The sequence below is a fragment of the Phlebotomus papatasi genome, chromosome 5 (genome assembly GCF_024763615.1).
Source record: "Phlebotomus papatasi isolate M1 chromosome 5, Ppap_2.1, whole genome shotgun sequence".
Lineage (NCBI taxonomy): Eukaryota > Metazoa > Arthropoda > Insecta > Diptera > Psychodidae > Phlebotomus > Phlebotomus papatasi.
The window spans coordinates 1,369,516-1,441,604 of record NC_077226.1 but is presented as its reverse complement, the minus strand read 5'-3'; the positions used below and the strand labels follow the sequence as shown (position 1 = coordinate 1,441,604).

Here is a 72,089-nt window from a genome sequence, read left to right as displayed (position 1 = left end):
GTTGCTCTATAGGGAGTCAATAGAACAAAAAGAAAAAAGAAAATTCTTTCATTGTTACGTTTAGACTGTAATAAACAATTGTGCTATCTGTAAAAATTCCATACATTGCACATGGACTTTTGAACAATGATGTAAGTTAGCACAATTGCATATTGTGTATTCTTTTAGGAAATGCTTAATTTTTAGTGTAAAAAATCTACATTTTTCCAATTTCTTTTCATTAATAGATAGATTACTTGTAATTCTTTCGATATTTGTAATGTAAAATAACTCATTCAGGAGCGGAATGATAACTTTTCGACACTATCGAATCGACAGTATCGATAAAGCTATATCTGTTAGATTAAGCGAATGTCGAATTTTTACGCATTGTTAAGCCATTCATAGTGACATTTTTAAAAGAGTGTGACAGCTAATAAATATCTATATCACTTACAGGAAGTGCAGATATCGCTTAAAGTTTTCAAAATCGACAGTCGATACTATCGAAAATAAGTTATCATGTCACCCCAGGATTTGGTTTTTATTAAAATGTGATTGAAGTAAAAAAAAATGGTCTCCTGAAAAGTTGTCGAAATGCAGTTAGCACAGTTGCTGAGACAACCGACGATATGTTGGCTATATCAGGAAATTCGACTTTAAGGTAATATGATCTTGCCAATTTTTTTTTCTAAATTTTTCCGGTTGTCTAGGTCTATCACCTTTAAGACCTGAATTTTCCCCTTATTTATAGCGGTTAAACATTTTGTAAATTAGGGTAAGTGTGTCAAATTTCGGCATAGTTGCATGTAAGCACCGAAGTCCTAAGTTTGAAATGCAATATTTTTAATTCATATTGATATTTTTTATTACTTCCTTTTCGGGAGGGTTGTCTGGAACCTTGAAGACTAGTTTATCATTTTTGTTTTCTTTAAATCACTTCCTAAAATATTGAAAAATTAATAAAAAATATGGACATTGCTTTTGGGTATAGTATTCCGGACACTATGTGTGAAATTTCGGCCACCTTTTTTCTGACCACATTTTGTGACGCAACGGATAGAAAATTTCAAAACGTCAAACGGAACGAGTTTAATATTTAGTTTAAGACGTTTAAATGACCTACAATCCCTGAGATCTTCCGTGTAATTTGTCCTGAACACCTGACGAGTAGCATCTCAGATTTACGCGCAGATTCCCGTAGCAATTTGCACTTCCTGAACTCTTCCAATGACTTTTTCACATCATCTTTTTAATAGAAGCGATGGTTTTTTTCTCTGGACATTGTAGAATTCAGAAATTGAAAAAGAAAACAGAAAATGAATAAGAAATTTAGGAAAGCAAAAGATGTGGCCGAAATAGGCAACACTACCTCATCGGAGAGACGCTCACAAAGTATATACTTTTTTAGGCGAGATACAGGATCCAGCTGGGAAATTTTACCCGAAATTTAAAGATTGATTCACTATTAACATAAACAGAAACAATCTTTAATGAAAACTAATCAATTTTCATGAAAAACACCGATGGAAAACCTTCTGCACTGCTAGAGACACAATCGATCTGTCACATTTTTTATAAGACTCTTTCCACACTGAGTTTTTACAACGCAATTTAAATTCAAATTATATCTAAAATTTAACGGTCTTTGTGTTAATACATCCTAAAATGAATAAATATTTAAAAGCAAAATGAATTCATTGACTATTCGAAGATAAAATACATAATTTTAATTAATTTATTTGCATGGCCGAAATTACACTCAAAGTGGCCGAAATTAGAAGCTGGCCGAAATTTGGCACACTTACCCTATATTTCAGCAAAATGTATTTAAACTTTACAAAAATAATTCTGATCTAATTAATATAGTTAATAATTTAATTACTAAAATATATTAATCACCACTCGGTGTTCCAATCATCCTTAAAGGGTTAAGCAAATGCCCAAGAGTTGCATCGTCAATTTTTCTAATTTACATGATGCTTCCTCTGTTTTCTGTTATTACATAATTATTTCTAATTTTTTTTTTACGACTGAGACACATTTTAGGAATCCAATGAATGATTCTAGAAGACAATTAGACAGTTAAAAATGCGAAAAATGTCTAAAATCTTAGAAAAAATGCAATAGTAAACAGCGAAATTTTGACAGTTCTTACACAAATTTTCCCATTACACAAATTTCATTACACAAACTTAATTTTACTAACATTATGTTAGTAATTTTACAATTTACAACCAAAATGCTTAATTTGCTTGATTTTTGAAAAATTTTGGGTGAAAATTTCTGGTAGGACACTTGCTGATTCTGGCGACAAAAATTTACTTGCATGACACTTTCATGAAGCTTTTTCTCTCTCTCTTCATTTTTTTTTGAATTCAAACATTCAAATGCCAACGGTTCCATGGTGGCTTTCCAAATTCTATCGAACCTTCGTGCGGGGACAAGGCTTTTCCGATTGAGTTTTCCTTGTTTTTTCCACGAGAGAGACTGTGTATCGTCCAGGGAGATATTGAGAGACAAAAAAAAAGAAGAAGAAAAGAAAGGGAAGAGTAGAAAAAAAAAGTGGACCATGCGAACGATCAAACGATTGAATTTGTGCAATTATGCAAATGATCAATCACTTTGATCACAATTCCATGGACAATTTATGTTGGTGATCTCTTGGTTGAAACCGTCTAGACGGCAAATCTGTGGTGCTGTTGCCTTCTTTTGTGTCCCCATACATAACCATTTTCATTGCTATAGTACTATCTTTAACTCTTCTTCTTTTTTTTGTTGTTTTAGTTGTTCTTAAATTCTATTTAGTTTGGTTCTTTCTTTTTGTTGTTGTTATTGTTCCATCGTCTCTTTTCTCTCTCTGAACGAAAGAGCGACGAAGAGAGAAATGTTCTTGAAGATTCGATGCCTTTTCTTCTTCTTCTTTTATTTATTTTTATTAATATTAGTGTAGATTGCGGGAAATGAAAAATATTATTCACAATGACCTCCATTCAAAATTGTTAATGGACCGTCTCAAACGGTGGGAAAATTCAAAAAAAAAAATCAAAAGAAAAATCCGGAAAAAAATTGAATTAAACAAAAACTGGGTCTTCTTGGGGTACTGTTTTTTTTAGTGCATCAATTTAGTTCAATTTCAAAAAATGTGATTGAGTCAGCTGCACAAAAAAAGAAGAACAATTGAGTTGTGAGGAACTGTGTCCTAATTAATGTTATTTCAGCGATTTTTTCTTTTGTTTCTTGTCATTCAATTTGTTTTTGTCCCCGAAACTCTCTCTACAGTTCCTCAGAAAATTCTACAGTCATCCATTAAAAAAAAAACGATAATTTTCTTTAATTTTCTTCAGTCCAAAAGTTTGTTGCTCCCCAATTGAAAATGGTCCAAAAATGCCAATTAACTCAATGTAAACCGGATTATATTAGGTAAGATTATCTACTATAAATCCCTGAGAAAATCCAGGGACAAAATATCCTCCGATCGGGCTAAAACTTTGCCAAAGTGTGTCTTCGCCACTTTCGCTCTTTCCGACCCCAATAGCTCCCGAACTAAGAAAGATATCGACTTGCGGTTTTCGCCAAAGGTTATCGGATGAAAATTGGAACTTAATGCATTGACCCTACCAGTCCCCCTACCCTTCCTTCCGCCATTTTGAATACTGCCTTTTCTTGTTTTCTCAATAATTCCGCTCCTATGGCATCGATCTTGCTCCAATTTTAGTATGTTATAGCTGGACCTTAGACCTTTCGATCGATACCAAAGTTAAGGTACCCTGACCCCTATGACCCGAACCAGAAGGGTCGATAAAATATTTCTCAAAATACCCACAACTCCGGTTTTAATTGTCTGAATTTAAAAAGTAGAGGCATTTTGGAAAGCTCTCGTGAAATGCCACTTCCCTATTGACCTCAAAAGTTGATAAAACCACCGCTAGAGGCGGTACTAGCAAAAAGAAAATTTTGTCAATTTTCTAAGTTAAATAACTCGGGCTTAAATTCCCTAATCCGGCTGAAATTTTAGTACGTAGTAGCTGAAGATTATACCTATCTAGGACAAAAATGCCTAAGTCGATCGATAGCCCCTGACCCGAGCTATAAGGGTTCAAAGTTTGAAAATTGACCGGCCTCTATCTTCGGTTCTAATTAACATTTTAAGCTGAATTTTGGGTTTTTGGTTTCGTCTCGATGAGCACTTTGTGATAGAAGTTCATAAAGTCACTACAGGTGGCGCTGCGATAGCGTCAAAATTCATCATAATTCATAAAAAAAATCATCAAAATTCAAAGTCATTTTTCTCAAAAACGACATTGTGGAATTTGATCAAATTTGAGAGTGTTGCAGTCTAGGCTATGAAGATTCCAAAAAGTGGCATGAGTTCGCTATGGCTGAAATAGAACCGGAGATATGAGCGGTCAAAGTTCAGGAAAATCAAAACGAAAATATCTCAGGTTCTATTTGACCGATTTTGACGACTAATGGTGCAAATGAAAGGTCTCACAAAAAGCTACAACTTTGTAGAACATTTAAACTTTGTAGGGCCGACACCAAGAGCGCCACAGTAAGTTCAAAACTAAATATATCTCGCGAAATTCAAAAAATCATATCTCCGGTGCTATTTGACCGATTTTGAGAAGTAAGGGTGCAAATGAAAAGTCTTGCAAAGGGCTACAACTTTCTAGAACATTTTAACTTCATATGACTAACGTTAGAAGCCCCAGAGTCGAAAAAAACCATTTTCATTTTACATAACCTCAGTTTGTCGATTCTTCCTCAACCGATTTTGATGATTACTTCGGCATAATTATAGAGGACATTTAGATCTGTCATGGCTAAGCCTTAGGGCCTCGACAGACCTGAGGATTAGCCAAGAGATGACTTAGCGTAATTATAATCGAAATAATGGTTAAGCAACATTTCCATAATTTTCCACTAAGTCGTCTCTCGGCTTAAGTCGTAAGTGTTTCTAGGGCATTATAGGACTGAAGCCCGTATTAGGAAGGGTTTGACCAGGATTCTGAGGATCTTGGTGCCTAAAATGGGTAGTGATTGCCTCTATAGAACTCTATCTATTAAGGACGTTACTGCTTACAATAGCATACCGAATGATAGGCGCTCTTCTGCTGCTACCATTCTCCATTTCTTTATGTAAAATTTTGTTTAATAAGCAAGAATACAAAAAGATACCAAGATTAAAACAAAACATTTTTTGTAATATACTGAAAAATGAGAAAGAAAATTTTTAAAAAATTCAGCGAGATTTTTACGAGGGATTTTTATCAGAGTATGAATCAATCCCCTTAACACTAAGTACTTAATTAAGTGGCTTTTAGCTCCTATATTGACCAAAAATATAACTTTATTCATCCTGATTTATATTTATGTTTACATTGAAGTTTTGTTTTTCTTTTTAATTGCTACTTCTTCCTTGAACGTCAAGTGCACACCTTCAGCATATTTTGCCCATATTGTGCTATTTCCCTTTTTTTTCCCATTTTATTAGTATTTTTCTTTTTGCAATGAATCATACCGTGTGAGTCATTAATTAAAGAAAAAAAAAGGCAAGAAAGAAAAAAATGCAAAGTTGCAAAAATGGGGTAGAAGTCACGATATGCGGCTTGCAGTTAATTCTTCAATTTCAACTTTTTTTTTCGTGGAAAATGAAGTAAGAAAATACACACACGAATTTACCAAGAAACAGAGGAAAATAGAGAAAAATTGAGAAGGCAGTTGACGATATCGTATTTAAACCTTTATTTGTTTATTCTCTTTTAAAAGAAAAACAAAAAAAAATATTAATAAAGGGGTGGCTAAGTGTCCTTTGCAAAGTGCTCGAATTCGTGATGATAGCTCAATCGATTTGAACCGATTCATAAATCACTCCAAAATATTGCCAAAATATTGTAAGCTGATTGATAGATTGAGGCAGCTGAAATGGCAAAGTACTTAATTAAGTACTTAATAAGTACTTAATTTAAACTGATTTGCTCATTTCCCCTTTTTCTCTCTATAATTATTTATTTTTCTCAGTCAAAGGTTTCTTTTGTGTATTCCTTAAGTGTTTAGGACCTTAATTAAGTACTTAATTAAGTACTTAATAAGTACTTAATTTAAACTGTGTACCTTTTACTCTAAAATTGACTTTCTCTTGACCAAAAAAAAACCAAAGAACAAACAATCCTTATAGCTCACAGTTTAAATTAAGTACTTAATTAAGTACTTAATAAGTACTTAATGTGTACTAATATCAAATATTTTTTGCTCAAAGTAAATGCAACATTTGCAAGGAATTTAAAAGACATTTCTGGGGTAGAAAAGAAAATTGTAAGGAAGAAAAAAATATATAACGGATTTTGATGGGTGAGATTGTGGTTTTTTGAGGTGTTTCAAATAATTGACCCAAGAAATTGGGATAAGAAATGGAAGAAATTGAAGTATTATTATTTTATTTTTAATTTAATTTGTTTTTTTTTTCTTTCCTTTTTGTTTTGGTTGTAAGGGAAACGCCTTAAGTGTTGCACCTTTTTTGATAGTTTTTTCTTTTGTTTTCTTGTCTTTTTGGGGGTATATAATGCTTTTTTTTGTTGTTGGATGGCCCGAACCAAAGGACAGAGAGAGAGAGAGACCAAAAGGTGACCAAGTGCGAACGTTGCATTTCAAATGCAATTCATCTTTAGGGAAACCCTATTAATGTTTAACTACACGCAATTCCTTGGGTGCCACCTGTCTTCAACGTTTCTCCCTCTCCTTGGGACCAGCCCAACATAAACCCACAGATCATGCTGATAAATGTTGATGCACAGAAACATCTTTTCTTTTTTTCTTCTTCTTTTTTTCTTTTGTTTTTTGTTTTTTCTTTTGTTTTTTTGTTTTTGCAAATGCAATTGGCACCCTCTCTTCACACTCAAATCACCCTGAATTGCTCTCAATTTGTCTCAATTTTTCAATCTGGTCAGCTTCCTCCAAAAGAATCATCCTCTATCGCACTAAAAGTCACACACCAGACACAAAAGGAGATCGGATCAACAGAAGCAGAACACAGAGAGAAAGAAAAAAAGAATAAAATAAAATAAAAGCCGAAGCACAGAGCAAAAGAAAAATAAAAAAAGAGACTTTACTTTCTGTTTATGTGCAAATTACTACAAAATACGTTTAAACTAATTGATATATTGAAGCAAAGTACTTAATTAAGTACTTAATTTGAAACTGTGAGCTATAAGGATTGTTTGTTCCTTGCTTTTTTTTGTCAAAAGAAACTCAATTTTAGGGTAAAAGATACACAGTTTAAATTAAGTACTTATTAAGTACTTAATTAAGGTCCTAAATACTTAAGGAATACACAAATGAAACCTTTGACTGAGAAAAATAAATAATTATAGAGAGAAAAAAGGGGAAATGAGCAAATCTGTTTAACATTAAGTACTTAATTAAGTACTTTGCCATTTAAGCTGCCTCAATAAGTCAATCAGGCACTCAGGCAATGTATCAATCAGTTTAAAGTGGAAGAAGTGCTGGAAGTGTCTACTTCCACAATTTGTATGGAGTAACCCTTTAGAATTCCAGCATTGCAAATGTTGCATTTACTTTGAGCAAAAAATATTTGATATTAGTACACATTAAGTACTTATTAAGTACTTATTAAGTACTTAATTAAGTACCTAATTAAGTACTTAATTAAGGTCCTAAACACTTAAGGAATACACAAAAGAAACCTTTGACTGAGAAAAATAAATAATATTAGGAGAGAAAAAGGGGAAATGAGCAAATCTGTTTAACATTAAGTACTTATTAAGTACTTAGTTAAGTACTTAATTAAGTACCTAATTAAGTACTTAATTAAGTACCTAATTAAGTACTTAATTAAGGTCCTAAACACTTAAGGAATACACAAAAGAAACCTTTGACTGAGAAAAATAAATAATATTAGGAGAGAAAAAGGGGAAATGAGCAAATCTGTTTAACATTAAGTACTTATTAAGTACTTAGTTAAGTACTTAATTAAGTACCTAATTAAGTACTTAATTAAGGTCCTAAACACTTAAGGAATACACAAAAGAAACCTTTGACTGAGAAAAATAAATAATATTAGGAGAGAAAAAAGGGGAATTGAGCAAATCAGTTTAACATTAAGTACTTATTAAGTACTTAGTTAAGTACTTTGCCATTTCAGCTGCCTCAATCTATCAATCAGGGCACTCAGGCAATATATCAATCAGTTTAAAGTGCAAGAAGTGCTGGAAGTGTTTACTTCCAGGGACCCTTTACACTTTTAGAATTTCAAAAGATTCCTGAAAAAACTTCAATACTTCCAGCACTTCTTGCACTCCCATGCACTTCTCATACTCAGGAGTCAATAATTTATTTAATATTAACAGAGAAAAAGGTGGAAAAGGGGAAATGGGCAAATCTGTTTAACATTAAGTATTTATTAAGTAGTTATTAAGTACTTAATTGAGGCCTTTAACGACTCAATTGCAAAGGATTTAATGAGCACTGACAGAATTTGTAAAAGAGAAGATATTTCAAAATGAAATAAATGTTACAACTTGAGGATGAATAGCTGAAAATGGCATGATCGTGCCCCATTAACAAATGTGTTTAACATAAAGTATTTATTAAGTACTTAATTAAGTACTTTGCCACTTCGGCTGCCTCAATGTAACAATCAGTTTAAAGTGCAAGAAGTGTCGGAAGTATTGTAGCTTTTTCGGGAGTTTTCCGAAGTGTCTACTTCAACAATTTCTATGGAGTAACCCTATTTCACTTCCAGCATTTCGGAAGATTCCCGAAAAAGCTTCAATATTTCCGGCACTTCTTGCACTTCCATGCACTTCTCATACTCAGGAGTCAATAATTTTTTTAATATTGATAGAGAAAAAGGTGGAAAAAGGGAAATGAGCGAATATGTTTAACATTGTGTATTTATTAAGTACTTATTGAGCCTGATCACAAGTAGATTTTGATTCTCCAATAGTGTCTTGGATGAAAGGTAAATGGAACTCTATTTGCACAAAAAGTCGTTGCAGTTCGAAGAATTCAAATTCAATTTCGAATTTTCATACTGAATTTTCGAACAAGATGGGGAAAATTTATCAAATATCATACTAAAAAGCTCGCAAAAGAGTTACTCAGTGATTATGGAGTGATTAAATACTGAGGCAAGAACACTAAACGTCGCTGTTCAGCTTTTTTCCTCACAACAATGTGAAGATCGTCACATTTTGACACTTGAGTACTTCGAAATTCGAACAGGATGTAACTTCCGCCACCTTGCGAAAGTATTAAGAAGTAAGAAAGTCTCTTTTTTGGATCTTCAAATAGATTTTCGAATTTTTCAAGATCTACTTCTGTACGGAAAGATTAAGTACTTAATTAAGGTCTTAACGACTCAATTGCAAATGATTTATTGAGCATTGACAGAATTATTAAAAAAAAGAGGATATTTCAAAATGAAATAAATGTCAGAACTTGACGATGAATACTTGAAAATGGCATGATCCTGCCCCCTTAACAGTAAGTAACTTATTAAGTGGCTTAATTGAGGTCTGAACAACTTACCCGGCTGACACAAGGTAAGCTATTACTAGCATAATATTAATAGCATAATAGTCAGGCAAGACAATAAAATAAGTCTTTTGTAAGTACTTAATTAAGTCCTTAGCATGCTGAGAAACTGAGCACGTGATCTCAGGAACATTTTCAGCTATAATTATTGCTGTTCTCAGCTCAATTGTATAGTGCTAAAAATTGAGCTGAAATCAGCACCTTTCTCAGCACATGTTTGGCAGTCATAACAACTATTCTTCTCTCTCTATTTCTACATACGTCTCTTTCTTTCATTTCACCTCTTTTTATATGAAATGTGTAAGTGAGAGTGCAAAAGAGAATGCTCTTCAGTAGGTTAGACAAAGATACCAATATAATTATGTATAATAAGAGATTTTTATGCATTTTATTTTCAATAAATTATTGTGAATAAACGAATTAAGATAGAAAATTCAAACTAAAAATCCATGAAAAAATATTAAATTTACTCACTTTTAAGCATAGTAAGTGGCTGATAAAGTGTTCTATCTAAGTGGGAGAATTATTAGAAAAAAAAAAACAGGAAAATGCACAATTTTGGGTGCACTTTTTCACAAAAATCTTTAAAAATTACCCTTTATTTTTATCGTAGGTCCTTGATATGTTCACAAGAGTTATAGATGATGGAATTGTGCGTCATCTTAGCTTTATGTGACTACCACTGGATAAATAGGACCGGAGATATAAATCTTTGAATTTTATAAAACAGCAAAAAACTAAAAATGGATATTTAAAAAAAATCCAGACGTGACCCGGACAAATGGATTTCTGATTTGAGACCCTTAAATGACCCTCTAACAAGCTTTTTTTACACTCTCGTCAGAAACACCCACAAAAACTTAAATTTTGTCGCACAGTGTATACATAAAATTACTCAAGAGTAAAATTCAAAATTGATATATGTTTTTCTCGGAAAATTCTAGACATTATCCGTTTTATTTTCTATTTTACATGGAGTATTTCAAGGAATTTTCTCGAATAAAAACTTTATTAACCCTAAAGAAAAGATTTTCAAGCATTGTAATTAGTTTTTCAATAGAGAAGTAACAATTTTTCTTAGATTGTATGTCGAATAAAAAAGGATAATATTGATGCGAATATCAAGAATCTCACTCAATATATTTTTTTCATAATTTAAGGAGGAACACGTACATATAAAAAATAAAAAAAATATTTGTTTAAAATATTTGTTTTGGTTGATTCTTGAGATCTAACAATTTGAACTTACTAAAAAAGAACCTTTTCCTGATAAAGTCCCTATAAATTATGCGATCTTTTTTCTCCGGTTTTAGTTAAAACAAAAATTAAGAGTTTTAAAGAGTTCACGGCCAAGTAAACTGCTAAAAATCTGTTTAATTTCGTATTTTATTAAGAATATAAATAGGTTATTCAAAGATCTAATCATTTAATGGCCACAACCGTTTTCTTATTCACCGAGAGTTGAAACAAAAATAAAACTAAAATAATAAACAATTTGGAAAATGATTGGTATCAAATTCAAAAAAAAATTAGACAAATAAAAACAGATAATAGAAAAAAGTTCGAAATGCCTGCAGAGTTTATAAAAGAAAAAAAACTTAATTGAAATTTATAATAAATATACGGAAATTGTATTTATTAAGTGAAATAATCATTTAAAAACCATTTAAAACTTTAAAAAAAAACGCAATATTTTTATTTATTTGCTTATTTTCTATGTAAATTAATCAAACTCTCACCGGGAATACCACTCGAGAATTTTTCATTTTTCCGTGTAAAGGTATTTAGCATGTTTTTCAACAATGTCCTTAATTAGACACTTTGACGAAGGCCTTAATCGAATACTTAGCGCTAAGACTGAGCTGTGCCAATTTAATTTTGCTATTCGCCACAAAGTCCTGACTATTGCCACATTTTCTTTATATTTTTTTTTAAGTATACAGTAGAGTCTCTCAAATCTGAATCTTTTAAATTCGAACGCCGTTTGGATTCAAAATGTCAATTGTGAGGTTATGTTAGAAAGTTTGTATTCTAGGTGAATGAAAATCATATTTATGTGCTTCTTCCTGAATGCTTACATACATTATGGTCGTGTAAAATGAAAAGGAAGTATGTTACCAATAAAACTTGCGAGAAAGTACGAGAATTTGATTCAAAGTATAATTTACAGTGCGATGCAACTTTACAGATCTCGTCTATTAGTCTATTAACTTAAGAGATTTGCGATGCAACCCTGAGTGGTGAATTTTATAAAATATAAATTCCAACCTCAAAACGTCTCATAACTATTGGACACTTTCAGAGGTGACGCAAAGTACGAGATTCTCTGTTTTTGTGTCCTTTTCGAGAGGAAAAAAAACAAAGAATAATTCTTTTACTGCTTGTTTTCTTTATTTGACGTTGATAAATATTTAATTCATTAAAATAAAGTATTTTTTCCTTGGAAAATTGGATTTATAGGGTAAGTGTGCCAAATTCCGGCCACCTTTTTTGTTCCTCAAATTTTCATGAACTTTTGGTTTTTACGTACTCTAGATATTATACAATGCAAAAGAATAACAAAAAATGTAGCTTCCACAAACAAGATGACGTGAAAAAGGCATTTGAAGAATTTCCAATGGACAAAGAACTATGAGAATGAAGGTGGCCGAAATAAGGCACCAAAGCTATGTCAACATTTTTATTTATTTTAAAATGTATTAAGAATGATTTTAGAGTAAATAAAGACGGTAAACTCTTTACAAGGTTCCAAGCAACACTTCTTAAGTAGAAGTAATAAAAATTTATCAAAAACATTTAAAATTGTAATCCAGTTATATAAAAATATCCTTTTACACTACTTGATGCTCACATCACCTACATTGACAAATTCGAAGCCAACACTCTTGGTCGAAAATCGTTTTTATTTCTTTAAAATATTTCTTCGAATTTACTTTGTTCATCTGAAAAAATGCATATATGTAAAAACAAATGTCTTGCGCACTTTATTTATGCAAATGTTTTAGAAAGCTACTAAAGGAGATGGAAAAGCGGACTAGTGTTTCTAAATATTTTAATCTACTAGATAGAACTCTTCGCTAAATTTACAAAAGGCTTTTTAATTTCCATTTTTTAAACATAAATATAATATTATCTGTAAAATAATTTGAGGTGTTTTTTTTACATTTGGCGTTGAAAAATTATTAGAAGGAATGAATTGTGGTTTTTGTATAAGGATGAAATAATGTTTAATAATTACATGTTCTGTAAATTATATTCTAAAAGAATAAAAGATCCTTAGATCAGATTAGTCATAAAACCGTTTATATTGCGTTTAAAAATTCGCACAGCTCAATCTTAAAACGATTAAAATCGCGCTTAAAAACACGCATAGATCAATCATAAAACACTTGTAATTGCGCTTAAAAATACGCACAGTTCTAACATAAAACAGTTAAGATTGCACTTAATAGCACGCACAGCTTAATCATAAAACGATTAAGAATGCGCTTAAAAACATACACTGCTCAATCATACAACAGTTGAAATCTTTACCGTTTTATGATTGTACTGTGCGTATTTATACTATGCGTATTTGAGCTATGCGTGTTCCTAAGCGCATTCTTAAACGTTTTACAATTAAGCTGTGTATATTTTTAAGCGCAATATTCAGCGTTTTATGATTGACCTGTACGTGTTTTTAGCGCAATCCCAACAGTTTTACGATTTAGCTGTGCGTGTTCTTAATCGCGTTCTTAACCGTTTTAAGATTGAGCTGTGCTTAATTTTAAGCACAATTTAAACCATTTCATTATTGAGCTACGTATGTTATTTTTTACACATAACTTACGTCGTTCATGCTGAGGTACTTAGAATTTTATGTATAATATTAACCTTTTTTTATGCTTAAGATGTGCGCGTTTTCTTAAATCAATGTGTCAAAATTTAGGCTTAGGTGTTCAGTGCCTAAAACTAACCGGAAAAAATATAATATAATATATTGATATATATATATATATATAAATATATATATATATATATATATTGATATATTGATATAATTAATCCTGCAAAGCCTCTAAAATTAAGTCTTAAGTTTCTAAAATCAGTCCAGAAGGTTTCTTGATTTGATATTGTAAAATTTTTATAAACAATCATACAATATCTAAAATCAATTGCAAATGTACTGGAACTCAGGCAACACTTATAGATAGCTTTAAGTATTACTTTCTTATATAAGGGAAAGAGTTTGATCATAAAAATGTCATAAAATGTAAAATATTATATGTCACATTTTACAAAGGAAGTGAAAAATTAAAAGAGCACATTTCTAAAATTTCAAATACTGAAATAAGATTGGTTTTTATTAAACGTAGAATTCAACTACTTCAAAATTAACAGACATTGTTTAATTTCTTTTTAAATCGTATTCAATTCGTCGTCTGGTTTTTTTTATATTTATCTATTATTGGTTCAAAATGCAAGGATACTAAATTTATTTTAAATAAATCCACATTCTTAATCTAGAAAGCAATCTAGATAATCGCGCTTTAAGTTTCCTTAAAGCTATCTTGCCATACTGCGAGTTCGATTTATTACAGCTGTCATTTTGTATATATATATTTTTTTAAATATCGCTTTATGCAAAAATAGTGCATTTTTAAAGGGTACTACTATTAAGCTGCTCGAAAATTCTTTCTAGAAAATTAAATATGTGAAATGATTACTGGAGTCAGATCCTACTGAAAAGTAAATTTCCAATAGATAAAAGTTTTTATGTCAAAGTTCTACAAAACACTCCTAAGGGAAGAGTACCAGCGATCGGCAGTGTTCCTCGGATCGTCAGGTTAATACCACATTGTTGCTCCAAATTAAATAATTTTTTAAAAATTATTAGCTACTTTTTACCATTTAACTCTCACAACGATACAGTGCATTAACTCAGATTTAATTTATAAAACCAATTTTCCCTGAGACACTTGATTAAATTGCTGACGATCCGAGGTACATAGTGCAAGTTTGCAATTTCACATACTTTTATTAATTTATTGTAAAAATTAAAAATCCAAAATCACAGATATAGTTAAAGGGATCACTAATGTATCAATTAACTTACAAAAAAATACCAAATAATGTTTTGTGGATTATATTTTCAACTAAATATGGAGCATGTCTCTTAACATTCCGATCCGGGGTACTCTTCCCTTATTTGGCTAAAAAATAAAATAAATAAATGCATATTTTTCTTGCATATTTTATGATTTTTCGTGCATTTTTATGTCGCATATTTCGCAATTTTTTTGCATATTTTGGCCAGCTCTACTTAGGGTAAATGGTGGAAAGCGAGACACTTAAGAAAAAAATCAATTTCAAATGCTTTTTTAAACTGAATAAATAATTATTTTTTACCATTTTTTTATATCATGGGATTCTTTGACAAATATTTTAACAGAATCTTAGCAGTTGTTATTAAATATTGCAACCGAATAATCGGAAAATTCACGGTAATTAAAAAGTAACACATTTTGAAAAGATGGACAACATTTTGGAAAGTTGGACAAAAACTTTTGGAAAGTTGGACATAGTGATATTAATGACAAAATATCATTCAAAATATGTAGAAAATCAAATGTTGAGGGTTTTCTCTGTATACATGCACTTTTAATGGTAATGCTAATCACTCGTTTATGTCCGGGTAACAGTTGAGGAACGCTAATTACCAAGAACTTCCTGGACGTCCAACCAAAAAGAGGTTCTGTAAGTTTCACAGACGCCTCGCGCTGTCCAGCAAATATAGTTTTAAATCGGATGCAACTTCTTAGCAGATTTAGATACCTAATCCGGCCAGGTCCTTTTCCACTTCCTTCGGGAGTTCTATAGAGGCTCCTCTTTGTCTTTATCATGGATTTTTTGCGATATTTACTATCCATTCTGTAAGAAAAAGTGGTCTTCGGAATCTGGAAATCTTTGCAGGCTTTTCCAGGAGATTTTCTCCTTATCAGCTGCTAACTGCTGTTGCAACTATTTCTCCGGATCCTTAAGGATCTTTGTCGTTCTTGTTAACATGATTTCACTACACAAAACTACCAAATTCATTCACAAAATCAATTTGTCCAAGATTTCATAAAACTTGTTTTGAAAGCAACGCGAAATTGAATCACTTTTCTATCCTTTTTAAATGTAATATTTTACAAATATTTTTATTAACCTTTTAAATGGATGTATGTCCTTCGATTTTTACTACGGACTTCATAATATTTCACAAATTCTGCCGAAAAATCAAACAAAACACTTTGATATTTTCCTAGCAACTTCCCTAAGAAACAGAAAAAATTACAACTACCGTGTTAAGGTTATGAATATTACGCATGCAATACATTTTTTAAATTCTTCTTGCAAGTCACTCTTTGATTGTTTAATAACGACTTTTGCATTTTTAACTTCTCAAATAATCACAAAATTAGGTTTAATATTCTTTTTATCGAAAATTGAAATATTTAATTGATTTATTATCAAGTTTTTAAGGAGGTGTCTCACATTCCACACTGCTTTGTCCAACTTTCCAAACTGTCTCGCTTTAGACAAATTACCCTATAAGATATGAAAATAAAGTTACATCGCTCTGTTAATCTCAAGTAAATTTCGTTATTTTTGAATAGTTAGAAATGTCAAATATACCCCCCGAGCGTTCGAATTTAGAAGACTCTACTGTATAGTTGGATGTTCTAGAATCCCTTAAAATTAAGTACTTATTAAGTATATAATGTGTCAGCCGGGAACTTAATTAACTACTTAGTTAAGTCAGAGGAACCAACATAGAAGGAAAAAGTCGTTTTTCTGCTTTTGTAGTGGTAGTCGCCAACATTTGAAAAAGACGTCGCCAAGATTGCTTTTTAAAACCAATTTGTGAAGTTCAATTAATGAAATTTCACTAAAAATTGGTGTAAACATAAAGAAAATAGTTTTTAGAATTAGTTTTGTGACATAGAATTGGTTAAAAGGCATGATTTGATAGCAAAAATAGGCTAAATATGGCCAGCCCAGCGACTTTTGCAACATTTCATTCTTCGTGGAAAATTATGAAAATTATGTGGAAAATCGGTGATTTATGAATTGGAATAGAAAATTGGAGAGTTTTGGAAGCTCTTCTGGCTATTTATTTTTTGAATTCTCCGTGGAAAATCTTCTAAAAATTGCCTTGAAAAAGTGCTTACTTTGCTCGAAAAATGCACCCAATACGGTTCAGTTGTCAAATAGAAGATGGCGGACAGTGCCCTTTGGGACATTTCTCTTGATGTTTTCACGTCATTTTGCACGGAAGTAAGCAAATTCCCGTAGTTAATTCATCAAAAAATATTAAAGAAGTGGTCAGTGAAGTGATTTGTGGGAAAATTCTGTGAATTTTACTGTCTTTTCTTGTGTTTTTTTAGTGTGAAAACTGCCCTGGAAAATTGCCCTGCAGATCGTATTTGTCATCTGTTTTGGGGCTCTTGAGGGCTTTTTTAGACATCCTGATACTCTATCTTCTCGGGAAGAAGCCCTAGAAGTTCTAGGTAGCCTCCCAGAGAATCCGTGTACTGTTAGGAAGCCTTCCGGACACAGAAACTAATTCCATTATATGACCAGAAGTGTCATTGACTAGAAAGAAATTCCTTTTTGTCCTTCAAGAATTGTAAAAATTTCACATCTTTTGCACTGTAATTATTCTAGAATAGTTTCTTTTTCTTTGTAAAGGAAGAAGAGAATAAAAATGTTAGAAGAAAGATTAAAATTTTCCAATTTTCTATCAGTGTTCGTTAACCCATTGTCTTTTGGTCTCGAAAAAACCTGCAAATTTCACAAATTTATCACAATTATCATATTTTTTAACTTTATTAGCTCTCTCTCAACAAAGTTAGGCAAGAAGAATACCTAAAGAATAATCAAAATTCCTAAAAACATTAAAAAATAAATGCAACATCAGCCACTTTTTTTAGGGTGTCCAGATTTGAATGCAAAAATGACTTTTTCCTTTAGTAGTGGTTCCTCTGGTTAAGTACTTAATTGGGAGGATCACTGTGTAGCTTTTTGAATATTTTTTTCTTTTCTGTGTTTTCTGCTGCGGTGCATTTCTTTGTGTTTTCTCTCTCTCTCTCTCTCTCTTAGTCTCTTATTCTCTCTCTCTCTGTCGTGCTGGGTGAGTTAGGGAAGGGTTGGGGGATTGGGGCACCCTGCCCTAAGGAGAAGCATCTGAAAATTGTGACATTGAAAACGTTCAGCCGCACTTGGTCGCGGTCAGCGCTCTCCGATCGCGCGCGCGCCTTTTACTCTTGCCCTGCGCCATCGTCTTTGCATTTGTATTTGTGATTTGCACTCTTGCGGGGCCAAAGGGAATAAAATGAGAGCAAAAGAGAGAGAGAGAGAGAGATGGCATTTTTTGGCGGGAAAAAAGCCAACTCTCTTGAGAGCGCTCTCGAGAGAGTAAAGCGATGAGAAGGCATAGAGAGCGCAGAGAGCTATTCTCTCTCTCTCTCTGCGTTCATTTTATTTGCTCTCTTTTCTCCTTTTTTTACTCTCTTTCTCTCTCTTTCATTTTATATAAACTTTTTTTTTGTACACTTGCTACCATTGAAACAAAATGCGCGAGCTTTAAAAAAGCAGCAGCAGTCACTAACAGTCAGTCAGTTGATTCGCACATCTTCACTTGGACGGTTGAACATTTAATTGTCCTACGTGACTTTATTATTTTTTTTTTAACTTCTTAAAATTGAAAAATTAATTTGAATTTAATTTTTTAATTTTTTTTCCTCTTTCTTTTTCATTTTCTAACAAATTTTTTTAATTTAATATATTTTTTTTGTTGAATTTGTGAAAAAAGTGCCTTTTGGAGTGTTATAAAAAAAAAACATTCACAGTATGATAGTGATTTTGGTGGATTTTTGAGGTTAGGGCACCGATTACCCTTCGGTCCCGCATGGCCTACCCTTCTAAAAATTAGAAGAAGAAGAAGAAAGTGAAAGTGAAAAGACACAGACAAGAGTTAAAGTGCATTTTTGAGTGGTTTAGATAAATTCTAACCTAGAAAAAATTGCGCCAAAAACAAAAATTGGAGGAAAAAAAGTCATTTTGGATGTTTTTTTCTCATTTTTGGAATGGTGCATTGGGGTCCGTGGTTGAAAGATGTACTAATCCAATCTCTGACTGACCTCTCCTTCCCCCGTTCCTTCGTCCGTCCGGAATCTCCTAAGCCAGAGACAGACCCCTTAGTTGTAAGGTAAAACGTAAGGGAAAACTCGCAAGGATCTTCTCAAATTCAAATAAAAAAAAAAACGTTTTGTAACGAAGAAAGACACAAACAAAAAGGACAAGTAGAGATTGTAGGCCACGGACCCTTTGGTCGCCCATGCGCTGGACCCTCTTGCTAGCCCTGGTGGCTGTGGTGCATCCGGCGGCCGGTCAGACGGACAACACCATCCGCCGCCGGAGTGCCCTTCCGCCCGATGATGACTTCGATGAGGATTACAGCGATGAGGTCAGTCAGAGGCCACCGTGTAGCAGTTGTAGGGCACGTGAAGATCTCAAAATGGCCAGTTTGGAGTACATTAAGGCCTATGTACTGCACAATCTTGGCTTTGATCGTCCACCAAATCTTACCCATGTACCAAGGGTACCGGATTCCATTTATGCCAGTTTCTACAATGTCACAGCAGCCACAAGGCATGCCCTAGATCACGATGAGGATATGCTAGCTGATGCACCGGTAGCTGCATCAACTGAATATCAAAGTCATCCTGTTCCTGAGACACTCTACATTCTAGGCAGAGGTGAGTAGACAAAATATATCCGAAATATATCCAAAAATCACTTAGATCGAATCGAATAGAAACCGAAAAAAACACTTTGTTTGGTTGGTCCTCGATGAATACCTATACATCCGACTTCTAAATTTCAATACCTTTCCAAAAACCTTGACCTTCATTAATTAAAAATGGCGAATTTACCGGTGATTGGTTGGTCCTCGATGGAGACAGATGCAGCCGGATTTGAAATTTCAATACCTTTCCAAAAAGTCCAAATTTAAGCAAATCGGTTGAAAAATGAGCGCTCCAAAGTGGTTTACCTTTGTCCTTCAATAATTCAAAATGGCGAATTTCCCTGTCATTGGTATGTTCGGGAGAAATGTTCACCTGGACTACCTCTAAAACATATCCGAAAATTATTGAAAAAGCTTGGGCAGATTTTGAGAAAAACCAATAAAACACTTCTTTTAGGGAATTTAACTTATAGGAGATAATAAATTATTCAAAAATCGGTGCTTAACCGGTAGGTCCTTGATGGAGACCGATGCATCCGACTTCCAAATTTCAATACCTTTCGAAAAAGTCCAAATTTAAGCAAATCGGTTGAAAAATGGCCCCTCTAAAGTGGTTTACCTTTGGAGGGGTCATTACCTTTAATAATTCAAAATGGCGAATTATCCGGTCATTGGTATGTTTGGGAAAAATGTTCACCTGGACTACCTCAACAGCATATCTGAAAATCATTGAAAAAGCTTGGGCCGATTTTGAGAAAAACCGAAAAAAACACTTTTTTAGGAAAAATTAATTACAGGGGAAGTAAAATTATTCAAAAATCGGTACTTAGGGAAAAGGTTCGTAATTTTGAACAGTTTCTAAATTTGAACACTATAAATAAATATTTGTTCTTTTTGGAAGATTTTTTTAAATACAGTCAAGTGTGCCAATCCGGGCGCTTCGCTATGTGGATCATTTATTTGAGAAAAAGCAAAAAATAGGGTGTAGTATGTACTTTTGGCCACTTTAAGGTTTCATGTAAGGTAAAGTACCCTTTATTCGACCGGTTCCTCTATTCGACCGGTAGATTTATTTATTCAATTTAATTATATTTGCTATAATATTTTGTGTATGATCTAACATTAATAGGTCAATTATTCTTTAAACAATACGAATCAGTGACAAATTCATAGAAATTGATGAAATTCACCATAAAATATTCAAAAATTGACCCACCGGTCGAATAGAGGAACCCGGTCGAGTAAGGGTACTTTACCTTACTTGTAGTTTTTATAATTTTTATTTAAATAAAATGAAATTTTGTACAAAAAATACCTTAAAACCATTTCTTCCTATTAATCTAAGAGAATTCACAATTTTTATTTTTGGATATTTTAGTGAAAAATGAACTTTATGCAACTATGCATGATTCAGTACTTTTGACCACTTTGTAGACACTTATGGCCACTTGTTTCCAATAGAATTTTTAATAAAATAACAGAAGAAATAGTGTTCGAAAACTTTAACAAATACACAGTCTTTCCGTACAGAAGTAGATCTTGAAAAATTCGAAAATCTATTTGAAGATCCAAAAAAGAGACTTTCTTACTTCTTGATAATTCCGCAAGGTGGATGAGGTACATCCTGTTCGAATTTCGAAGTGCTCAAGTGTCAAAATGCGACGGTCTTCACATTTTTGTGAGGAAAAAAACAGAACAACGACGTTTACTGTTCTTGTCCTAGTATTTAATCACTCTATAATCACTGAGTAACTCTTTTGCGAGCTTTTTAGTGCGATATTTGATAAATTTTCCCCATGTTGTTCGAAAATTTAGTATGAAAATTCGAAATTGAATTTGAATTCTTCGAACATCAACGACATTTTGTGCAAATAGAGTTCCATTTACCTTTCATCCAAGACACTATTGGAGAATCAAAATCTACTTGTGATTAGGCTCAGTACAAGTCCTATTCTTATTTAACACCAATTTTATTTGATTATTTGAGTATTTTAAATGACTTCAAAATCAGTCAAATCGTCAGTTAAATCAGCATTTGTCGTAACTTCCTTTTGACAACTTTTCAGAAGACGAAATTTTCAGTTCAGCTTCATTTTTCTTAAAAATGAGCCCCGAATGCGATACTTTTGAGTCAAAATAATAAAAATGGCACTAATAAACTGTAAGTTAACTCGAGAAAATCTCTATAAAATTATTTAAAAGCTGAGATATTGAGATATAGCCGTAATATATAAAAGTTTCTTTTTCTTAAGTTCGTTTAATAAACAAAATTACGCTGATTCCAAATATGTATAGGGTAAGTTGCATAAATTGGAACAATTTCCAGATGCTCGAACTTTGATACAAGATTAAAGACATTATAAATACATTTTTCCCTGATGACATACATAAATTTGCTTCTTGATTCTTCTAGAATATTACCGTTTCATGGAAATTCTTGAAAAACAGTTTGAAAAGTTCTTAAATACAAGAAAAATACGTGAGTGCAAAACAATATAATTTGGACAGGGTGGGTACAAGTTGGACGTGGGAATTTTGACAATGCGTAGGGGAAGGTTGTGCAAGTTTAAAGATTTTTTACTAAATGCCATACAAACTGAATCAGTTATACCACTAGGGGTAAATCTTTTTCTTGGATATTTTAATTTTCTTGCTTTGCTCCTTTTCTTCTTTTATTTTGAGCCTTTCTTCCTGTTTCTGAAGTCTAATTCTTTTTTTTTCTTGCATAGCCTCTTCTTTTAGTTTTCTTTAATCATACGAATTGTCACAAAGCACTTCAAACATGAATTTAAAAACTCCATAGAATAATAATATTCAATTCAATTCAATTTATTTTCATCTCATTACGTCTTTTTACCCCCCCTTCCCATGCGTCCATCGCCGTCTTAGCGTTGATTCCAGTCTCCAGGACTAAACGATGGAAACGTCCTTTCACAGACTGTATGTTATTTGTTACAAAGTCATTGTTACAATTACATTGGGAATAGGCCAGACATAAGAGAGAGTAGTAAAACCACTTCCGAGCCAAAAGGCTGTTTGGAAAAGTGGGTGTTTTTTATACTAAAAAAAACTACAAAAAAAATTAACAAAAAAATATCAATAACTATTAACTAAAATAGCTAATCACCATAAAGCTGGGTCAAAAAAAGAGCCGGGAGTGAGGCACCACAAAAGTTCAAAAAGTCAAAAAAATTTCAAAAGTTCAGAAATCAGCACTTCACTAGAGAAACACCTCCTAATGCACATATCTAGAGTATAAAATGTCATTCAGAACTGGAACCCCACCATCTAGAAAATATCTAACTGCTTTTAAGTTCATTGGGTTCACTAATCTCCGGAGATTGTTGATAATGAGCGGCGCAAGGTAGTTGAAGAATCTCCTAAATGATTCAGAACGTGGTCTGGGCAACGTTAGCATACCAGCTCTTCTGGGATTACCTTCTCTCACAAAATATAGGTGGTCTCCACAATTCTTAAAGTAAAATGAGGACACTCTATATACAAACAGGCACTTGAACGGTAGAAGATTCCATAGTCTAAAAAGAGGACCCGAAGAGTGCCGCCTGTTGACAAACGACATAGTTCTGACTAAGGCTTTCTGAGAAACGGATATTGGGCGTAGATTGACATCAGCTGCACCACCCCAACACAGCAATCCATACCTCAATCTGGACTCTCCAATAGCACAGTAAAAAGCCCGTAACAGTTCAGGTGAGCAGGACGAACGCAGCCTGTAAAGTTGCCTGTTTAAACATTTGAGATCCTTACGCAGCATTGTCGTGTGTTCGCTCCACTTTAATTCGTTGTCCAGGAACATACCCAAATATTTATAATTTCGGACAAAATAAAGCTTTATGCACATTGGCGCACAACCAGCGCCGGAAATCCTCTCACAATTCCATGAATGAGCAATAACATGGTCACCATCTTCAGGACCTCTCCCTCCAAAGCTCATAGCTACCGATTTCTGACTCATAATCATTCTGTGGTAACACAGCCACCCACTTATGCGACTCAAATCAGACGCCATGTCGCCTCGAACCACAGAGCCACTAACTCCGCTATACACAAGAGCAATGTCATCCGCATAAGCAGTAACACTTCCAGCGAGATCCATGCAAAGCAGACTATTTATATAGATCAAAAACATTAAAGGGCCTAAAACGGATCCTTGAGGCACACCTGAGAGGCACTCAGCCGGGGTACTAATTCCATCCGGAAACACTCTGACCTGCTGGGACCTCCCACAAACATAAGATTCCAGCCATTTTAAAGGTACACCTCTAAAACCAGCCATCTCAAACTTTTCCAACAGTATCGCGTGATCCACAGTGTCAAACGCTTTGGTTAAATCGACGAATAAACTCGCTGTTTCCGCTGTGTGCTCATCATTGATTCCGTTCCAGAGAGCACCGGTAAACCTCAGCAAGGCATCCTCACAACCCCTTCGATACGACAATGTGCCAGCCTTTCAAATACTTTGGAAACTGAGGTTAAAAGAGAGATGGGCCTGTAGTTTGACATCGCCTCCCTATCACCCTTCTTGAAAAGTGGGAGCACCATAGCTTTCTTTAAATTCTCAGGAAAAATCCCAGAGCCAAAGGAGAGATTCACCAGATAAGTCAAAACATCCACAATGTTAAAAGCCACTCGCTTAAAAGAAGCAGCTGGAATACCATCAACGCCAGGAGCGCAGTTCTTGAGACCTTGTATCGTTTTAAGCACCAAATAATAGATACCTGTCCACCTTTGGGCGAAAGCATTACACCCGTTTCGTCAAGATTAAAGACGCGATCAGGAGGAAGTTCCAGAAGATCTTTGGATTTTAAATATTCATGAGTTTTCTCAAACCACTCAGTGGTAATACCAGCTCTTTGGGTTGTGTATGCTTCTGGTGTACGAAGTCTCAATTCTGGGTATCTGTTCAAAAAGCTCTTGAACCAAAGAGTATCCTGGCCTTCCATCGGTGAACTCGTTGACAATCTTGAACTTCTTACAAATAATTTGCACAGTGTTGAGGACTTTATCTTTTGTTATAGGATGCCACTTGTCACTGCATCCTAAAATCCATTCAACGATCTCATCTTCTATATCTTTTGGCAGCGTAGGAGGCCTTCCCCCAGAGCATTCTTCCGGACATTTCCCGGTCAGCTTATTAAAAAGTGTTGTTCTTGGCACCCCAAATAATACTGACACCTGACTTAGTGACTTTCCTTGACGAAAAGCTTCCTGTAATGTATTTATCTGAAATTGGGCGATAATTATAATCCCAGTCTCGTTGCCAAATTCAGGAAAAATTCAGCCAAATTCAGCGGAGCAATAAAACACGTGTGTTAGGTCTGGAATTTATTACAAGAGTGACATTTTCATTTTTCAACCCGACCGATCAACTCTTACAGCCTTTTCTCCTCACCCGTCTGACCTCATACACTACACTTCCAGTGCTTTGTTCACTTGGTCTTGAGTATAGGATTTGTACTTTTTCAATTGATTTGCCTTTTTACCCATCTGAAATAAAAAGAAAACCCCTGCAATACAATCGTATCTCCGGATGTCCAACTTGTCCCTTTTGCTCACGCTTCAAATAACCACTTTTTCTTCATACAGTTAGTAATTATATCAAATAAAACCATTACGTACCGTTAACTATCGAGATTAAACACTTTATTCCACTAAAATTTGCCAGAAATATTGAGAAATGTCAACAGAACCGAAAAACCAAAGTCACTCTTCTTGTGTGTTTTATTAGGAAAAAAATGGCCGATCGATGTATTTTTTCGACGGTGAAAAGTTACACTGTCAATTGAGGTGAGAATTTTATACGTTAAATCTTATTCATATGAATGGATTTTCACTTTATTTGCAGCACAAGGAACCAAATAATTAAACTATAACATAGAAAAAATATACTAATTAAAATTTAGTAGGGTGCATGCATTACATATGGCCACATTAAGAACATAATCTGCTTATAGCTGCTGACCTTTTTAATCAATTGAAGCAAAATTTTAACTGTAGGTTCTTTCATGTAGTTTCTTTCGATATATTCAAATGAATTTACAAAGAAAATCCGAAAACCGTCGGAAAATATGTGATTTCTCCGAGTATGTGAAATTCATAACTTGTGGCCTCTTTTACGAACTTATGGCCACTCGTGGAATAACTTATGGCCACAATTTTAAATGATATAAAACTGACTTAGTAATAAAATAATTTTAGTACAAAAGAAAAGTAAGGAATTTTAAGTAATATGATATTTTTTATTATTTATTTAAATGGTTTTTATAATAGTTTTTCAAAGCTTTTCGTCATAATTGACCACTGTACTATTAATAGTGATTCCCCTTTACGGTGACCGGTAATCCGGCTTTCGTGATTAGAAAAAAACATATTTGGCTGCATGAAGAGCCCACCTTACAATATCCTCATTTGTTTCCTTTCCTAGAGACACTGTGAAAGCCTCCGTGATGAAGTTTCTTCCGGAGACTTTATTGCAAAGTTTTACGTGAGGAATGTGGTACAACTGGAAGGACTGGAATAATCTGGTCGTGGTCAATTTATTCTCAATGTTTCTCAATTATCCTCGCATCCTCTGAGTTGGACTCTTAGGGCTCTTTTTTGTTGTTTTCTCTTATTTTTCATTGGTGTTGTTATCCTAAGAGAGGAAAAAGTTAGGTTATCTACAGCAAAATGCAAGTTCATGGGAAAAAATCAATGAGATCAGAGACAATATTCATTTGTAAGCAATTTTATATTACGATTTCAGCGCTTACCTTAAACTTTCATAGATATTTGCCAAAAAATTCTGATTCACTGAACCAAAACAATCCGATTGACAATTCTCCAAATCAAATTGCGATACATGTCGTGTGAGGGCAGCACGCGTTAAATGACGCGGCCACAAGTTAGTAATCTTATCAAATTCGTCATAACTTATGGCCTTGTCTTTATTAACCATTTATTGTTTCAAAAATCTTGAAAATCAAGTAAAGGTAGGAAATATATTTACTAAGGAAAGAAGTTTCGAAAAATACAACTAAATATTTGCATTTGAAGATATAGAATTTAGTCATTAAAAATTGTAAGATCGTTAATACATTTCTTAACGAATTGATGTATTTTTAATCATTAATGATTTTCGCAATATAAGTAATATTCTACCTGAATATAAAAGTAAATTAGTTCAAAAGTTTCGTTTAATGATAGCACATCAAATATTCCTAAATTTGTAGTTCCTCGAAATCAATTTATGAGAAAAAAATTGAAGATTTCTGTTAGGAGGCCACAAGTATAGACTGGCCATAAGTAATGCCGGCACCCTATTACATTTTTCCTGGAAATTACAAGTCACGTGAGCAAAAGAAGTTACGACAAATGCTGATTTACTAAAAATTTTGTATGGAAATTTGTCGTAACTTTCCCAAAAATGGAAGTTACGACAAATTCTGATTAATTTTTTTATTAATTAAGGGCACTTACGATAATTTTTGTTTAAAATAATTTTTATTGGGCTTATAAAAGTTTCTTTTTCACAAGTTCGTTTAATAAACAAAATTACGCTGATTCCAAATATGTATATATCTCAAAATCGCAAAAATGAAGTTACAATAAATTCTGATTTAACTGACGTAAATGTCACGATTCCCTGTAGCCGATCGGCCGCAAAGTTTCACAGTAACAGAAAATTCCCTGGAATTTGTCTTCTATTTTTCCGCGAGAGTTTCCGTGAAAATAAACGCTAATATTCCGCTTAGAATTCTGCGGAGTTATCAGCTTTTTTTCGCTTGGATTTCCTGGAAAAAAAGTCCGAGGAATTTTCTTGCGACATATCTGAGAGCATTCCCTGGAAATTGATTCAAAATTTCCTTTGAATATTCCGAGTATATTTTCTGATATCTTTCCGGCCAAGACTCCATGGAAGTAAACACGAAATTTCTGCAATTATTTTTCGCCCTAACGCTATAATTCTTGCGAGCTAAACATACTCAAATGAGCGATATGGTAGCAATATTTTCAATTCAAAAGTAGAACAACTGAGTGTTCGTCTGATAGATGAACACTCTTCAGGTTCTAAGCTGCCAATTGGCACTGATCGTCCATATTTGTTGATGTTTTTTTTCTGGAAATTCTCTACGAAAGTTCCACGAAATTTTTAATCATTTTTTGAAATTATTTTGAAGAAAAATATATTTAAAAATCCACTGGAAAAGTCGTGGAATTCCATAATATTAAACCACGGAAGCCTCTAAGGCCGTTGAATGGAAATTTCCACGGAGAATTTCTTAGAAATAAAGAGAATTTTTCCAAATTTTTAAAGGGCTAACTGCCGATTATACGTTAATAATCCATAGGAAAAGCCGTGGAAATATTCGTCAGAGAAAAGTCCATGGAAACTCGCGGACATTTCTTATTAGACGGTCCTATACAGAGTTCCGCAATTGTTCATGGAACACTAGAAAGAAATTTACCGTCAAATTCCATCTCGGAAGCTTACGTGGATTTTAAACGGTAAAATCCAGGGAATTCCACGTGGATTTTCAGCGGTAAAATCCAGGGAATTCCACCCGGATTTTTAGCGGTAAAATCCAGGGAATTCCACGTGGATTTTCAGCGGTAAAATCCAGGGAATTCCACGTGGATTTTTAGCGGTAAAATCCAGGGAATTCCACACGGATTTTTAGCGGTAAAATCCAGGGAATTCCACGTGGATTTTAAACGGTAAAATCCAGGGAATTCCACGTGGATTTTCAGCGGTAAAATCCAGGGAATTCCACGTGGATTTTTAGCGGTAAAATCCAGGGAATTCCACACGGATTTTTAGCGGTAAAATCCAGGGAATTCCACGTGGATTTTAAACGGTAAAATCCAGGGAATTCCACGTGGATTTTCAGCGGTAAAATCCAGGGAATTCCACGTGGATTTTTAGCGGTAAAATCCAGGGAATTCCACACGGATTTTTAGCGGTAAAATCCAGGGAATTCCACGTGGATTTTTAGCGGTAAAATCCAGGGAATTCCACGTGGATTTTTAGCGGTAAAATCCAGGGAATTCCACGTGGATTTTTAGCGGTAAAATCCAGGGAATTCCACGTGGATTTTCAGCGGTAAAATCCAGGGAATTCCACACGGATTTTCAGCGGTAAAATCCAGGGAATTCCACACGGATTTTTAGCGGTAAAATCAGCGGACATGGCAGAAAAGGCTGCTGGAAATCCAGTGAAATCGCTGCGGCCGTTGGCTATAGGGTTGTTTTTACTAAAATGAATGGCCAAAAGTACTGACACAGCTGAAAGAAGTAACCTCTTTTGGTCACATCCGATTTTCATTGAATTTGTTAGAAAATCTTATTAAGGATGATATCACAATAAAATTTAGTTATTTAAGAAATGAACTTTCAATGAATAACATCAAATATTTTCATCAAAAATATGAAATAATGCAAAACAATTTCTTTTAACATTTAACAAGTTTCTTAAGAATCCCATGCTTTTTTTTTAAGTGATTCTTTACCTTATCGAGAATATGATTTTCTGATTCGTTATATTAGAGGTCACGAAATAAGACCCATTTTCCTGTTCTAAATAAACTCATAAGGTAAAGTACCCTTTATTCGACTGGTAGATTAATTTATTCAATTTAATTATATTTGCTATAATATTTTGTGTATGATCTAACATTAATAGGTCAATTTATTCTTTAAATAATACGAATCAGTGACAAATTCATAGAAATTGATGAAATTCACCATCAAATATTCAAAAATTGACCCACCGGTCGAATAGAGGAACCCGGTCGAGTAAGGGTACTTTACCTTAATTGCCTTACAATGCAATTTTACTTTAGGTGACCGAAAGTGCTTACATGGCCAAAAGGACTGACTCTACCCTAGTATTTTTATCCATTGAAATAAGTGAGTGTAATCGACTCATTTCAATCTTGTGCCAGCTGGGTTCTTCAATAAAAAATTTTCTACTCAGTGATATTTTCGCTAATGATCAGTTAGTTGATTGATAATATTTATTGTTTTTTTTTCCTTGTGAAAAAAGTATTTTAAATCCAAAGATTTAATTAAAAGTGAATTAGCGAAAAGGTGACCCAATTAGGGCATGTTGACTTATTTCAGTATTATCATTATTTTACAAAATTTCTTTTATATTTTTGACAATTTTTTTTAATATTGCTTTTCTGAATGAAACACTGCCCAAGCAGCAATTTTTTCTTAAAATGGTCTTGTAGAATTCCCTAAGTGAGGCACTATAGAACTAAAAATCTTTTTATTTACTTATAACGCTCTTGGTTCCATCACTGAGATTACTATAAGTAAAGTGGCGAACTCTTAAGGATCTTAAGAGCTGCTATAGGAATTTCCATAGAAAATTTTCACTTTAAGTCTTTTAAAAGTGCACTAAAAGACTTGTCTAATACTTGGTTCTATAAGGCAGCTATTTTGCTTCTTGGGTGATTAATTCTATGGATTTAGAAGATGTAAAAAAGAATGTTATCAGTCCAAAAATAAGCGTTTAAGTAGCACTCTACGGAAAATGATCCAGTTACCCCACCTTACTATATACAGTGCCCGCTCTCTAATCCGGATCGGCGTAATCCAGTCGAGTTATCGACGGTTACATTTAAAATCATTTTGAGGTTATGTATGCACGAGTATTCAGCAATGAAAATGAATTATCCTGTGATAAACAAAACTTGTAGAACGTCTTACATCTAACCTTCGAAAAGCCAATAGAATCTGATTTGGTGTATTTTTTGTCTCTATGAACAATAGGGACAAAACTAGCTAAAAAAATTTAAGTAATTTTTCTGACGATACCAATGACTGATAATGTTCAGTCTAAAGAGAAATATTATGTTTGAGTATTGTAGTTACTTTTTCCAAAACGGTTTTGCTTTAAAAAAAAATTCGAAGTATAAAATATAATTAAAATTAATTTTCATTATAAATACCTGGAGACTTACAAAAAAATATCCTAGATGCCTTCAACCTTCTACTTTACAATTATGTACAGACATAAGAAAAAAAATAACTTTAGGTAGTAAGGAAAAATTATTTTCTTTATGGGACACCGGTGTTCCAATTGTCCTTAAAGGGTAAATAAAAGAAGTATAATAGCATAGAATTTATTAATTATGTCTTTTTTTTTAAATTCTTTAAAACTTAATAAGTACTTAATTTAAACTGTGTACCTTTTACTTTGTCATTTAAGCTGTTTTTATTTATTTATTTATTTTATTTTTTTTATTTATTTATAAAAGCTGGATTATTTGCAGTGGGATTGGATTTTTTTGAAATAATTCACAAAAATAAAATGCCTAGAGAATAATTTTGTCAATTCGCTGAGAAGTTTCTCATCTCAAATGGATTTGTGAGCCTTTGGGATTGGATTATTTCCAGTGGGATTGGATTTTTAAACCAGAAATCACAAGAATTGAGTAAATAGAAGCTTTTTCTCTTCAAATTTTCCTCTAAAACAACTTTGGGATTCATTGGGATTGGACTAATTGCAGTGGGATTGGGTTTCTTTTGGATGAAATATCCCAAGAATATATCAATCAGGCACTGTCTTTAAAATATTTTGTAGTAATTTGCACATAAACAGAAAGAAAGTGAAACAATGGGCAGTGCAGGATTTTTCTTAAAAACAAAAATCTGTACTAAAATGTCAAAAAAATAACAATGTAAATTTTAGTACATGCTAAATTCAATAATATCCCTTTTTCTTGGGATTGTACTAAAAAAAAGTAATTCTTCACAGAATATTTATTTATTTATTTTGACGTTTCATTATTTACATATTTTTATATATTTATTCAATAAATTCTTTTTATTTTAGTGTATTAACTGTTTTTTTTTAAACACAAAATGAATATAATTATATTAAAATATATCTCCCCCTTGGATTTCATACAAATACTTTTTTTTAAAATAAATTTGCATGGGTTAATAACAACATTATGCAGTGGGATTGGATCTCTAAAAGTGATTTTACAAAAATTCAACAGAAAAAATCAATCCCACTGGAAATAATCCAATCCCAATGAATCCCAAAGGTGTTTTGGAGGTGAAATTGAAGAGAAAAGCTTATATTTGTTCTGTACTTGTGATTTCTGGCTCAAAAATCCAATCCCACTGCAGTCAATCCAATCCCAAAGGCTCACAAAACCATTTCATATGAGAAAATATCGAGAAAATTGACAAAATTAGTCTCTAGGTATTGTATTTTTGCGAATTATTTCCAAAAAATCCAATCCCACTGCAAGTAATCCAATCCCAATGAATCCTAAAAGTGTTTTGGAGGAAAATTTGAAGAGAAAAAGCTTCTATTAATTCAATATTTGCAATTTCTGGCTCAAAAATCCAATCCCACTTAAATACTGTGAATCCCAAGAGCATTTTAGAGAAGAAACCCAAAAGAAAACCAATCCCAATGCAATAAACCCAATTACAAAGGTGTTTTAGAGGAAAAATTGAAGAGAAAGAGCCTCTATTTATTCAATTCTTGTGATTTCCGGTTTAAAAAACCAATCCCACTGCAAATACTCCAATCCCAAAGGCTCACAAAACCATTTGGGATGACAAATTTTCCATTAATTTGACAAATTTAATCTCTAGGCATTTTATTTTTGTGAATTAGTTTAAAGAAACCCAATCCCAATTTAATTAATCCAATCCCAGTGAATCCCAAAGGTAAAATACTGCAAATTCTGCATTGGGATTGCCTTTTTGCAACAAATTCTACAAAAACTTGACAGAGAAAACCAATCCCACTGGCAATATTCCAATCCCAAAGGCTTACAAAACCATTTCAGATAAGAACATTTTCAAAAAATTGACAAAATTAATCTCTATGCATTTTATTTTTGCGAATTATTTGAAAGAAACCCAATCCCAATGCAATCAATCCAATCCCAAAAGGATCTTAAATGCGAAAACACTTTGAAAGATCTACAAAAATTAAGTGAAATTGGATTTCTGCACCAAATAACTTTTTTGAACTTGACTTTCTTCAACTCAAATTCACAAAAATAAATCATTAGGAATTTTGAATGCCTTTTTTTTCAATAATAATAAATAAATGGGATTGATTGGGATTGAATTAACTGAAGTGGGATTGGTTTCTTTTACCGAAAATTGCCAAATTGTGTAATTTGAGAAATTGATTTGGGTTTCTAGATGATCTAGACTATATTTTTGAGGCAAAAAGGCTCAAGCAAAGAATATTTAGAGCCTCTCTTGATTTTTCCCTCGAAGAAAAAAAGCCTTTAGGATGCATTGGGATAGGATTAACTGAAGTTGGATTGGTTTATTGTGCTGAATTTTTGTGAGTTCTAATGGAAAAATCCAATCCCAATGCAGAATTTTCACAAAATAACAAAAATTTGGATCTTCTTTTAGTGGTTTTCCTAATAAAATTCCTTTGGGATTGACTGGGAATGGGTCTTTAGACAGAATTCACAAGAAAATTAATCTAAAAGAATTTACATTTCTTTTTCAATTTTGGAATTGAACGTATTGGGATTGGTTTTTTTTACCGAAAAATCCTACATTGTCGCATTTTACTCATTTTGCACCAAGATTCTGCTCTGGGATTGGACTTTTACGGCTATATATTCTAAGTTTTTTGGATTAACTTCAACTTTTGCCTCTAAAATCCTCTTGGGATTCATTGGGATTGAGTTAACTGATGTGGGATTGGTTTATTTTTTAATCTATAAATGGCACATTGTGTTATTTCACTGATTGACTGAATAAAGGTACCTTTTAAATGCTTTTGGGATTCATTTGAACGCTATGGGATTGGTTTTTCTTCGTATTCTTTCGTTTTAAATATTTTGAACATTCATTGGGATCTACTTGAAGGTTTGGGATGGTTCTTTTTTTTTTGTTTTTTTAAAGAATAATGAAACAGTCTCTCATTTGACTTAGTAATTGAGTATTTACTCTTCTCTAAAATGCTCTTGGGATTCACAGGGTTTAAGTGGGATTGGATTTTTGAGCCAGAAATTGCAAATATTGAATAAATAGAAGCTTTTTCTCTTCAAATTTTCCTTCAAAACACATTTGGGATTCATTGGGATTGGATTATTTGCAGTGGGATTGGATTTTTTTTTAAATAATTCACAAAAATAAAATGCATAGAGAATAATTTTGTCAATTTGCTGAGAAGTTTCTCATCTCAAATGGATTTGTGAGCCTTTGGGATTGGATTATTTCCAGTGGGATTGATTTTTTCTGTCAAATTTTTGTAGAATTTGCTGCAAAAATGCAATCCCAATGCAGAATTTGCAGTGTTTTACCTTTGGTATTCACTGGGATTGGATTTATTGCATTGGAATTGGTTTTCTTTAATATAATTCGTTAAAATAATATGCCTAGAGATTAATTTTGTCAATTTTCTGAAAAATTTCTCATCTGAAATGGTTTTCTGAGCCTCTGGGATTGGACTAATTGCAGTGGGATTGGGTTTCTTTTGGATGAAATATCCCAAGAATTGAATATAAAATAGAGGCCATTGACTCCATTAACTCTTTGAGTGTCACAGGATCCTGGAATCCATAGGAAGTCTTTGTTTTCTCTTTTTTTTTTTGGATAGAATTTACATAGATATCCCTTTTACATTGGGACTTTGGATTCCTAGCAAGTGCGTGCCCCACGACCGTAGCTAAAATCCAAGAAAAGTATGAGGGTACTGAGAAAGAACACACAGAAAAAAAAACAGCAACAAAGGAGGGAATATAGAATAATGTAAAACGAAAAAAAATAAAAAATAAAAATAAAAATAAAAAAAAAAACAGCAGAGACAAGAGACCAAAATAGCTACATGATATGCCCTCTCCAATTCTCCCAACATTTTGCGCGCACAGAGAATTGTTGCCTGGAAAATTTCTCGTCTCGCATTTCATCATTTGCCAATAATTCTCCTTTTAACACTTTTTCTTTTTACAGTGCACAGCAAAAGTGTCAAGTCAAAAAAGTGCCAGAAAAAAGAGCACCAGAGAAAAAAAAACAGAAGCAAAAAAAAATTAATTTAGTTATCATTTGCATTTGAAGTTAATCTTTAACCTTCTGTTTTTTTTATTTAAACTTTTCGGTCGAATTTTAATCAGTTCAGTTAATTGGGAGCAATGGTCACCTAAAATACTGCAAATTCTGCATTGGGATTGCTTTTTTGCAGCAAATTCTACAAAAATTTGACAGAAAAAATCAATCCCACTGGAAATAATCCAATCCCAATCAATCCCAAAGGTGTTTTGGAGGTGAAATTGAAGAGAAAAGCTTGTATTTGTTCTGTACTTGTGATTTCTGGTTTAAAAATCCAATCCCAATGCAATAAATCCAATCCCAAAGGCTCACAAAACCATTTCATATGAGAAAATATCGAGAAAATTGACAAAATTAGTCTCTAGGTATTGTATTTTTGCGAATTATTTCCAAAAAATCCAATCCCACTGCAAGTAATCCAATCCCAATGAATCTTAAAAGTGTTTTGGAGGAAAATTTGAAGAGAAAAGGCTTCTATTAATTCAATATTTGGAATTTCTGGCTCAAAAATCCAATCCCACTTAAATACTGTGAATCGCAAGAGTATTTTAGAGAAGAAACCCAAAAGAAAACCAATCCCAATGCAATAAACCCAATTACAAAGGTGTCTTAGAGGAAAAATTGAAGAGAAAGAGCCTCTATTTATTCAATTCTTGTGATTTCTGGCTCAAAAATCCAATCCCACTGCAGTCAATCCAATCCCACTGCAATTAATCCAATTCCAAAACCGTATTTCAGGTAAAATTGAAGAGAAACAGCCTCCATTGGTCAAATACTTGTGATTTATGGTTTAAAAATCCAATCCCACTGAAAATAAGTCAATCCCAAAGGCTCACAAAACCATTTCAGATGAGAAAATTTCCAGAAAATTGACAAAATTAATCTCTAGATATTTTATTCTTTCGAATTATTTGAAAGAACACCAATCCCAATGCAATTAATGCAATTCAAATGAATCCCAAAGGTAAAATACTACAAATTCTGCATTGGGATTGCGTTTTTGCAGCAATTATTTTACCTTTGGGATTCATTGGGATTGGATTAATTGCAGTGGGATTGGGTTTTCTTGAAATTATTCATAAAAATAGAGTCACTAGAAATGAAATTTGTCAACTTGATGAAAATTTTCCAATCTGAAATGGTTTTGTAAGGCTTTGGGATTGGATTAATTTCCGTGGGATTGGATTTTTAAGCCGGAAATCACAAGTATTTGATAAATAAAGGCTGTTTTTCTTCAATTTTTTCTCTAAGACACCTTTGGGATTGGGTTTATTGCTTGGGATTGGGTTTCTTTTGGGTTTCTTCCCTAAAATTCTTTTGGGATTCACAGGGTTTAAGTGGGATTGGATTTTTGAGCCATAAATTGCAAATATTGAATAAATAGAAGCTTTTTTTCTTAAAATTTTCCTCCAAAACACTTTTGGGATTCATTGGGATTGGATTATTCGCATTGGGATTGGTTTGTCTTGAAATAATTCACAAAAATAAAATGCCTGGAGATTAATTTTGTCAATTTTCTGAAAATTTTCTCATCCCAAATGGTTTTGTAAGCCTTTGGTATTGGATTATTTGCAGTGGGATTGGATTTTTGAACCTAAAACCACAAGAATTGAATAAATAGAGGCTCTTTCTCTTCATATTTTCATCCAAAACACCTTTGGGATTCATTGGGATTGGATTATTTATTGCGGATTTGGTTTTTTCTATTGTATTTTTGTAAAATCACTTCTAGAAATCCAATCCCACTGCAGAATTTCGTGGAAAATCCAATCCAAAAATCCAAAAAATACAAAATTGCAAAGAAAATGCCAATATCTCCTGGAAAAATCGTAGGATTTCTGTTGGATTTCCATTGGACAGAGTTAAGTTCCCAATTTAGACAATTTACCGCTCTATGGCGGTTTTTTTTTTGATCTTCTTCTTCTTCTACTTTTTTTTCTGTGGAATAGAAAAGAAAAGTGGGTGAGACGCCGACGTGTCTGGTGGAAATCGACAATTACTGACGCACTTGGCGAGGTCGGTGTGCACTTTTGGTGCGCAATAGAGCCTATTAATAGCCATAGACGTCTCGACGTCTGTCTGTGACGTCAAGATGCGTCGTCTATGATGGGTTTTTCAACAAAGGCAATAAAAAGGGAACAACATTTCTCGCAATTTTATGCCTTTCTTAAGAAAATCCTTTCCTATTTAAAAATTGTGGGAGCGCGCAAAATAATCGCAAATGAAGAAAACCGGCTGTAAATGTATTAGGCGTTGCATTGAAAAAGCAACAAAATTTTTGTATTTGAACAAAAAAAAATATAGAATAATTTTTATTAAAAAAAAAAAGCTCAAGAGATAAGATTAGTTGCTATCGCACGACTTTTGTCTCCTCCACCGTCATAAGCACGCTTCCATTTGGCATCCATGTGGACACGTCAACATTGGCGCATTGGGGAGCTCAAGCACACAAAAGCCAATATTAAACAACATACCAACAAACATAGAAGGCATCAAAAATTAAAAAAGAAAAAAAAAGAAACAAGGAACAGAGGAGCAGGAATAAATAAAATAAAATTAAAAATAAAGAACAAAAAACGAACAAAAATACCAAGAGAAAAAAAAACGCGCCAAGTTGTGCACAGAGAGAAAGAGAGAAAACAGAAAGATTGACAATGGCCAACATAGAGCATTTGAGAATAAATATTAATAAACAGTGTAGAGCAAAATCAGTTCACTACTTTTCTTGAGCATTTTATCAGAATTCTACATAAAATTTTGGCGGAAAAAATCAATCCCACTGGAAATAAGCCAATCCCACTGCGATTAATCCAATCCCAAAGGTGTTTTGGAGGAAAAATTGAAGAGAAAGAGTCTCTATTTATTCAATTCTTGTGATTTCTGGCTCAAAAATCCAATCCCACTGCAGTCAATCCAATCCCACTGCAATTAATCCAATTCCAAAACCGTATTTCAGGTAAAATTGAAGAGAAACAGCCTCCATTGGTCAAATACTTGTGATTTATGGTTTAAAAATCCAATCCCACTGAAAATAAGTCAATCCCAAAGGCTCACAATATCATTTCAGATGAGAAAATTTTCAGAAAATTGACAAAATTAATTTCCAGGCATTTTATTTTTGCGAATTATTTGAAAGAAACCCAATCCCAATGCAATCAATCCAATCCCAATGAATCCCAAAGGTAAAATACTGCAAATTCTGCATTGGGATTGCGTTTTTGCAGCAAATTCTACAAAAACTAGGCAGAAGAAAACCAATCCCACTGGAAATAATCCAATCCCAATGAATCCCAAAGGTGTTTTGGTGGAAAATTTTAAGAGAAAGAGCCTCTATTTATTCAATTCTTGTGATTTTTGTTTTAAAAAACCAATCCCACTGCAGTTAATCCAATCCCAATGAATTTCAAAAGCATTTTGAAGGTAAAATTGAAGAGAAAGAACCTCTATTTATCAAATACTTGTGGTTTCTGGTCTAAGAAACCAATCCCACTGCGATTTATCCAATCCCAAAAGTGTTTTAGAGGAAAAATTGAAGAGAAAGAGCCTCTATGTGTTCAATACTTGTAATTTCTGGTTTAAAAATCCAATCCCACTGGAAATAATCCAATCCCAAAGGCTCACAAAACCATTTGGGATGACAAATTTTCCATTAATTTGACAAATTTAATCTCTAGGCATTTTATTTTTGTGAATTAGTTTAAAGAAACCCAATCCCAATTTAATTAATCCAATTTCAATGAATCCCAAAGGTAAAATACTGCAAATTCTGCATTGGGATTGCGTTTTTGCAGCAAATTCTACAAAAACTAGGCAGAAGAAAACCAATCCCACTGGAAATAATCCAATCCCAATGAATCCCAAAGGTGTTTTTGAGGAAAATTTGAAGAAAAAAAGCTTCTATTTATTCAATTCTTGTGATTTCTGGTTCAGAAAACCAATCCCACTGCAGTTAGTCCAATCCCAATGAATTTCAAAAGCGTTTTGAAGGTAAAATTGAAGAGAAAGAACCTCTATTTATCAAATAATTGTGGTTTCTGGTCTAAGAAACCAATCCCACTGCAAATAATACAATCCCACTGCGATTTATCCAATCCCAAAAGTGTTTTAGAGGAAAAATTGAATAGAAAGAGCCTCTATGTATTCAATACTTGTATTTTCTGGTTTAAAAATCCAATCTCACTGGAAATAATCCAATCCCAAAGGCTCACAAAACCATTTCAGACGAGAAAATTTTTAGAAAATTGACAAAATTAGTCTCTTGGTATTTAATTTCTGTAAATTATTTCCAAAAAATCCAATCCCACTGCAAATAATCCAATCCCAATGAATCCCAAAGGTGTTTTGGAGGAAAATATGAAGAGAAAGAGCCTCTATTTATTCAATTTTTGTGATTTTTGGTTTATAAAACCAATCCCACTGCAGTTAATTTAATCCCAAAAGTGTTTTGAAGGAAAATTTGAAGAGAAAATGCTTTTATTTATTCAATATTTGCATTTTTTGGCACAAAAATCCAATCCCACTGCAGATAGTCCAATCCCAATGAGTCCCAAAAGCATTTTACTGTTAAAATTGATAAAAAATTTAAGCTCTACATGTAATATTTTTATTGATTAACATCTAAATATCCAATCCCACATTGATATTTGCAGTTAGCAGAATGCGTCATGGTCGTAGGCAACCAGATATTCTTCATTTTCACATCTCACCCATGACACACACCACAGTTCAGCGTGCCGTGCTACATGTTTACGTGCACGGTGAAGTATGGCTGAAGCGTCATGTTAATCACGATCTAACTAGTCTCCAACACCGTCCAAACATCACCGTGACCGCCCATCGGATTGTTCGGAGTCAAATTCAGCCATCGGATACACTTCATTCACGTGCAGAAGGTGCCACTGTGGTAAATCTAGATGCCGGATTGGGCTCAACAATCAGCATAGATGTCACACAACTTGTGATAGATTGGTACAACAATCCACAGACAAATTATGGGCTATTTTTGAAAATGCACGAACCATGGATGAGACAACTACTGTTACTTGATGATCCAGGAGGAAAAAATGTAAGAATTATGCTCAATATTGTTTTAATTCTTCTTATTAAGTTCATTAAAAACAAGAATTTGCCCAAAAAAGCCAATCCCAATGCACTCAATACAATCCCAATGGATCCCAAAGGTAAAATACTGCAAATTCTGCATTGGGATTGCTTTTTTGCAACAAATTCTACAAAAACTTGACAGAAAAAACCAATCCCACTGAAAATAATCCAATCCCAATGAATCCCAAAGGTGTTTTGGAAGTGAAATTGAAGAGAAAAGCTTGTATTTGTTTTGTACTTGTGATTTCTGGTTTAAAAATCCAATCCCAATGCAATAAATCCAATCCCAAAGGTGTTTTGGAGGAAAAATTGAAGAGAAAAAGCCTCTATTTATTTAATTCTTGTGATTTCTAGTTTAACAAACCAATCCCACTGCAAATAATCCAATCCCAAAGGCTAACAAAACCATTTCAGATAAGAACATTTTCAGGAAATTGACAAAATTAATCTCTATGCATTTTATTTTTGCGAATTATTTGAAAGAAACCCAATCCCAATTTAATTAATCCAATCCCAATGAATCCCAAAGGTAAAATACTGAAAATTTTGCATTGGGATTGCGTTTTTGCAATTTCCTGTGTTCCTGTGTGAAATGTTGTCAATTTCCTGAAAATTTGGAAAATTTTCTCATCTGAAATAGTTTTGTAAGCCTTTGGGATTGGATTATTTTCAGTGGGATTGGATTTTTGAACCAGAAATCACAAGTATTGAATAACTAGAGGCTCTTTCTTTTCAATCTCTGAAACACCTTTTGGGATTCATTGGGATTGGGTTTATTGCATTGGGATTGGGTTTCTTTTGGGTTTCTTCTCTAAAATGCTCTTGGGATTCACAGGGTTTATGTGGGATTGGATTTTCTGAGCCAGAAATTGCAAATATTGAATAAATAGAAGCTTTTTCTCTTCAAATTTTCCTCCAAAACACCTTTGGGATTCATTGGGATTTGATTTTTTGGAAATAATTCACAAAAATAAAATGCCTAGAGATTAATTTGGTCAATTTTATGAAAATTTTCTCGTCTGAAAGAGTTTTATAAGCCTTTGGGATTGGATTTATTGCAGTGGGATTGGATTGTTTTCAGTGGGATTGGATTTTTAAATCAGAAATCACAAGTATTGAACACATAGAGGCTCTTTCTCTTCAATTTCACCTTCAAAACACCTTTGGGATTCATTGGGATTGGATAATTTTCAGTGGGATTGGTTTTTTCTGTCAAGTTTTTGTAGAATTTGCCGCAAAAACGCAATCCCAATGCAGAATTTGCAGTATTTTACCTTTGGGATTCATTGGGATTGCATTATTTCCAGTGTGATTGGTTTTTTTCTGTTTTATTTTAGAGAAATAACTTCTAAGAATCCAATCCCACTGCAGAATTTCAAGGAGAATCCAATCCGAGAGATATTAAATGCGTTTTTTGTGTTTTTTGTTCTTCTTCAAAATGAAGGTACCCTACATTGAAATAGTGACAAAGGATCGTCGACATCGTCGCCCGAAACGTTCAACGAGTCTGACATGTCGTGAGAATGAGAATGAAACCCGATGCTGTCGATATCCCTTGGTTGTGGACTTTGATAAATTCGGCTGGGACTGGGTGATAGCACCAAAGCAGTACGATGCCAATTACTGCTCTGGCGAATGCTCAATTAACTTTTTAACACGATATGGACATACGCATGTGATGCAATTGGCTAGTTCAGCTCAAGCATGTTGTTCACCGAGAAAGATGGCACCACTGACACTTCTCTACTTCAATCCACAAGAACAAATAGTCCATACAACACTCCAAAATATGATTGTACAGATGTGTAGTTGTTCCTGAGTTACTTAAGCGAAAGAGAAAAAAGAAAAAAAAAACAAATTTATAAAAAAAAATGAGCTAGCGCGATCTCCATCGAATCGAAGACACCCTCCTTTTTTTTCACCATTAGCAAAGACACACTCCTTCCTCAAAAACTTCCCAAAAAATACCTTCTTTTCCCACAAAAACCACAAAAAAAAACCCATCGTAACCTACTTTTTTTCGTCACTAGTGCAACGAAATCGTAGATTTTGTTTATTATTATTAATTATTATTTTATAAAAAAAAAACAAACTTTTAATTATAGATTCATTTAGTGTTTAAAAAACCTTCAAATAAGCATTTTTAGTAAGGACACATTTCCCAAAAAAATGTTTTTGGGATTAAAATTAATTTAAAAGTCGAATAAAAAAAAAAGAGAAAAAAAAGATGGAAAGATCAACCTTGGACACATCGAAATTTAGGCAAAATTATTAATAATTATATATATATATATATTTTTCCTAAGGTAAATGTACGACGGTTTAGTACTAAAAACTAGTCAAATGGAGGATAAAACAAAATGTGTTGAAATTTAGAGAGAGAGAGAAAAAGAGAAAAAAGAGAATACAGAAATGTGTACTAAATGTTTTAGTACAATATTTAGTACACCCAAAAATTTATTAACAGAATGAGAATATTTTTTCTGGGCGATGTAGAATAATTTAGTACACAAAAACAACTTTGTTTCCCTCCTTTTAAACATTTACAGAGAGAGAGAGAAAAATACAGAAATGTGTACTAAATATTTTAGTACATGCGAAAATTAATTTACACCCTGAGAATTTTTTTCTGGGCAATGTAGAATAATTTAGTACACAAAAAAACGCTTTATTTCCCCTTTTTAAACATTTACAGAGAGAGAAAAAAATACAGAAATGTGTACTAAATATTTTAGTACAATATTTAGTACATGCGAAAATTCATTTGCACCCTGAGAATTTTTTTCTGGGCAATGTAGAATAATTTAGTACACAAAAACAATTTTGTTTTCCCTTTTTAAACATTTACAGAGAGAAAAAGTGCAAAAAGAAAATACAGAAATGTGTACTAGATATTTTAGTACATGTGAAAATTCATTTATACTCTGAGAATTTTTTTTTTGGGCAATGCAGAATAATTTAGTACACAACAACAACTTTGTTTTCCCTTTTTAAACATTTACAGAGAGAAAGAGGGCAAAAAGAATATATAGAAATGTGTAATAAATATTTTAGTACAATATTTAGTACATGAGAAAATTTATTTACACCCTGAGAATTTTTTTCTGGGCAATGTAGAATAATTTAGTACACAAAAACAATTTTGTTTTCCCCTTTTAAACATTTACAGAAAGAGAAAAAATGCAGAAATGTGTACTAAATATTTTAGTACAATATTTAGTACATGCGAAAATTCATTTGCACCCTGAGAATTTTTTTCTGGGCAATGTAGAATAATTTAGTACACAAAAACAATTTTGTTTTCCCCTTTTAAACATTTACAGAGAGAAAAAAGTGCAAAAAGAAAATACAGAAATGTGTACTAGATATTTTAGTACATGTGAAAATTCATTTACACTCTGAGAATTTTTTTTTGGGCAATGTAGAATAATTTAGTACACAACAACAACTTTGTTTCCCCTTTTAAACATTTACAGAGAGAAAGAAGGCAAAAAGAATATGTAGAAATGTGTACTAAATATTTTAGTACAATATTTAGTACATGAGAAAATTTATTTACACCCTAAAAAATATTTTTTGGGCAATGTAGAATAATTTAGTACACAAAAACAACTTTATTTCCCTCCTTTTAAACACTCAACAGAGAGAGCAAAAAAATCGCAAAAATATATAATGTACTAATTTTTTTAGTACGAAATTTAGTACATGCAAAAAATTATACAGCGAGAATCTTCCTTTATTTGGGTAACATAGAATAATTTAGTACACTTTAGGTTACAGAGAGAGAGAGAGAAGAAAATATAGGAAATCTAAGGTGTACTAAATTGCATACTGTATATTTTTAGTACATACCAAAAAATTAATTGTCAAACAAATTTCATTCTCCATTGAAAAGCATGGAAATAAAATAATTGGACCATTATGCAGCAAGAATAAATTTTTACTAAATTGCCATTTGCCATTTTAGTACAACGAATTAATCACAGTACTCCTCTGATTTTTTTTTTTAATAGTTCAACTAATTTTCTCTCTTTTGCCAAATTTACTGGAGAAAGAGAAATGCAGAGTGTATATTTTAGTACATTATAAAATTATTATTTATTTATTTTTTGTTTTGTTAAATGAACTTTCTTAAAATGTACTAAAAATTTAGTTCACTTTGTATTTATCTATCTACAAATAATTAGTATCCTTTAGTAGATTCCGAAATTTAGGGTGTACTAAAATTTTCTTATACATTATTTAGATAAAACAAAATTTATTGTGCCTTGTACTAAAATTTCTGTAGAACAAATATAAGCTCAGTACATAAAAAAATTTAATAAATAATTTGGGTTCTAGATTTTGTTTTATCCTCATTTGATTTAAAAAAAAAATTCTGTACTAAAGCACCAAAGATCGATTTCTAAGATATTCTAGATTTAGTACACATTGAATTTTACAAGAAACAAGAAAAGAAAAAGAAAATATAGCATTATATTATTAATTAATGTGAACAGGAAGTCCACAAAAAATAATAATACGAAGCATTAGGATAATTTAGTACATGAGTTCTAAATTGTTTCTGTAGTATCTAGTATTTGGAGATTGTTAGATTTTTTTTTCTTTAAAAAAAAAAGTGTTTATTAGGAAGAACAAAAGAAGAAAACGAAATTAGGAGTTTTTTTTTAGGTTAGAATTATTTTTTTCCTTTTTGGGGATTAATGTACTTTTTGAAAAATTCTGATGTCAAAGAAAATCTGTACTAAAATCCAAAAAACAATAAATAAATAAATAAATAATAATAAACGTCAAATAGTTCCAGAACAGAAATAGAATTAATTCTGATAGAGTGTTGTCGTTTAAATACTTAAGATTCTGGTCTTAAGAGATTAAAACCGTTTCTGGATTAAGTCTCAATTGGAAATGGGAACAGATATTGACTAAATGGAAAGATGATCCGGTAAATTAGAACAGATTTAGCAAAATGGGAACAGATTTTGACTAAATGGAACAGTGATCCGGTAAATTGGAACAGATTTAGCAAAATGGGAACAGATTTTGACTAAATGAAAAATGATCCGGTAAATTAGAACAGATTTAGCAAAATGGGAACAGATTTTGACTAAATGGAAAAGTGATCCGGTAAATTAAAACAGATTTAGCAAAATGGGAACAGATTTTGACTAAATGGAACAGTGATCCGGTAAATTGGAACAGATTTAGCAAAATGGGAACAGATTTTGACTAAATGGAACAGTGATCCGGTAAATTGGAACAGATTTAGCAAAATGGGAACAGATTTTGACTAAATGGAAAAGTGATCCGGTAAATTGGAATAGATTTAGCAAAATGGAAACAGATTTTGACTAAATAGGAACAGATTTAGGGAAATGGCAGACAAATGAAGCAAAATTGGAACAGATTTACCAAAATGGGAATTGATTTTGACTAAATAGAAACAGATTTACGAAAATAGCGGACAAATGAAGCAAAAATGGGAACAGATTGTGACTAAACCCCGAGGCAGAGGTCGTTCTGTACAGCGCCTGCACTACGGGAAGAAAGAGAACCCTTAGGCAAGACTGTTCCCATCCTTTTACTGTTTTCTCCTTTTACTCTTTACTGAACACAGTTTCCGGATCCCGGTACAAAGACTCTCCCGGGAGTCCCTGAAAGCATGTACTGCGCTTATGGGACAAGGCTTCCGGGAACTCGTCTAGCTAGCTCATAACTGGATCGTCCGATCGAGCAAACTTAAGGTTCAGTTTGAGAACAGTCGAGATCGTTAGCACCTCAAGCAACCTCAGTCTCCGGACTCGCACTTGCCACAAGAAGGTGGTCCCGAAGGAAGTAAAATGAGAACAGATTGAGCTGTCTGGGAACAGATTAAGCTGACTGGGAACAGATTCAGCACAAACAAAGTTCATTCAGAGCGAACGAAGTGAAATAAGAACAGATTGAGTTGACTGAGAACAGATTGAGCTGTCTGAGAACAGATTAAGCTGACTGGGAACAGATTCAGCACAAACAAAGTTCATTCAGAGCGAACGAAGTGAAATAAGAACAGATTGAGCTGACTGAGAACAGATTAAACTAACTAGGAACAGATTCAGCAAAATGGGAGACAAATAGAGTTCATTAAGAGCGAACGAAGTGAAATAAGAACAGATTGAGTTGACTGAGAACAGATTAAGCTGACTGGGAACAGATTAAGCTGACTGGGAACAGATTAAGCTGACTGGGAACAGATTCAGCACAAACAAAGTTCATTCAGAGCGAACGAAGTGAAATAAGAACAGATTGAGCTGACTGAGAACAGATTAAACTAACTAGGAACAGATTCAGCAAAATGGGAGACAAATAGAGTTCATTAAGAGCGAACGAAGTGAAATAAGAACAGATTGAGCAGAGTAGAAACAGATTCAGCAAAATGGGAGACGAACAAATTTTATTCAGAGCGAATGCAGTGAAATAAGAACAGATTAATCTGACTAGGAACAGGTTCAGGAAGATGGAAGTCAAGAAAAGCGAAATAAGAACAGACTGGGATGACTAGGAACAGATTTAGCAAGATTTGAGACAAACAAATTGCATTCAGAGAGAACGAAGTTAAATAAGAACAGATTGAGCTGACTAGGAACAGATTCAGTTGACTAGGAACAGATTGGGCTGACTGGGAACAGATTCAGGAAGATTGAAGTCAAGAAAAGCGAAATAAGAACAGACTGGGATGACTAGGAACAGATTTAGTAAGATTTGAGACAAACAAATTGCATTCAGAGAGAATGAAGTTAAATAAGAACAGATTGAGCTGACTAGGAACAGATTCAGTTGACTAGGAACAGATTGGGCTGACTGGGAACAGATTCAGGAAGATCGAAGACAAAAAAAGTGAAATAAGAACACATTAAGGTAACTAGGAACAGATTAACCAGACCAGGAGCATATTTACCTGACTAGGAACAGATTCGTCCAAATGGGAACTACCCCGACAGAAATGGAAACTGATTTCACGGAACATGCAAACAAATTTTCTGATAAATGGGAACAGTTTTTGCCACACTTTTGTCATCTTTTTCAATCAGAATTTTTTAAAGGACATTCCCCAAAAGCTATATTAAAAAAAAAACAAATTAAAAAAAATACTCAAAGCTGTGTCCATGATCTTAAATATTTCCTGAATGAATGCCTTCCCCCTCCCCCCGTCTCAGCATAATCTCAAATTTTGTCTAATCTAATTTTAAACTTGTAGTAAGAATGAAAAAAAATGGCTTCAATAATAAAAAGAATTTAAATAAAAAAACAATAAAAAATATAAATGGATATTGTTGTGCATCCCTTTTTTTTTTAAAGTAGATTACAATATTTCTCTACTGTTTTCTGTCTTATTATTATTATTTTTTTTTTATTATCTACAGCGGTATTTTAAATAATGTAATAATAATAAATAAATAAAAATATTGTAAGAAAAACAAAAAAAAAAACACACACACAGAAACAATTCTAAATAGTGTCTTTATTATGCAATAAATAGTAGCTTTTTGTTTTTTTTTAAATTTCTTTTATTTTTTTGGTAATTTTTGATGTCACGACACATCGATGATATTTTTTCTTTTGGTTTTGATGGAGTTTTTACTGTGATTTCCGGAAATGTGCTGATAGGGGTCCCTCATCGGCATATCCGGCTATCTCCTGGGGCACAATTGAACTCTCTTCGACACCTGTGCAGGGTCTACACATGCATTCCAAAGGAGCTTTAGTTGAAACCTTTTTGGAAAGAAGGAAAATAGTTTTTTTTTTTTTAAATCGGTTAAATCAAAAATTTGAATTAGCACATGAAAAGGTATAAAGCTTCCAATTGGCATGATAATGGCAACAGATGGCGTGCTACACTCTCATTTTCTTCGCAAAAGAAGCAAATTATTACCCGTCAAATAATATCTGCAGATATCTTTAAGATTTCCGTAGAGAAAATCTACACCTCTACAGAATATCTGCAGATAATATCTGTAGATATTCTTACGAATTTTATTTGGGCTTGGGACAAAATTCGTAAGAATATTTCGGCAGATTTTCTGACGAATCTCTGACGAATTTCTGTAGATATTCTGCCGATTTTCTGTAGATTTTTTCTACATTCCAGACTTTCCAGACAAGATGTAATCAGAAGAGATGGAAAAATTTTTCACTGGAAGTTTGCAAAATTCAATAGAGTTATTTTTTGTGATATCACGGTGTTTATATAAAATAAAGAATTCTGCGACGCCGTGTTACAAGTAGAGAAAAGTGAAGTGAAAACTTTAAGCAGAGTATCGACCTAAATTTCGTGTTTTTGTATCATTCCATGGGCGATTTTTAAAAAATTAGTATTTTTGCTCGCATCTTTTTACTTATTTAAAATGTTTAATCGGTAATGCTTGTTAAGCAGAGCATACCATTTTCTTTATAATTCCTACAGTTTCTACATAAATCAACAATATTTTTGTGAAGTAATGGACACTATGCCGATTTTCTCGGCAGAAATTCTACCGAAAATCTGTAGATTTTCTAGCAGAAATTCTGCCGAAAATCTGTAGATTTTCTGCAGAAATTCTACCGAAAATCTGTAGATTTTCTGCTGAAATTCAGCAGAAAATCTACAGATTTTCTCTGAATACACTGGAATATACCGTTAAAATTCAAAAAACCTCAGAGTAAAATCGGCAGGTAGAATAATGATTTGACGGGGAATTTCCACGAGCAAATGGTAAATTTGCTATACTATCGCCCTCTACAAAAGTGCAAGAAACTGCCCGAACGCGTTCAAATATTTTGAATTTCAAATGATGATTTTCCGTTGAATGGTAAAATGTTCAATTTTCTGAAATGGTTTTTCATCTCTAAGCCATCGAGAATCACTGAATTATTAATCAAGGATGGTTTTTTGCAGGATGTATATTCTAGTTACTATACTTTCAGACAAAATATTTAGAAAGATTGTCTAAAGATGCGACAGAGGAACCAACATTGAAGGAAAAAGTCGTTTTTCTGCTTTTGTAGTGGTAGTCGCCAGCATTTGAAAGAAAACGTCGCCGAGATTGCTTTTTAAAGTCGATTTGTGAAGTTTAATTAATGAAATTTCAATGAAAATTGATGTTAACATAAAGAAAATAATTTTTAGAATTAGTTTTGTGACACAGAATTGGTTAAAAGGCGTGATTTGATAGTAAAAATAGGCTAAATATGGGTCGCCCAGCGACTTTTGCAACATTTCATAATTCGTGGAAAAATATGAAAATTATGTGGAAAATCAATGATTTATGAATTGGAATAGAAAAATGGAGAGTTTTGGAAGCACTTCTGACTATTTATTTTTTGAATTCTCCGTGGAAAATCTTCTAAAAATTGCCTTGAAAAAGTGCTTGCTTTGCTCGAAAAAATGCACCAAGACGGTTCAGTTGTCAAATAGAAGATGACGGACAGTGCCCTTTGGGACATTTCTCTTGATGTTTTCACGTCATTTTGCACGGAAGTAAGCAAATTCCCGTAGTTAATTCATCAAAAATGATTAAAGAAGTGGTCAGTGAAGTGATTTGTGGGAAAATTCTGTGAATTTTACTGTTTTTTCTTGTGTATTTTTAGTGTGAAAATTGCCCTGAAAAAAGAGCATGCAAACTACATCCCAACTGACCAAAGTTAACAACCAACAGCTCTGGGTACCAGAATGTTAACAGCGCTGGTAACAGTTTTGGGCCAGTGGAAAGTAGCATTGAGTTGGCCTAAAATTGTTACCAACGCTGGCAAGTTTTTAAGGTACAGCACACGAGTAGCGTAACGGCGAATTTCGTAACTAAAACGCGTCTTGTTCAGGATGACATCTGGACATTTTCCACCGCGGAAAATGTATAAAATTTAGTTTTTTGCGGTATCTTAGTGGAAAACTTTTCTTCTGAAAGGTAAGTTTAAATCAGTGTGCAAGTTTTTTCTTTATTTTCCTCAAGAAATACTCTCTGAAGTGCCTGAAATTGTGTAGATTCGTGGTTTTTTAAGATTTTCCGATTTTCCACGTCCTGCTGGTCTGAGATCAGCCAGAATCCCTTAAATATCGCATTCGTAGCCCTCATTGATGAACTTCCAAACCGATTTTCCACTTCCGGCCAGATATTTTCGCCCAAAAATAGAAAATTTCCCACAAATTATGCAAGTGCGCGACCTCCCAGATTTTAACGTGTTTTTCACGTCCTGCTTGCCCCTAATTGGCCAGAATTCTTTTCCATTCTCCTCACTGATATACCCTCTACACGATTTTCCACTTCCGGCCAGAGATTTCTATCCAAAAATAGAAAATTTTCCACAAATAATGCAAATGCGCAACCTCCCAGATTTTAACGTGTTTTTCCGTCTTGCTGACCTGAAATTGACCAGAATCCTTTAGATGCATCATAAATAGCCCTCACTGATGTACCTTCTACCTATTTTTCCACTTCCGGTCAGAGAATTCCACTCGAAAATAGAAAATTTTCCAGGAATTGTGTGAATGCGCGAGCTTGTTAATTTTGATATATTTTTCGCATTCTGCTTGCAAAAATTCATCCTAAATCACTTGGATTTCCCATCCAAGGTCTTCACTGGTATACCCTTTCCACGACTTTCCACTTCCGGCTAAAAATTCCTATCCAAAACGAGAAAATTTTCAAGAAATCATGCAAGTGTCCGCATTCCGGAAGTTGCACATTTGTTGTTATCACGCTGACCAAAAATCGACTAGAATAAATTGGATGTCTAATCCACAACCCTCATTGGAATAATATTTTTTACGATTTTCCACCTTCGGCTGGAAATTTCTTCCAAAAAATAGACAATTTTCCAGAAGTTACACGAGTACGCGGACTTCGGAATTTTTATACTTTGTTGATCGTCATTGTGGCCAGAGATCTGCTCAAATTCCAAAAATGTGTTTTTTACATCACTTATTGGCATACTTTCTTCAGGATCTTCAACTTCCGTTCCGACATTTCTGCTTAAAACCAAAAATTAGACTTATCATTTTTTTTATTTTTTCTTACATGATCCTGAGGATGAATCACATGAACCTGTGGGCCTGAAAGCGGATTTGGGAAAGTCTAGCACGGAAAAAATTCCGACAGATCATCCCAAAGGCAAGAGACAAGAGGCAAGGAGGCAAGAGACAAGACAGCTTGAGAATAAGTGCAACAATTCCTGCCTCATTCGGAATTTTTAAGATATTGTGATTTTCTTTATTTTTTTTTTATATGAAATAAAATGTAATTTAATTAAAAAAATGTTTTATTATTTAAAAAAGTAAAAAACGATTTTGAAAAACTCTTGTTAACACAGAAGTAACACTGGTGTTAACAGAATGGTAACAACTCTGGTAACAGAATGTTAACAGCGACAGCTAAAAATTTAGCTATTAGTTCCACTAGTGTCCACCATGAACGCAAAAGTGTCTCATTTTGGAACAAAAAGTCAGATGAATTTGTTAGGCAACCTAACAACTCTGTTAACAGAGTTGTTAACAGCTGGTTACCAACTGTTAACACCTGGTCAGTTGGGATTTTTCATTTGTTTTGGGGCTCTTGAGGGCTTTTTGGGGAATCCTGGCATTCTGTCTTCTCAGAAAGAGGCCCTAGAAGTTCTAGGTAGACTTCCAGACAATCTGCGAACTTTAAAAAACCTTCCGGACACAGAAATTCACTCCATTAGATCACCATAGGTGTCACTCACTGGAAAGAAATTCCTTTTTATCCTTCTAGAAACGGATAAATCTCACATCCTTTATTCTGTAAGAATTCTAGAATAGTTTCTTTTTCTTCGTAAAGGAAGAAAAGAATAAAAAACTTACAAGAAACATAAAAATTTTCCAATTTTCTATCAGTGTTCGTTAACCCATTGTCTTTTGGTCCCGAAAAAACCTTCAAGTTTTACAAATTCATCACAATTATCGCATTTTTTATATTTATGAGTACTCTCTCAACAAAATTAGGCAAGAAGAATTCCTCAAGAATAACAAAAAATCCTAAAAACATCAAAAAATAAATGCAATATCAGCTGCTTTTTTTAGTGTTGTCAGATTCGAATGCAAAAACGACTTTTTCCTTTAGTAGTGGTTCCTCTGGATGCGATCAATATTGAAAATATTTCTTAAAAAACAAGCAACATACAAAATTCTAGTCAAGAAGCTTTATTTAAAACTAGAATCACAATTATTTTATAGAAACTATCATAAGATACGCCAACTTATATGTTTCTGCTTCATATATCCATTTTTATCTTTTATATACATACAATTCCTGTATAATATTGCGAAAGTTTTTTTTTACTATGTAAAAAATGATGTAAAATGTGAAATGTAAAAAATTCGCCCAACCCTGATAGTACATTTGTTTTTTAATCAGCCAAACAAATCAGCCGAATCTCTGAATTGACCCCCTTAATCGGTTAAATCAAAAATTCAAATTAGCACATATGAAAAGGTATAATAGTAAAGCTTCCAATTGGTATGATAGTGCCAACAGATGGCGTGTTACACTGTCATTTTCTTCGCAAAAGAACCAAAAAAGTAAAAAAAAAAAAGAAAAAAAGAAAAGCTCAGACGCTGTCAAAGTTTTCTGTGTACAATTTTGCCAAGTGGAAAATTATTAAGAGAAATTTTCCCAATTTAAATTAAATTTTTTTTTGGATTTTTCTGGGGTAAGTACCAAGCATGGACAGAGGTAGATTTTAATACCTTTCTGAATTTTCGTTCTCCTGGTTTGGCTTTTGGACAAAATAGTGATACAGCAGCTTCACGTTCTCCCGATTCCTGACAGCACATACACGACCGTTCCATTTGCCAAATTTTACTTCCGGACACCTGCAAATAGCTAGCACAGCGTCCGATACAGGCAAATGATGGTATGGGCTTTGGTACACATCCAGGATATTGGAGAACATGAATAACTGGTGTCACTTGACACTCATCACCAGCTCGTGGTTGAGCCATTGTCACCACAGCAATAACTATCACAAGAAACTCCCGAACTATCATCATTGCTGACCACTCATGAACTGATCTAGGCCTACACAAAAGTCCTCCCGTCTTGGTCTCGTACAACTCCTTTTTCGGGCATTACTGATACTCTTCTTAGCCCCTTTTTCTTCTTCTTGTTTTGTGTAATGAGAGGAACATGGAATGCCTTTTAACCGCCCCAGGGTGCCATTGTAGGTCATTGGACAGGGAACGTGATGTGACTTTCAATGGATGGGGTTTAGGGGGACAGAGAAAAAATAACCCATTCAGTAATCGTTTCAAAGTTGTAATTCGGTAACACAGTGAAGATTTCCCAAGTGAATGATTCGTCAGTGAATTGGTCACTAAAGCCCCCTGCTTCATGACTGCTAGAAAGTGCAAGAAATCTCCATTTAAGCTGGCTATACACTAGACTAAAAATTTATTGCAATATTTCTTTAAGAACTGCCTCTCCATACAGCAAAGGTTTTATTGACATAAAAGTTTCAATATTGAAGAAAAATTGTCCAGTGTGTAAGGCAAAAGGATGAGCTTAGAGCACGGAGTTATAATTATAAGGAGATATCACAAATTTAAAAATCTCACCAGGACCAATTTAGGTTACAAGATTTCGACAAATTCTGTATCATAAACTGTTTCATAAACTATTTCGAAACGTTTTCAAAACATTTCAGCTACAGTTCCCAGCCAAGGTGTTTACATTCACACTTCACCTCCCTATAAGGTGAATCACTAAAATCAGCGACGTCACAGTGAGACTATCTACGTCATCAAAATGGCTACTCGGGATTGGCGGGATCCGAAATTTCGGATGGCGCCAAATAAAAATTCAGAGTAAGGTTGCTATAGCTTATGCGTGGTGTGATTCTCCCTTCATTTTTAATTTGTATACAAACTGGGTACAACTTTATTGATAAAAAATGAAAGATATTCGCATCACACATACTCTAGTCTAAAATTAAACACATTCAATAATTTTCTTTAAGTTTCGCGAGAAAAAAATTCTGAAGAAAGTCAAGGGGATCCATTCTTCATTATCTTTTTCCGTTTGGGCGCCAGGTGAGAAAAGGTAAAGACCGCCTCCAGGCGGTCATATCGGTTTAAGGCATAAAAAGACTGAAATATTTTAATTGAAAAATAGTGAACAAATAGTAAAATAAATTAATTATAAACATTTTTTATAGATGAATGTTGTATGATTATCTAAGAAATGATAATTTTTAGGAAAAAAACGTTTATAATTTTTATAATTAGACGTTAATGAAGCTTAAGGTGTTTCAATAAGACTGATTTTTACCGAATAGGTCACAGATCAGCTATGAAAACGTCACTTTCTTGTATAATTTGAAGGTCCTTTGAACTACATTGCTCATCTTCTGGTTTTATTTCACGATCTGGGGCATTAAATGACGAATTATGGAACTCATCGTCACTGTTGAAGTCTGCTTCCTTATCAATTTCGCTTAATTCGCAGAAATCGACCATTTTACTCATTCTGGACAGTCTTCGTATAATCTCAATTGTTTTCCATGATTAATATATTGCAAAATAATAATATATTTTACTAGAACAACCAAAACAATTAAATAAAAAATCGGTAATTTTTGAAAATTTTACCCTTGAACAGATAAGACCGCCCACAGGCGGTCTTCCGTTTTTTCTTCTAAAACTCTTATTTCTAGTTTTTCACACTTATCAATTGAAATATACAAACTAGAATAGCATATCTTTCAGAAAGTAACACTCTTACTACAGTTAGATTACTTTAAAACAATTTTTTTTGCACTTGAAAACGCAAAATGTTGCGAGCGACATTTTGTTGTTTTTTCTCTGAACTGTCACACAAAACTGAAGATTGTAGGCAAACGAAAGGTCAAAATGAGTTCAGCTTCAGAAAATAAGTTAGTAAGACTATAACTGAGGACACTGTACATATTTCAACATCAAATAAGTAATATTATCGCAGTAAATCCGATTTATAAAATGACCGCCTGGAGGCGGTCTTACCCGTTAGAGGGTTAAGTAGGGCATTCATACGAAGTGACTTCAAGAAGTCTAAAAAAAAATGAATAAGCGAAGGGTATACCTACATCTTGTAGACTATATTGTACTACATTTCTTGTAATGTGCAATTATGCTGTACTTGTATTGCTTTTGAATGCAATAAATAAAAAATACATTTGCTATAAACAATGTTTACATACCAGTTAATGTTCAATATAATATTCGTATGAACTAAAAACTGGAAAAAGGCCTAAGTAACAAATTCACATAAAATATGTATATCAAATTTAAAGACTATTACATTGTAAATCCATTTCGATAGCTGAGAAATGACCAATTTTGCAAAAGTTAAATTTGAAATGAAGACTCTTTCTCAATTGGGCATTTCGGGCAAAATGTTATACAAATTATCGAGAATTTAATAATTTTTTGTTCACCTCTAGAGCAAATTTACATACTCAAAAGGCTCATAATTATTAAAAATCTTACAAAAAAAAAAACACTCAATATAGAATCGATAAAACGGATAAAGTATCTTTGGATAGACTAAACACTAGATATCTTTTTGTAAGAAATATATTATGTAGTATGCGTGGAATAAGAAATGCGTAAATGAAGGCAATTTGTATCGACTTCCTGAAACAACTTCATTTGTATATCATAGTTTTGTTTTACCTGTATTGACTATATAAGGTATAATAGGAAGTTGCTTTGTATTTTCTATACTAATACAATACTGGTAAGGGGTTATGACATATCTTTTTGGAAGGTGTACTATGTAGAGAATAAGTATTGCATACAGGAAGGTAATATGTAAGGACTATCTGAAACAACTTCATCTGTATGCCATAGTATAGTGTTTCTTGTATTGACTACGTAAGGTATAAACCTAAGCCATTTTACATGTTCTATACACAGACGTCACCATATTGTAGAACAATAGTATGATACTTGAAATGCATTTTCATTGTATGAATGTATTTTTAATCAATTTTTGAACTGTTAAAGTAAAAACAATACTATAGCTTTTCTTAGGAAAAAAGTTGTTACTTAGATTTCTTTTAAAGACTCTGTCGAACCTGCAGAACGTGCAACCATAACTATATTCATGCAAGTTTACTGCTTTAACGATTGATCCCTTGGCAGATCTGTTAAAGTAGTGTAAAATGGTTTTCATAAGCTTATTGCTTTGTATGACATATGTAAAGAAATAGAAAGGGTATCAAGAAATGGAATTTGGAAATCGTAAAATCATTAAAAACTGCTTACGTATGCCATACATTTCACTCATGAGACGCACCTTATGAGGAAACTTTGCGAAGTAGATCTAGTGGTTAAGGCAGTGGACTCGTATACGGAATATAGCAGGTTCGAATCTTATCAGCGGCAAGGTAAGGAAGAGTTTTTCTCCAACTAAAAATGTGTTAGATTGGTAGTTAGAGTTCTGTACAATAATAGTAGAGAGGTGGGAGGTGGTTGGTGGGTGGTATTACCACTAAAAAAAAGGACGAAAGTTGTCTTTTTATTTTTGTAATATTGACTTACACATTACAAGTATAGAATACATAAAACTTACAAGAATACCTTACGTAAGACTATCATGAGCTACATGTGAGCCTTACTTTATAACAAAGTAAGGGTTAATTATGACCTATGTAAGCCATAATATGTAGGGCCTATGTAAGGCATACTCATATGCCTTAATTAACTGAGATATAACTATACATTACATGTGTTCTATACATATGCCCTAGTGGTAAGGCATAAGTAAGGGGGACCATACTTATGCCATACCGGTATCCAATAGGTATATCTTACGTGAAGTCCTGACGGCTAGGAGTAAAATTAAGGGGTTTTGTTCGAAAAATTCCCTTTAATTATGGACTTCGTATTGTATACTAGTAATGCCTACAACCTCCTTACCAGTAGTGCTTACGACAGCTCAGAATTTTTATAGGGTTATATTTAAAATAAGACGGGAAATTCTAGAACAATAAAAAAATGATAATTTATTAAAAGAAAGAAAAAAACCGTTGGGAATTTCAAAAAAAGTTGTGCATATTCAGAGAGAGAACTGTCAAAAAAAGTATCCAAACTGTGCATATAGCGAGACAGCACTGTACACTAGACAAAAATTTATTGCAATATTTCTTTAAGAACTGCCTCTCCATACAGCAAAGGTTTTATTGACATAAAAGTTTCAATATTGAAGAAAAATTGTCCAGTGTGTAAGGCAAAAGGATGAGCTTAGAGCACGGAGTTATAATGTAATTTAGGTTACAAGATTTCGACAAATTCTGTATCACAAAACTGTTTCATAAACTATTTCGAAACGTTTTCAAAACATTTCAGCTACAGTTCCCGCAGCAACGTAAGTTCGCGGTTGGTACCACAGTACAAGAATACCTGAACAACTACCAGTCACCTTATGGGAATTTAACATAGCGTGACCCTTTGTGACTACAACCCGTCAAATAATTTCGTGAGATATCTTTAAGATTTCTGCAGAAAATATCTACACTGCTGCCGAAAATTTGCCGAGAAATCTGTAGAAATTCCTACGAATTTTATTTGAGCTTGGGACAAAATTCATCAGAAATTTTTGCAGATTTTCTGACGAATCCTAGTGCATACTCTGACGAATTTCTGTAGATATTTTGCCGATTTTCTGTAGATTTATATCTACATTCCAGACTTTCCAGACAGATTTGTCAGAAAAGATGGAATATTCTTGGTGATATCACAGTGTTTATATAAAACAGAGGAAGAGAGGAACCACCACTAACTGTGTAAACAGACGGAATTCCCACGGAAAATCCAGCGAGATTTTTCATTCCGAAAGAGAATTCCGGATGGAAATTCCCATATTGAACTGTCAAATTTTTACCATCTGCTCTATGCGCCTCTGGTGGACTTCAAGCGCAACACAAAAATCCTCCGAAGATTTGAATTTCAAATCTGTTTCTTTCCGAATATAAATAACGGAATGTGTATTCAGAAGATATTTGACATACTTCATTTTATAAAAATGGCTTTAATAAACCACAACGATACTAGTAATATTATCTATTAATACATTTCATGGAAAATCTTTTAAAATTTCTCGAGAAATGATTAGAAACGTTGTTATAGCGTAAATATCTTGTCAAAAACCTCCAATTAAAGTGGATAAATCAACGACTGGCTTTGGATATCTTTGCTGATAGGACCTATTGATTAATTTCAGTTTAATTGTAGTGCTGATAATTTAAAATTTTATAAAGTGTTGGAAGAAAATGTATAAAATATCCATGGGTGACCAAGCAATCAATCCATTCGGAACAGAGATGTTTACAAAAATTAGTTAATTGTAATTGAATACAAATTGTTTTAAAAAACAAGAAGACTGTAAAATATTTTAAAATTTTATTTCCAAAAAAAAGTAAATAATAAAAAAATATTGAAGTAATATTTTATATCCGAAAAGGCAGTTTAATATGGTTTCTGGCTGTAACTTTCATCAGTGAACTTCGGTAGTTCTTACTATTCTTTGTATTTCCTTATCTACATTATTATATTCTTTACATTTTTCAATAATGGGATTTATTGAAAAAGATATATTTTGAATATGCCTTTCCAATCATTTAAACCTTTAAACCTCTTCTGAAATGTTATTGATAAATATTTAATTCAATCCAGAAACACTAATACTTTCAGAATTATTATAGTATTATTATTCGATTTCAAATTTGCTTTTAAAATCAATTTTTTGATCACTACAGGAGATCTTACATGTTTTTTTCATATATTATTTGCTTAAAAACACTCCAAATAAAATTTTCGGAATTTTCCGGAAGCAAAAAGCTATCTCGAGTGAGATAGCTTTTTGCCATTTTGGCCATTATTGCAGTTGATTTTCAATGAAAGTGATCAATTTGTGATACAAAATATTACTAGGGCTTCTCATTGACTTTCCAAAAATCCGTCGAGATTATTAAAATCTGATTAAAATTGGATTAATTGTGAAGTATAAATGGAAACCTCCATCTGAAGCTGCTTCCATGTGGGAAAATTTCCAGCAGCTTTTCACTAATTTCTTTAAAGAAAAGCTGTTGCTCTTTTGCAGAGGAATCTATAGGGAATTTTGTGGAGAGATTATCAAAATCGGTTAGAAATTGGATTTTTGGTAGATATTTAACCAAAGCCTTGCAGAAGGTTCTTTTGATAAATATTCAAAGTAAAACTTTAAAGGACCTTTTCACCAATTTTTTTTCTAAGGAAACCCACTTTTCTCTTTTAAGACTGTAATAGAGAATTTCCCCAGGTGTCAAAAACCGCTGAGATCATCAAAATCGGTTAGAAATTGGATTTTTGGTAGATTTTTAACCAAGGCCTTGGATAAGGTTTTTTTTTTTATAAATATGCAAAAGGAAAATTTAAAGGAGCTTTTCACCAAATTCTTCTAAGGAAACCCACTTTTCGTTTCAAGACTGTTCATTTAGAATTTCCTCAGCTGTCTAAAACCGTCGAGACCATCAAAATCGGTTAGAAATTGTATTTTTAGTAGATTTTTAACAGAAAGCTTGCAGAAGGTTCTTTAGATAAATATTCACACAGGGAAACTTTAAAGGAGCCTTTTACTAATTTTTTTTTAAGAAAATCCACTTTTCTTTTTAGGGTTCTTAATAGAGAATTTCCTCAACTGTCCAAAACCGTCGAGATCATCAAAATCGGTTAGAAATTGGATTTTTGGTAGATTTTTAACGGAAAGGTAGCAGAAGATCCTCTTGATAAATATTCAAAGGGTTTACTTTGAAGGAGCTTTTCAGTAATTTCTTCTAAGGAAACTCATTTTCCTTCTTAAGGTTCTTAATAGAGAATTTGCTCAGATATCTAAAACCGTCAAAACCATCAAAATCGATTAGAAATTGGATTTCTGGTGGATTTTTAACCAAAAAGCTCGCAGAAGGTTTTTTTGATAAATATTCAAAGGAAAATTTTGAAGCAATTTTTCACCAATTTTTTCTAAGGAAACCCACTTTTCTTTTTAAGATGTTTGATGGAGAATTTTCTCAGCTATCCAAAACCGTCGAGACCACCAAAATCGGTGAAAAACTGGATTTTTGCAGAATTTTTAACCAAAGCCTTGCAGAAGGTTCTTTTGATAAATATTCAAAGGGAAAATTTTAAAGGAGCCTTTTACTAATTTTTTCTAAGGAAATCCACTTTTCTTTTTAGGGTTCTTAATAAAGAATTTCCTCAGCTGTTCAAAACCTTCGAGATCATCAAAATCGGTTAGAAATTGGATTTTTAGTAGATTTTTTGACAGAAAGCTTGCAGAAGGTTCTTTTGATAAATATTCAAAGGGAAACTTCAAAGGAGTTTTTCACCATTTTTTCTAAGGAAACCCATTTTTCTTTTCAGGACTGTTCATGTAGAATTTTCTCAGCTGTCTAAACCCGTTGAAACTATCAAAATCGGTTTGTAATTTGATTTTTGGTAGATTTTAAACCAAAGCCTTGCAGAAGGTTCTTTTGATAAATATTCAAAGGGAAACTTTGAAGTAACTTTTTACTAAATTCTTCTAAGAATACCCTTATTACTTTTTAAAATTCTTAATAGAGAATTTCTTCAGCTGTCTAAAGCCGTCGATATCATCAAAATCGGATAAAAATTGGATTTTTGGTAGATTTTTAACAGAAGTCCTCTAAAGTCCATTACAAGATGTCAAGAAGAAAAAATCAAAAAGAAATGCCCCATTTGGCATAGGTTATTATTTGATTTTTATTACAGGGATTAGTGATTCTAATTTGGTTTTACTATGTTGCTTTTGGTTTAGCGAGAAAAGTCTCCACATTTGAAACATCGACAGTCAGCCGGTTCCTTGAGACGAATTTCCATTGTTGCCATTTCTGGAGTATCAAGACGTGCACCATCCGGATCATAGCAATGTGTTAGGGTTACCAGACGTTCTCGGAGATAGCTTTCGCGACAGCAGTAGCATTCCTTGAGGAATCCTGTTGGAGTTATAACAGACGGTTGCACCTGACTATTGCACAATCCTTCGCACTTATTGACACCAACTTCTCCGTTACAGGTTCGCTGAAGGCGTCCCAATTCGTCAAATTCCTCTGGGATAGAGACATATTGATTGTAAGACATCCTTTTCTTCTTCCAAAGAGATAGAGAGACGTTACCTTTGATTAGATGAATTTCCGATGGCATTGTCTCACAATTTTCATCACCTTTTGGCTGACTCTGGGCCAGACTGATGACCAGGAGAGCCATGAAGATTAGGGCACCTTGAGGACGATAGCTCATGGTTAACTGGGATGTTGTGTTTGAATTTAAACTGGAATTGAGTGAATGATTGGGGTGGCTTTTATGCTTTTGTGACCACATGGACAGTGAGCATGGGGTGAGCACTAATGCAACATCATCGTGGGTGGTCCTCTGCTCAAATTCACGCAAACTCTCACTCAAAATCATTCCCCTCAAATGCGATTGTCCTGGAATCAGTTGAATTGTCTTCAAGGACGTCTACAAGAAAGGTTATTGAGGAGTAATTTGGTTTCTCTTCTTCTTCCTGGGCTCTCCAAACAATATCCTTGGTCAAGAAAGTCTGCTAGAGTACCCTTCTGGCACTCTAGAGCTACTGCTTCCGACATTCTCGCCCGAATTATAGAGCTAAATGAAACGCCCTTTTTAATCGTTTTCTTTTGAAGTCTATGCTTCACAGTTTGTTTTTGTTACAAAAATACTAACTCTTTTCCGTAAATTTCTCACGATGCTCTTTTTTAGTTTTTTTTTAATATAATTCTTTTGATTTTATATATTTTTTATTTTTTAAACGCTCTCTAAAATTCTGTGTAAAATACGCACAGCGGTAGCAAAAACATACTTAGAATCATTTGCAAAACGCGCACAGCGCAAGCATAAAACGCTATCTAAGATCGTCTTTAAAACACGCACAGCACGAACATAAAAGGTTAAGAATGCGCTAAAAATCACGCACAGCTCAATCACGGAACGGTTTTAAGCGTAATCTTAACCGTTTGTTATTGAACTGTGCGTGATTTTAAGCGAGTTAAATGGAAAACCTATTTAAATAGGTTCCTTGACAAATTGTAATAGTCTTCTAGGTTCCCTGGGTCCCCTGGGAATTCTCCAGTGTCACCCGGGTAATCCAGATTCAATGGCATATTGTAAGACCCTTCTATTTAGAGTCTTAAAAAGAAAAGTAGGTTTCCTTAGAAGAATTCGGTGAAAAGCTCCTTTGAAATTTCCCTTGTGAATATTCTTAGTTCTGCTTGCTTTTTGGTTAAAAATTCACCATAAATCTAATTTTTAACCGATTTTGATGATATTGACGGTTTTGGACAGGTGAGGAAATTCTGAATTTAAAATTTTAAAAGGAAAAGTAGATTTCCTTAGAAAAAATTGGTGAAAAGCTCCTTTAAAGTTCCCCTTTGAATATTTATCAAAAGAACCTTCTGCAAGCTTTTTGGCAAAAAATCTACCAAAAATCCAATTTCTCACCGATTTTGATGATCTCGACGGTTTTGGACACCTGGAGAAATTTTACATTAACTGTCTTTAAAAGAAAAATGAGTTTCCTTACAAGAAATTACTGAAAAGCTTCTTTAAAATTTTCCCTGTGTGAATATTCTTAGTTCTCCATCTGCAAGGTATCCGTTAAAAATCTACCAAAAATCCAATTTCTCACCGATTTTGATGATCTCGACGGTTTTGGACACCTGGAGAAATTCTACATTAACTGTCTTTAAAAGAAAAATGAGTTTCCTTAGAAGAATTTGGTGAAAAGCTCCTTTAAAATTTTCCCTGTGTGAATATTCTTAGTTCTCCATCTGCAAGGTATCCGTTAAAAATCTACCAAAAATCCAATTTCTCACCGATTTAGATGATCTCGACGGTTTTGGACACCTGGAGAAATTTTACATTAACTGTCTTTAAAAGAAAAATGAGTTTCCTTACAAGAAATTACTGAAAAGCTTCTTTAAAATTTTCCCTGTGTGAATATTCTTAGTTCTCCATCTGCAAGGTATCCGTTAAAAATCTACCAAAAATCCAATTTCTCACCGATTTTGATGATCTCGACGGTTTTGGACACCTGGAGAAATTCTACATTAACTGTCTTTAAAAGAAAAATGAGTTTCCTTAGAAGAATTTGGTGAAAAGCTCCTTTAAAATTTTCCCTGTGTGAATATTCTTAGTTCTCCATCTGCAAGGTATCCGTTAAAAATCTACCAAAAATCCAATTTCTCACCGATTTTGATGATCTCGACGGTTTTGGACACCTGGAGAAATTCTACATTAACTGTCTTTAAAAGAAAAATGAGTTTCCTTACAAGAAATTACTGAAAAGCTCCTTTAAAATTTTCCCTGTGTGAATATTCTTAGTTCTCCATCTGCAAGGTATCCGTTAAAAATCTACCAAAAATCCAATTTTAAACCGATTTTGATGATTTGGACGCTTTTAGATAGCTGAGGAAATTCTCTATTAAGAACTTTAAAATGAGAAATGAGTTTCCTTAGAAGAGATTGGTGAAAAGTTTCTTCAAAAGCATTTGGAGTATTCCGGATAGTTTCGACAGGTTCGGCTAGAACTTCTTTAGTGGAGAGAAATAGAGTCTTTCTTTCGAAAGTTCTCCTGAATCTCCTAGACCCTAGAAGAACTAGACCCTTACTCTAGTACAGAGGTGTGCAAGAAACCGTTAAAACCGAATTAACGTCAAAATAAGTTTGTTATTAGTAGCGTTTTGACTTGTGCTCATTAAAAGTCGTGTAATATCGGAAATTTCGTGTTGATAATTTTAATGGAAATTGGAGATAGCCATACTGGTAACACTAATCTCGCTCTTTCACGGTGCTATGATGAATATTTTTGCGCCAAAAAGACATAATAGAAAGAAAAACTCCCATAAAAATAAATTGTCTTCTTGATATCTTTGTCAGAAGATGGATAACTGTTCACTACACACCCTTTTACTTGAATCTCTTTAAATCGCGCGCAATTCAACTCGAGAGAGAGACAGATAGAGACACAAATAACTCACTTGACAAACGTCTGGCAGCGCTGCGGTTGCAAAAAAATCTCTGAAATATGCGACAAAATATTTTCTTCTCTATTTTATCCTAATTAGCAGGTCGTGTCCCTTCTTGTAATACGTATTTTTGCATTCCTTATTAACCAAAATAGTGTTTTACAAAAGGATATTTTCTCAAACTTTTCCTGAATTTTGGGACAGCTCAAATGAAAATGAATTTTCCAGCTCAAAATTTCATCTCAGTGTTTTTGTTGTAATATCGAAGTGTATTTGCAATTAACCCAAATAGGTGTATTCAAATAAATTATTAAAAAAGGATTTTCTTGTGAAAATGACTTAACTCGAAGGAATTAAACAAATTTTCACATTGAAAACCTTTCATTTTCTCAATGTGAATTTTCGCGGCACTTCGAAGAATGACAAGAGGCACCACCAAATTCACTTCGGCTTTTCGTCGATTGCGGCTATCTCTGTCGTAAGGTAAAGTGCCCTCGAGTCGACCGGTTCCTCAACTCGACCGATCGACTATATTTGAATGTTTTAATGGTTTTAATGGTAAATTTCTAAAATTGAATAAATAACTCTATCGGTCAAATTGAGGAACTGGTCGACTAGAGGGCACTTTACCTTATCTGACTATCTTTAACTATAATACAGACGTCCCCTCTTGCATGAAATGCTGACACAAAAGAAATGCAGATACAACAGAGGTAGCCGCAACCGATGTTTTATTTTTATCTCAGGCCTGCTTTAGTAATTTTGACCGGCCTCTATCTCTAATGTCCATTAACCGATTTTGATAAAATTTTAGTATATTGTACCTGAGGCCAAGACCTTTCAAATGATACATCAAACTCATCTCTAAGTCTCCCCTGACCCAAGCTATACCAGACTTTGTTTTCAGTTTTTCTTTTTCTTTTTTTTGTATTTTCAGTGAATGAGAGAGAAGAATAATGTCAACGAGGGATGATATTGAGGGTGATCTGGATGCACCTGGTAATGGTATTGATGGGAATATTGTTGAATCAACTGATGATGGCCAATTGAAACACAATAAAATCTGTCGAGATTTCATAAAAGGTGGATGTCGAAGGAAATTCTGTCGGTATCCTCATGTTCTATCACCAGAACTTGTTGTCTTTTGCCATGACTATCAGAATCAGAGTTGCAACAGGGTCAGTTGCAAATTTCTCCATTATTCAATTCAAGAGGAAGAATACTATCGACGTTTTGGTGAATTTCCTGTGACAACATGTGATGATGATAGTCCACCAATTCACTGTATTTATGCTGGATCACGACGTGGACGAATGTTTAGGCCACTGCCAATTCATGAAGGTACAGCAAAGAGACCACCTGATGATCTTCCTCCTCACAGGTAACTAAATCTAAAAGATTAAGAGGAATCTTTAGGAGAAACGTTTTTGTTTGGTGATTTTTCCAGTTGCAGATTCAAGAGATTCCGCGATGATGATACTCCAGATGTTTTTGCTGCTTTGAGACGCTTTGAGGAGGATGCTGCCATGATGCGTCGACGGATTGAGGCCAATGAGATGAAGATAGCCGAATTGAGGGCAAGCAATGAATTCCTCCTGGCCCAGATGCGTCTCACAACACAGTGTTCACGTGTAGTTAATCCTGTCACCAATACCACATCAACCCAACCACCTGGTCAAACTGCCCAGGTACTCAGTGGTGTATCAATGGCACCGGTTCAGGTGCAGGCTACCCCAATTGTCAGTATGGCAGCACCTCAGACACAAATAATTGCCAGCAGTGGACCACCAATTATTGCTGCCAACACAAGTCAGGGTCAGCAATTGGCCATTGCAGCTGCCCAACAGACCCTAAGCACCTCAGCACCACCCCTTGGACCTCCGCATGCACCCCAGCTACTCAGTACGTCACAGATAACCCTAGCTCCGGCTCTTCCGGCCCCAAGCATGGGACTCACCATTAATACATCCCAGGCTCTGGCAATGTCCAATGCTACTCAACCGATCATCTCCTATCCTGTAATGACTCACTCCATTCTGCCCCATTGAACTTTTGTGCATTGAAGGAAATAAAGGAGCCTGGTCCGGGTTCAGTAACATATCAATTTGTTTTGAGAATGTAGAAAGCGAAACTTTGAAGACACTTTTCACCAATTTCCCCAAAGAAACCCTATTATTCTTCTTAGCTAGTCTTCTGGAAAATCCATTTGGCTTTCCAAAACCGTTAGAATCATCAAAATCGGATTGGAAATGGATTTTTGGCTAAAACTTTTACAAAGGACTCTTTGAGAAAATCGAAAAGGAAAATTTAATGACACTTTTCACCAATTTTCCCAAAGAAAACCCAGTTTTCTTCTTAGCTAGTCTTCTGGAAAATCCTTTTGGCTTTCCAAAACCGTCAAAATCATCAAAATCGGGGTAAAAATGGAATTTTGGCTAAAACTTTCGCAGAGGATTTATTGAGAATGTGGAAAGCGAAACTTTGAAGACACTTTTCACCATTTTTCCCAAAGAAAACCTAATTTCCTTCTTAGCTAGTCTTCTGGAAAATCCTTTTGGCTTTCCAAAACCGTCAAAATCATCAAAATCGGATTGAAAATGGATGTTTTGCTAAAACTTATACAAAGGACTCTTTGAGAAAATAGAAAAGGAAAATTTAATGACACTTTTCACCAATTTCCCCAAAGAAAACCTAATTTTCTTCTTAGCTAGTCTTGTGGGGAATCCCTTTGGCTTTCCAAAACCGTTAGAATCATCAAAATCGGGGTAAAAATGGATTTTTGGCTAAAACTTTTGCAGACGATTTATTGAGAATGTGGAAAGCGAAATTTTGAAGATACTTTTCACCAATTTCCCCAAAGAAAACCTAATTTTCTTCTTAGCTAGTCTTGTGGAAAATCCTTTTGGCTTTCCAAAACCGTCAAAATCATCAAAATCGGATTGAAAATGGATTTTTGGCTAAAACTTTTGCAGAGGATTTATTGAGAATGTAGAAAGCGAAACTTTGAAGACACTTTTCACCAATTTCCCCAAAGAAAACCTAATTTTCTTCTTAGCTGGTCTTATCGGGAATCCCTTTGGCTTTCCAAAACCGTCAAAATCATCAAAATCGGTTTGAAAATGGATTTTTTGCTAAAACTTTTACAAAGGACTCTTTGAGAAAATAGAAAAGGAAAATTTAATGACACTTTTCACCAATTTCCCCAAAGAAACCCTATTACTCTTCTTAGCTAGTCTTCTGGAAAATCCTTTTGGCTTTCCAAAACCGTCAAAATCATCAAAATCGGTTTGAAAATGGATTTTTTGCTAAAACTTTTACAAAGGACTCTTTGAGAAAATAGAAAAGGAAAATTTAATGACACTTTTCACCAATTTTCCCAAAGAAAACCCAGTTTTCTTCTTAGCTGGTCTTATCGGGAATCCCTTTGGCTTTCCAAAACCGTCAAAATCATCAAAATCGGTTTGAAAATGGATTTTTGTGAATTTTTTTGCTGAAATCTTGCAGAAGGCTTACTGGAAATGACTCAAATGAAGAATTTCCAGAAACTTTTCACCAATTTTCCTAAAGAAACCCCAGTTTTCTTGTTAGCTAGTCTTCTGGGGAATCCCATTGGCTTTCCAAAACCTTTAAAATCATCAAAATCGGTTTGAAATTCATTGAGAAGCGAGGAACTTCAGTGAAACATTCTTGAAGCTTATTTGAAACATTCCTCAAAAGGGTAACTTTGAATCTACTTTTGGACATTTTCTTTTAAGAAAACTAGTTTTGTTGTCTTTAGGGGTCTTTTGGGAAATTTCATTACCTTTCCAAAACCGTCATGTTTATCAAAATTGGATAAAAATTGGATTTTTGGTGAATTTTTGAGTAGAACCTTGCACAAAGTTGTTTTAGGAAGATTTAGAGGAAAATTTTGAAAAGACACTTTTCAGCAATTTCCTCAAAGAAAACCCATTTTTCTTGTTAGCTATTCTTTTGGAGAATTCTCTTAGCTTTCCAAAACCGTCAAAATCATCAAAGTCGGACTAAAAATGGATTTTTAACAGCATTTTTTCCCTTTAGACCAATGTCCTTTTCGATTTGTTACTTTTTGCCCCAGGCCCCCCTTAAAAATGCATAAAATAAAAATGCCTGGTTTTTTTTTTCTTTTATTTGGATTTGCTTTATTTTTCTGAGATGCGCAGAAAAGAAATAAATTATTTTTAAGTAAAAAATAAAACAAATTTCTTACATTTTCTTTTTTTTCTCTCTGTCTTAAGTTTTGAGAATATTAAAGGATGATAAATTCACAATTTTTTTTTTGTTATTTATAAATTAAAAATTAAAAAAAAATTAAAGAAGATATTTAAACGAGTATTTAGGTTTCTTTGTTTTTTTTTGCATTCGGAAATTGATGAAGAAAGGGGTTTATTTTTCTTTTTTTCTTCTTCTCTAATAAATTCTTTCTTTGAAGTTTTGCAAAATTGTCTGTTTTTTTTTTTTTAGAAATAATTCAAAAATTGAATATGTAATCGATTTTTAATTAATTTTTCTGTCTCAGTTCTTAAAATCTTAAAATTCTTGTTACTTTTTTTTTTCTTTTGTCTTGGCTCCTAAAACACTATATTCGTTCAATAAATTTCTCATTTTTATTTTTCTTCCTCCTCTTTTTTTTATCTTTTTATTTATTTATTTATTTTTTTTTATTTAGAAAATTTCAATTCCATTTTTTGGAATGTTTTTTTTAAGTATCTTTTCGTTTTTTTTTTTAGAAGAAAAATCTTGTTTCTTTGATATTTCATTTCCTTTTTTTTTGTTATTTAAATCTTCTAACTTATATTACTGAGTTAAGATTGTTTTTTTTTGTGGTCTTTCTTTCAATAAACTTAGCCATATTTGACTGCCTTTCTCTCTTTTTTTTCTATTCTCTTTATTGCTCAATCTTTGGCTGAAATCTCTCCTTTGAAGACTCCTCAAAGTCCTTTCTTTTGGTATTATTTAATCATGAAGTCTTGGGCTTTTAGGTTTAGCTCTGTCAGTTTAATTTTCTTGGTTTATTTCTCTATTTTCTGTTTTTTTCTATTTATTTTTTTTTAAATTTATTTTATTTTTTTGGATGGATTTGCCTCTCCGAAAACCAAATCTAATCTGCAAATGTGTGAAAAAAATTAAATAAATAATAAAAAAAAATACTAATTAATCATTTAAAAAAAAAAACAATGTCAAAGGCTATTTTGCAGTGCATTTTGGTACAGGTCTTATTTTTTTTTTTAATATCTTTTATTTACTGGATCTTCACTCTTTTGTCTTTTTTTATTTTTTCTTTAAATACAATTAAATTATTACAAAAAAAATTGCAAGGTTCTTTGGTTGTTTACTTATTTGTTTCTCTCAATTTTTTTTCTTCTATTTCCTTGTTCTTATTTGGACAAAGAAGGAGTGTTTTCTTGAGGTTTTTCTTCAAGGTAAGTCCTTAAATAAGTACTTAATATGGACAGAATATTTTTTAGAATATTAAAAACATTTGGTAAAACATAATAATGATACTAATAAAACATTTATTAGTATCAGTGAGTACTATTATATATTCCTTGAAAAATTTAACTTTCAATTTTGAAAATGTAGTGAAATTTTAATTAGTTTTAATAAAAGTTAAATGCAAAAGTGGAAATTCACCTTTTTCAAGGAATATAGTACTCAATGTTGGTCAACAGTAAAATATCAAAATTTTGAAGAATGTTATTTTGATTAAGATTGTTGTGAAAACATGCACCGCTTAAGCATGAAATGGTTAAGACTGTGCTGAAAACATGCACAGCTGTTGGACTTCTTAAAACAGATGGTGCTCGTCAAAACCGGTACAGCTGAGCACAGCTCAAGAATAAAATGGTTAAAATTGAGCATAAGTCCTGTATAGCTCAAACAAAATTGAATCTAAATTTTTAACAGTTTTCTCAATCTTAATCGTTTTATGTTTAACAGCTGTGCGTGTTTTCAGCACAATATAAACCGTTTTATGCTTCAGCTGTGCGGGTTTTATGCACAATATCTGAGAAGTACGAGTTTCATGCAGAATCTGAACCACCTTTTGCCTGAGCTATGCGTATTTTCAGAACAATTTCAATTCAATATTTTGAAGTTTTTTTTTTTATTTTAATTTTAACTCAAAATCTTGAGAGAATATAAGGACAAAATGCATTTCAGGAGCCAAGAGGAGCGCCAAGAAGAAATTAGGCGCCCTCAAAAAGCACCTGAAGGAATTTAAAGTGTCCCTTTTTATCTCAACACGAAATCAGAATAATTAGACGCCCTAGAAAGTGAGAGAATTAAAAAAGCTTTTCTTCAACGCGAAATTTTGAAAGATATGGACAAAATGCATTTTAGGACCAAGAGGAATGCCCTAGAAAGTCTCGTGAAGAAATTAAAAGTTTTTATTTATAAAAACAACATGCAATTTATGAACCAGAGAGTGTCCCAGCAAGATGAATAAAAACAAATAACAAAGTAATAAGGTGGGCTAGATCGGTCTGGTGATGACGTAGATACTTTTTGGAGGTTATGTCAAAAATCATCTGTTCGTGACTGGCGCCAAAATCTCATGCGAAGACATTTCTATAAAATGTTGGGAATATATCAAAATTATTAGTTTAATTGTTAACAGAAATGACGATTATTATCAATTAAACTAATATTTGATGTTGTTTCTGTTTTTCTCATACTTTTTAGCCACAAAATTCCACTGGGCAAAAATTATTTCCACAAAACCCGGCAGACCATACATTGCATGAGCAAATCACAAATGTGTCAGAACTTTCAATACTAATGTATTTTCTTTGGAAAAAACTTAGAATAAGCAAAATGATACAGAATTCTATAAATCACGTAGAATACCAAATTGATATAAAATGTCGAGTTCAGATATTCTAAACAAAAAGCAAATTAAATTTTCTATAATTTCGTAAGACTTCTACAACGATTCTAAGGACTCATAAATCCATTTCCCTATTAAGATTTCCACATTTTTTGTTTTGTGTTAAACTAAGAAAAAAAAAACAAGAAAAATCTTAAAATTAGTTTTCATTGATTTTATTAACAAAAAGCTATTTTATTAAGTTATTCTTTTTCCAACACTTTCTAAAATTTTCCTCTAAAATTGACATCGTTACGTATGTATCAGGAATGAGTTTTTTTTCAGAACTGTCAAGAGCAATTCAGAGAAGAAATTTAAGGTGGCATTTGAATTCTCAACCTTATGGTTCTTTCAGTACAATTTTACGACTATTTTGGATCTTATATGACTTAATTTTTATCCATTATTTTTACATTTACAAGTATTTTGTGATTTTTAATCAATTTTCATGCCCCGAAACCTATAAAATGTCATCACCTGATGAAATTTTGCCAACGAGGGGAATTCACTAAGGCAAAATTGGCATTTTCTCGCCTTTAGCGAGTTTTTTTTTTGAATATTGAAATACTTGAGAGATAAATATTTATATATTCGGAATTTTTAAGAATTAATTGCGTTATTCGCATAATTTCTATTCTGGATTAAAACGTGACCTTTTTTGATCATTGTAGTCTTCATTGTGGTAAAACCCATTCAATTGTTTATTCATGTATGATGTTGTACTCTTTATAAAAGATTTGGCACTTTACCGCACTTTGGAATTATCTCCCAATATTCTGATTCTTGGTCTATTTTTTAAAATTTAAATCATAAAAATATTATCAAATAATTTTTTCACAAAGAGAAAGTTACGCTAGGGAAAATGCTCTCTGCAGTTCAGACTTTACCATCTTTTTCCGGGAAAATCGAAAATTAATCTTAATTTTTGCTACACAAAAAGAATCTGTAATAAAATTGTTGGAAAAACCATTTTATCGATATGGAAACTATAAAATCCGATGTAAAAAGAGAAATGTGGTGCTCCACGACCCCATACATTGAATTTTCCGGTAAGGCTAGCTTGCCTAGAATGCTGTGAATTTTTTTTCTGTATAGTCTATAATTTTTCAAAAAACTTAATAAAATTGAAAATTGACTAAGAAGTGTACAATGAATGCAATTTTTAAACATATTAGCTGCAAAATAAGATTAAATTTTAAAATTTAACAATGGAAAATCGATTTAAGGAAATGATTGAGTTTAATGGCATATATGGACGATATTTTATCCTAGGCAATTTTAATATCATACCCAATGTGGTCATATTAGTAAAAAGATGTTTTTTTTTAAATCAAAATGTAGCATATTATACTTATTTGAAGTTCATTAGCCGAGAAACAATAAATATATTTTCACTTATAAAGAAAATTAATTAATCTTTGCATCATTATTCGATTCTTATTTTTCTATTACAAATGTTTGACAAATCTGAGTTGTCGACACTGTACCAGTCGGGTAAAAGTATCTACGTCACTGGCGGTTCGATCTGGCCCACCTTATACTTGAAACATCTTGGTGTCCCAGAAAGTTTTTGAGAAAATTTAAAGTTTTTTGTTTTATTTCAACGGGAAAATTTTTGAAGAATTATAGGGACAAAATGCATTTTAAAAACTAGAGAGGCGCTCCAGAAAGTCTCTAAGAAAATTAAAAAGTGTT

General features: G+C 33.1%; 4 protein-coding genes across 7 annotated transcripts; 2 read left to right on the top strand and 2 right to left on the bottom strand.

Annotated features, from left to right (window-relative positions):
- Positions 1 to 18,086: 18,086 nt before the first annotated feature.
- LOC129808747 (growth/differentiation factor 8) lies at positions 18,087 to 41,849 on the top strand. 2 transcript variants are annotated; one of them, XM_055858575.1, is made up of 4 exons: positions 18,087 to 18,206; positions 18,374 to 19,319; positions 39,013 to 39,428; positions 40,911 to 41,849. In XM_055858575.1, exons 2-4 carry the CDS (start codon positions 18,899 to 18,901, stop codon positions 41,283 to 41,285), a joined length of 1,212 nt encoding a protein of 403 aa, XP_055714550.1. In that variant the 5' UTR covers positions 18,087 to 18,206; positions 18,374 to 18,898; the 3' UTR covers positions 41,286 to 41,849. The 2 variants fall into 2 exon arrangements, with proteins under 2 accessions (XP_055714550.1, XP_055714549.1); XM_055858574.1 differs by having other exon boundaries at positions 18,087 to 19,319.
- Positions 41,850 to 46,966: 5,117 nt separating this feature from the next.
- LOC129808752 (bursicon) lies at positions 46,967 to 52,772 on the bottom strand. Its single transcript, XM_055858583.1, has 2 exons — positions 52,179 to 52,772; positions 46,967 to 47,215 (listed from the first exon to the last, which is right to left on the bottom strand). The coding sequence occupies exons 1-2, from the start codon at positions 52,479 to 52,481 to the stop codon at positions 47,081 to 47,083; spliced, it is 438 nt and encodes a 145-aa protein (XP_055714558.1). The 5' UTR covers positions 52,482 to 52,772; the 3' UTR covers positions 46,967 to 47,080.
- Positions 51,991 to 65,608, top strand: LOC129808750 (zinc finger CCCH domain-containing protein 10-like). 3 transcript variants are annotated; one of them, XM_055858579.1, is made up of 3 exons: positions 51,991 to 52,141; positions 64,446 to 64,889; positions 64,956 to 65,608. In XM_055858579.1, the coding sequence occupies exons 2-3, from the start codon at positions 64,465 to 64,467 to the stop codon at positions 65,554 to 65,556; spliced, it is 1,026 nt and encodes a 341-aa protein (XP_055714554.1). In that variant the 5' UTR covers positions 51,991 to 52,141; positions 64,446 to 64,464; the 3' UTR covers positions 65,557 to 65,608. The 3 variants fall into 3 exon arrangements, with proteins under 3 accessions (XP_055714554.1, XP_055714556.1, XP_055714555.1); XM_055858581.1 differs by having other exon boundaries at positions 52,005 to 52,141; positions 64,962 to 65,608; XM_055858580.1 differs by lacking the exon at positions 51,991 to 52,141 and adding an exon at positions 52,281 to 52,345.
- On the bottom strand, positions 60,202 to 60,779 carry LOC129808753 (partner of bursicon). The gene is made up of 2 exons (XM_055858584.1): positions 60,641 to 60,779; positions 60,202 to 60,574 (listed from the first exon to the last, which is right to left on the bottom strand). The coding sequence occupies exons 1-2, from the start codon at positions 60,762 to 60,764 to the stop codon at positions 60,279 to 60,281; spliced, it is 420 nt and encodes a 139-aa protein (XP_055714559.1). The 5' UTR covers positions 60,765 to 60,779; the 3' UTR covers positions 60,202 to 60,278.
- Positions 65,609 to 72,089: the final 6,481 nt, after the last annotated feature.

Bases quoted from the DNA above. Each gene is read 5' to 3' on its own strand.
- LOC129808747 (XM_055858575.1), top strand. From the start codon at position 18,899: ATGCGCTGGACCCTCTTGCTAGCCCTGGTGGCTGTGGTGCATCCGGCG. The intron at 19,320-39,012 runs GTGAGTAGACAA...TGATATTTGCAG, and splicing joins ACTCTACATTCTAGGCAGAG to TTAGCAGAATGCGTCATGGT. The intron at 39,429-40,910 runs GTAAGAATTATG...TTCAAAATGAAG, and splicing joins ATGATCCAGGAGGAAAAAAT to GTACCCTACATTGAAATAGT.
- LOC129808752 (XM_055858583.1), bottom strand. From the start codon at position 52,481: ATGATGATAGTTCGGGAGTTTCTTGTGATAGTTATTGCTGTGGTGACA. The intron at 47,216-52,178 runs GTATTAAAATCT...CTTTCCAAAAAG, and splicing joins GAGAACGAAAATTCAGAAAG to GTTTCAACTAAAGCTCCTTT.
- LOC129808750 (XM_055858579.1), top strand. From the start codon at position 64,465: ATGTCAACGAGGGATGATATTGAGGGTGATCTGGATGCACCTGGTAAT. The intron at 64,890-64,955 runs GTAACTAAATCT...TGATTTTTCCAG, and splicing joins GATGATCTTCCTCCTCACAG to TTGCAGATTCAAGAGATTCC.
- LOC129808753 (XM_055858584.1), bottom strand. From the start codon at position 60,764: ATGAGCTATCGTCCTCAAGGTGCCCTAATCTTCATGGCTCTCCTGGTC. The intron at 60,575-60,640 runs GTAACGTCTCTC...TCTCTATCCCAG, and splicing joins GGAAATTCATCTAATCAAAG to AGGAATTTGACGAATTGGGA.